General features: G+C 46.3%; 1 protein-coding gene across 3 annotated transcripts; it reads right to left on the minus strand.

Moving 5' to 3' along the window:
• Positions 1 to 4291: 4291 nt before the first annotated feature.
• OLFM1 (olfactomedin 1) lies at positions 4292 to 52639 on the minus strand. 3 transcript variants are annotated; one of them, XM_083596397.1, is made up of 6 exons: positions 52009 to 52639; positions 23333 to 23482; positions 16662 to 16817; positions 14033 to 14252; positions 7368 to 7474; positions 4292 to 5996 (listed from the first exon to the last, which is right to left on the minus strand). In XM_083596397.1, the coding sequence occupies exons 1-6, from the start codon at positions 52072 to 52074 to the stop codon at positions 5322 to 5324; spliced, it is 1374 nt and encodes a 457-aa protein (XP_083452523.1). In that variant the 5' UTR covers positions 52075 to 52639; the 3' UTR covers positions 4292 to 5321. The 3 variants fall into 3 exon arrangements, with proteins under 3 accessions (XP_083452523.1, XP_083452524.1, XP_083452525.1); XM_083596398.1 differs by lacking the exon at positions 52009 to 52639 and adding an exon at positions 31617 to 32379; XM_083596399.1 differs by lacking the exons at positions 4292 to 5996; positions 7368 to 7474; positions 14033 to 14252 and adding an exon at positions 14577 to 14945 and having other exon boundaries at positions 52009 to 52636.
• Positions 52640 to 71936: the final 19297 nt, after the last annotated feature.

Genomic DNA, 71936 nt, shown 5'->3' on the forward strand with positions numbered 1-71936 from the left:
GTCGTGTCTGACTCTTCGTGACCCCATGGACCAGGGCACGCCAGCAAAAGCACAATAAGGAGCCTTTCTATCACAGCTCAGTGATGTTTTGCAATCCTAAAAAGGTTTAGTCCTGCAGGAGACTTTCCCAGCTGTGCCTGAAACTTTCAGGCTTCAACCTGGGACCTTCTGCATGTAGAGCAGATTCCCTACCCACTAAGCTATGGCCTATCCTCTCAAAAAGAGGAAGTAAAATTCTAGTCCTCATGCCTTTTGATCTCTTAAAATGACGACACTTTTGAACTGTGGATAGACATCAGCTGCTTTCCTGATCCTAGTCAATAGGCCAAGAACGTGATGGTGCTTGTGGTTTAAACTGGGTTGAAGATTTTGTGCATAATGTTGGTTTGGTAGGCTATGGCACCATTAGGATACATGGTTTTATTTACACATCTATACAACCTGAGCATAAGCCGGAGGGGTTCACAGCATTAACTGTGCTGGTCCCGAGGGCTAACTGAGAGGCGAGGTCCAAGTCCAGTCCGAGGTTGATGGTGCAATGAAGGCAGTCCGTAGAAGTTGAAGCTGGGTGCAGGGCAGGGCGTTGGGTGAGGTCAGGAGCTCCGGCAGGGAAGCAGGTCAGGGTTCAGGCTGGAACTGGCTACCAAAAATGTTGCTCCTGCAACTTGGGACTGGGGCTGGCTGGCTTTTATCTGCCCCAAGGCATAGGGCGGCCCCAGTCCGCAGGAGACTCACCTCTCCTGGCCTGGAGGCAAGCACTCCTCCTGTGGGAACTTAGTTCCCTCCGCCTCTCTGCCCTGAGCCTCTGCAGCTCAGGAGAGGCTGGAGGGTTACCGGACCCAGAGGCAACCTCAGCTTCCTCTGATGGGCTGAGGGTGGAGCACCTGCAGGCAATGGGTCCTCCATCCCCTCAGGAGCCAGAGCAGACTCAGCTGGTGCCTTCACCTGAGGATCCAGCACAGGTGAGGCCCCTTCAGGCTCATGCCCCAGCCCTGGGTCAGTTGGTTCTGGAGGCGGGGAATCCTGTGCAGGCTGGGATTCCTCAGGTTCAGCCTCCAAATCCGATTTCCAGGCCATCACATTAACACTCTGAACAGATCTTGCTTCTTCATTAGTTGCAGCGCAGAGCAAGCAGGTCTCTGTGTCTCCAGCTTCCAGGCTGCTTCCAGCTCAACTCTCACACTCCACTCAGGCTCTTGATTTCTCCTAGGATAAGTGAGAAGGGGTGGAGGAAAGGCCCACCACCCCTTAACCTGGAGGGCCCCATCACTTAGTTGTGGATCTTGCGACCTGGGCCATTCTTTGGGGGTGCTGATAAGGATACTTAAGTGGCCAGCTAAGGTCCTACAAAGAAGCTTGTCTTACTATCTCAGCAATACAACCCTCTATTAAATTCTAATCCTCACTGGGTACAGGATCCCAAGAACTGGAAGGGACTCAGGGCATTTTCCAGACTGACCCCTGATACCCACAGCATCAATTATTGTCTAGTATATAATGCACCGAGAAAACAATACTTGGGACAAAGTTTAAGGAGAGATGAGAAGACGTCAGACTATGAATCTTTCATTTGGGTACACATGAGAAATATCCAACAGTGAAGACAGCACATTTTTCATCTTCAGCAACTGATGGGAGGACTCCTGAGGGGATGCTGCATCTTCCTAGGGAGTGTCTAGATCTTGTTTTATGCTTTTAGGTTTTGAGAGATTTTGTTCAGATTTGTATACATTCATTTTATTCCATTCCATTTTATTCCACTTCAATAATTGTTAAATGAGTATTTCCTTTTTAAAGGGGCATCTTGTGATTTGCCAGGGAAACTTAACATTGAGCTAGGGTGGTATACTGTTTAGAGTGGTGGACTAGCACCTAGGGGACCAGGGTTCAAATCCCCCCCTTGCCCTGCCTCTCAGCCTGAACTACCTCACAGGGTTGTTGTGGGGATTAAATGCGGAGGGAGAGAACCATGCACACCACTTTGAACTCCTTTGGGGGGGAAGGTGGGATATAAATGGAATAAATCAAACAAAATCCGTTCATGCTGCAGTTGACCTGGGTCTGAGTTGACTTCTCTTAATAGGTCAGGGCACCTGACTGTTAACCAGAAGGCTGGTTGTTCAAGCCCACCCAGGGATGGCTGTGGGCAGGATTCCTACATTGCAGAGGGTTGGACTAGATGACCCTCAGGGTCCCTCCCAACTCTATGATGACTAGATACAAATAAAATACAAATCTGAAAGGTGAGCCAGGTAGAAATTTCAGGATCCTGCTTGCAAATTGTGACTCTCCCAAACCTCACAAATTTATCTTGATCCTTGGTTGACATCAGGTGCATGGCACGACTGGAGAGCCTGGTGACAGGCAGTTACACAGTCTTGCCACAATCGTTGCTGATTGTCCAGTGCCATGCACTTAGTTTCATACAACTGACTGTGGTTTTTCAGGCCACCTAGAAAGAATGATTTGAAGTCAAGCAGCAGATGCCAGAGGGCTGAAATGTTTCCAAGTCAAGAGAACAGCTGGCAGGCTGAAAGGGAATTCTGTGTGTACTCTCATTATGATAATGCAGTAATGACTGCTGGTAATTAAAGATCTGTCAGCTCTCCCAGTGGAACAAACCTCTGCTTTTCTGAAAAGTAATATGCTGTGGATGCTCCCAGCAGCTACCAAATTCAGTTAACTTGTATACCAGAGGGGCCACAGGGATGGTATGCTTTGGTTGTTTGAAAAGCTCCCATTTGTTTGGGGGACAGCATTGAAGGTGAGGCACGAAGGCTCTGCAAAGCCTTCATCAGCTATCTCCTAGGCTGTGTGTGTTGGGACTTGTGGAAGTTAGTTGGTCATTCACCACACCCCAATCAGTGTGATGTTATCTGCAGAGTATGTGGAGCCCCAGCAGAGTCTTCAGAGATTTCCTGCTCCCAGCAGAAGATCCTCTTCCAGAGTCCCCAATTAAGAGGAAAACTCCTCTCCCACACAGTTCAAAGTAACCAAGTGTTTATTGTCTCCAGATGCAAGACAAAGCTAAACAGTGTTATCTACTATGTGCAGTCCTTATGGCCTTTGAAGTAAAGATACATATATACGGAGAGATCCACTAACACTATCGTCATGCTAGCTAACCATGAAAAATGCACAGTCTCTTCCCCTGACTCTCACAGATTCAGAGTGAGATCCTGCCAGCAAAACAGGGCAGGACATGAACATGCAACAGGACTAGACATAATGAAAGCAATGCCCTATAGACTATGATACCCGTCTCTACACATACGGCCTGGACCAATGGGAGGGTGAATGGCTCAGCAAGGCACGCAGTCGACCTCACTGGTGTTGTTATGGTAACCCAGTGCACCTGACACCCTTATCTCAAAACATCCAGATGTGGGGGATGTGCTCCCCAAGACATGAGCCCAAGCACTGTGTAATTTAACCCATGGTTCACATAACACCAACAGTGTGAATTGTTTGAAGCAAGCTAATAAGGTTTGTATAGCCTCCCCCCACCCTCACCCAGGCTTGTTGTGTTTCCTGCATGGCAGGGGGTTGAACTGGATGACCTCTGGGATTCCTTCAAATGGTTGTTGGCGCCTATCTGCCTTGAGAGACAATGGAGTGTGCCTTTGGGGGTGAAGTCAAACTGCTGGGTTAGCAGTGCAGTGTGTATGGAGGTCCTGGGGTGCCCAGACAAGCCGACACCCCTCTTGGCCTTGCTGATGTAGTCCAAAGGAAACTAAAGCAATGCATTTGGCACCAACTTGGCTGGAGGAGTTTCCCAAAGGAGACGTACAAGGCGCTACCCAACCGCCTTAGGGACCCACTCCAGATTTGTGTAGGTTTACTCCATAAGCCTTTTCTTTCCCCAAATATATCCCACAAGGCAATAAAGGTTTAGGAACAGAGTTTTCCTTCTCCAAGAAGGGCTACCTTCTCAGATTGACAAGCCCCAGCTGCAGAAACCACCTTCTTGACCATTGGCCCACTAGTGGTCTCGTCCGCTCAGTCTACCAGAGCCTGTCTTCATATGCAGGCAAAGTCCCTAACTCACTGAGGGTTTGAGACCCACCTTCAGCTGTTTTAGCCAGCCAGTCAAAGCCATTTCCTGGGATGTGGACGCTGTCACCCGCAAACAGCTTCCAGTAGACACAGGTAAGAGTGGGGAACAAAAGTGTATGAAGTACCCTAGAAGCAAGATGTGTCCCCCATCAGAGGTACTGCCCCTCTTCTAGCATACACCCCATGCAACCCTGACTCTGCAGTTCTATGGTGCTATGAATTTAAACACCACATCTTTAATCACTTTTTAAGATATGAAACCTTCATTTATTAATCCAAATGACATCATTGGCATTTACAACATTCATTGCATAAACTTGGACATACAAAGTTTTTGTTTTTTTACCACCTCTGGTTAATAACAGACATAACATTGTACAAGATATTGGCTGGATACATGTTCAAACAAATATTTGGGTACAACAACTTGTCCATAATACATACCTTTTTATATATTTTTTTCATTTTTTTTTTATTCGTGTATTTATATCTACTTAAAGAGACACAGATCCATTAGCTACTTTGGGTCCCAGGACAATGAATCTAAAGGTGACATAAAACACAGAGGGGGGAGATGTTCGTTCGTTGTTTGTTTGTTTTTTTTAAAAAGAAGAAGCAGAGAGTGAAATACTCGAGAGTAGGCGCCATGGGAGACAATATCTACCTGCAACATTCCTTCTAAAAGTAAAATCAAAAAATTAAAATTGAGAAGCCCATTGATGTGAGTCAACTTCAACACCTCATCATAGCTGACTGTAATGGAAGGAACTGTCCATGCAATGCACCAAAAAATAAGAGAGCAATTGAAGAATCAGGTGTCCCCCCCTTCCCCCCCACACCCCCATGATAAAGTTTTCCCCCCAACAGTCATCGCCTTTTACTTTGTACTTTATAACTACAACTTTGCTATCAGAACAGTAGGGAAAGAGAACAGACAGACCACCTGCCCTTGAAAAATAAGACACCCAAGAACAGAAAATTAATTTGTCAAGTGCAGTTCCAGCTGCAAATAAGTTGGTTTCATTCCCCCCCCTCCCAAAGGTCTATAACACGAGTTAGATGTTTGATTGAAAATTCGGAGAGGTATGAGCGCAGATCTCTTGCAGGTTTAAATACCGGAGACTCCCACATTGACATTTTGGCAGCTGTTTTCCATTTCTATATCTATTTTTTCTTTTAAAATATATTTCCATAGTATGTATCCCTTCCAGGTTTGTTTGTTTTTTGTTAAATGGTTCAGTTCCTTTCCCGACGAAAAAAGTGGACTACAATTCGTCTGATCGGACCACGTGGAAGAGGGTGACATTGTAAAGGATTTGATGACCGTTGTTCCACGCATAGAGAGCTCTGTCCTTGGGGTTGTAGTCCAACATGGAAATGTGGGAGTATTTGTTTAGGAAGGGGATATCGATGTATTCATAAGTGGAAGTGTTGGTCTGATAGGCGTAGGTCACTTTCGTACCCCCCGAGTAACCATTGGTGACGTATAATGTGCCACAAATGATGAACCCTTCTCCAGCGCTGCGTTTGGGGTAACTGGTGTTCCAAGTCTGGATGCTCTGCAAAGTGTTGGGGTCCAGCTTGCTGATGACAATGTTCCCCGCATTCTGGTTGGTGGCATAGACGGCCCACAGGCCATTCTCATCCACCATGAGGTCAATGTCCGAGTGGCCACCCCAGGCATAGTGGTAGACATTGTTATAGCCGGCATAGTCCAGGCTACGAGTCTTAAGGATGGTCTCCGTTTTCAAGTCAAATTTGATTATGATGTGGCTTTGGTATTTGTTGAAAAAGATGGAGCCGTTATAGACCACTTGTCCAGTCCCAGACCATGGGTGAGGGAGGCGGTGGGAGGTGAAGTTGTCTGTGTTAATGAAATCGGACATGGATTTGTACTCCCGGACAAAGCGATTGTTGTGATAGCTGTCCATATACCAGACCTACAGAAAATGCATACAGATGTCAGCATTAGGAAGAAGGAAAAAAGATGTTTGAGAAACATTCTGTATAGATACCAGGTTGTGCCCAAAGTTAGTCCTACTCAGAGTAGATCCATCACCCTCTTTACCCAGGCTTTTGACACTTGACGTGCATGTTTTTTAGGAACCACCTTATATACTATGTGTTTGTCAGTTGCTTTAAATGTTTTTTTATTGTGTTTTAATGCCTGGGACCTTAGGATGTAGGACAAACAACAGCAACAACAACAATTTAAAAAAATAGGTTGCAGCATTTTGGTCTAGAGAAACTGTAAGATGATAGACATTTATAAAATTATGCACAGCATGGAGAAAGTGGAGAGAGATTTCTCTCTCTCCCTCTCTCATAAGGCTAGAACTCATGGACATTCCAAGAAGATGAATATTGCAACATCCAAGACAGATAAAACGAAGGGCTTCTTCATGCAGAACATAGTTAAACTATGGAACTCACTTCCACAGGAGGAAGTAATGGCCACCAATCTAGATGGCTTTAAAAGAGGAGCCAAATTCATAGAGAAGGCTACTAATGACTGCCAGCTACGATGACTGTGCTTTGCCCCCACAGTCAGAAGCAGGAATGCTTCTGAATGCTAGTTGTTGGAAACTGCAGGAGAGGAGAGAGCTCTTGGGCTCAGGTCCTGTTTACTGGTTTCCCACAATGGACAATTGGTTGGCCACTGTGGGAACAGGATGCTGCACTGGATGGGCCTTTAGCTTCATCTAACAGACTCTTCTTATGTTGCTGGACTTGACCCACTTAGGTATACTAATTTAAATTGGTCTACTTTGAGTAGTTGTATGCAACACTCTGATTTGCTGCCTGTTGTAAATAGCACCAAGAATGAACTGAGAACTAATTCAACCTTGTGCTTCAATGCTAATCAACAGCTTGTGGGTTCAGTTGGGAAATTGGGGTCTCCACAATACCATTACAGATGGAATATATTTCTACGGAGACAGTTCACACATTTAACTGCATGTCCTGTAAAGCAATATAGTAATTAAATACCCTGCAATCGAGTGATGACTTTAAAAAGCCCCATTACATACTAAAGGGCACGAGACACTCTCTGCAGCATCCCATCTAAGGAGCATAGGAATATATGGGACAAGGCAGTTCCTTAGGGAACCTGGCCCCGAGCTGCGAAATAATGGACACATTTTGAGAAACAATGAAAAGGTGTGTGTGTGTGTGTGTGTTTCATGAAAGCATAATTCTGTGAATGGGAACTGCCACATATCCCTTGTCATTCTGTCCATGGTTTAGTATGGGATCAAAGGAAGAAGCTCAGGATCATGTTACAGGTGCAGTGAGGTTCATCATCTTACCTTGCTCTCACCCTCTGGAGCTAGTGGGTCTGTCATCCATGAGCCAAACCTGGATCCAGATGTCTTGACTGTGATTGGGTCACTTATTGCTGTCAGTTTCCCACAGGCTGCAGAAAGGTTGAACACAATGGGAGTGAGCAAACTATGTGATTTTTTAAATGGTGCCCTGTCTAAATCAGCCATTATCTTGGGAATTTTTTGGGGGGTGGTGGTGGAGGGATGGCTTTCCATTTCATAAGCCACCCAGTCAGGTCCTTGGCTGGAGGACTAACACTGAATGTGAACAGGAAAGCCCCTGTAAACATTAGCAGACCATGTGCAGAATTCTTATACAGGTATACACTTCACTGTGTCTTGAGTAGACCCTTTTCTAACCCTGGTGGTCATACTCTTAGTAACATTTGCTGGGAATTGCAGGAGGGGAAAGTTGTTATTGTGCTCAGTCTTGCTTGGGGCTTCCCATAATAACCATCTGTTGGCCACTGTGAGAATAGGAGATTGGACTAGATGGGCCCCCAGCAATGCTCTCCATGTGGAGGTCAACTGTGAGAGCAGAACCTCCATGCCCAAGGGGAGTCTAGCTCTGAATGCCAGTTGTTGGGAAATCACAAGTGGGGAGAGTGTTGCTGTTGTGCTCAGGTCCTGCTTATGGATTTCACATTGACACCTCTGCTTGGCCACTGTGAGAACAGGGTGCTGGGCTAGATGGCCCATTGGCCTCATCCAGCTGGGCTCTTCTTAGCTTCTTCTGTTCTATCCATCTGCAAGGAAATTCCCTCTTTTCAAAAATGGAGTTTACAAAGAAAGCGCTCCTCTTTCAAGAGGGAACACAGGGCAGTGTCTTTAACTGAGCCAAACCACACGTTCATCTAGATAAGCATTGTTAGCACTGACTGGCAGCAGCTGTCCAGGGTTTCAGGACTTTCCCAGTTGTTACCTGGAGGTGACCTTACCAAAGTGAGTGAAGGAGACACAGGATGTTAGGATTCCAGTGCACCTTGCACCCAGATAGGCATGTAGCCCCTTGTATTGCAGTGAGTTGGACTAGATGGCCCTTTGGGAACCTTCCAACTCAACCATCCTATGATTCAATCACCACCCAGGGTGTTTGTGATGCCACGGAACACTCATAAACTGCTCAGGTGAAAACAAAAACAAAAAGATTGGCTTTGTGAGATACAGCAGGGTTTCCCTTCTTGGATCATCTAATGATCATCCACACAGGTCAGATAGCCATCTGTTGGGGATTCTTTGGCTGTGACTCCTGCATTACAGGGGATTGGACTAGACCCCTGGGGTTCCAACACTCCAATTCTAGGATTCTTTCTGGGTAGCAAAATGTAACCTCGAGTCAGCTGTGAAAGTGCTAAACAATGGGCAGCAGTGGAGATCTGAACAGCACATTCCAAACAGCAGCTGACATCATCATCACGGTGCATTAGAGCGGTTACAGTGCCTATGACTCCCTCCTCCTTCTCTAATTAATGGTAATTAAATTGAGAATTGTCAGCCACATCCAGTGGCCTCCTTCTCTTAACAAACAGCAGCCTTATTAAGAAAACTGCCTCCTGGCACTCATAAGAAAGGAAATTGTTCTGAAAACAGCTGGGCTGCTAATGGTTCAAAGGAGCAAAGAAAGGAAATTGACCAGAATCAGGACTTTTGATGATGGAGCAGAGAAAACTCTTTCATGTTTTCAATCTTGCTTACAAAACCACTGATTTGTTGGATGACTGGTATTTGCCAGCTGCTATTGAGCCAAAAATTATAGTGCTTCTCAGTCATCTAAGCTGGCATTTTTGATCACTGGCATGCCACTGTATTAACTGAGAGTTCCTTGCTTGATGTTTTCAAAGCTGTTAGGACTGCCTATGCCATGCTCACATCAGCACTATGATGCTACTTTAAACAATTATGACTTCCTCCAAAGAATTCTGGGCACTATAGTTTGTTAAGGGTGTTGGGAGATGTCCAAAGACCCCTCTTCCTCTCTCATGGATTTAGATGGATCAATTCTCTGATAGACACTGATGGACTCAGTTTAAGCCAGTTCAGGAGACGGGCTTTTTTTTTTTTACATGTTTCACGTGCAAAAGGTCCCAGGATCAGTTCCAAGTATGTTCAAATAAGGCAGGCATGGCCAAACTTGGCCCTCCAGCTGTTTTGGGACTACAATTCCCATCATCCCTGACCACTGGTCTTGTTAGCTAGGGATGATGGGAGTTGTAGTCCCCAAACAGCTGGAGGGCCAAGTTTGGCCATGCCTGAAATAGGGCTTTCCTGCTGTCAGTTGCAGCGTCCATGGTCCTGACATGTGTTTTCCACATGTACTCCACCCTGCACCGTTGTCTCTGTCCAGGGTCCTGACCCTCTCCACCAAGAATCTGGTTCAAGACAGCCTTCCATGGGCCTTCCTTCCTACATTCTTGTCTGTGACCCTAGCTGTTACCGGGAACACAGAAATAAGACACAAACCCCTAGCCAGTTCCATAAATTTATGTGCACCTTGCACTCAAAACAGGGGGCACAAAATGTTCCAGGGGGGCACCTTGGAACATAATTAGGAATGGAACTGAAAATAAAACTGCTGAATTGAAGCATAATGCCGTTATACAGTTCTATGGTGTGGCCACATTTGGAGTACTGTGTTCAGTTTTTGTCCCCTCATCTCAGACAGGATGTTGGAAAAGGTTCAGAAAAGGACCACCAAAATGATCAAGAGGATAGAGTGACTCCCTTAGGAGGAAAGGCTGCAGCATTTTGGACTAAACTATAGTTTAGAGAAGAGGCAAGTAAGAAGTGACATGATAGGAGCTTCTAAAATGATGCATAGCGTGGAAAAAGTGGATAGAGACTCGGGGCAGATAAAAGGATGTGCTCCTTCATACAGCAAATAGTTAAGACTATTGAACTCACTCCTGCAGGAAGGAGTGATGGTCATTGATTTGAATGGCTTTGAAAGAGGACTGGGCAAATTCATGGAGCCATGACGGCTGTGCTCTGCCTCCACAGCTGGAGAGAGCAATGTTTCTAAAACCAGTTGGAAACCCCAGGAAGTTAGGGGGCTCTTTTGCTCAGGTCATGATTGAGTTTCCCATTGGAGCATTTGGTTGGCCACTGTGAGAATAGGATGTTGGACTAGTTGGGCCATTGGCCTGATCCAGCAGGCCTGTACCTTATGTTCTTATATAAACTTCATTTACTAGCATTCATACATATATGAACCAAGCATCCATTTACTGGCTTCACCAAATGATAATGTGCAATCATTTTCAGTGCGGAAAGAGGTGGCTGGGGAAACAACCACTCTCAAAAACTTTGCTCACAGTTCCTGTAACTGTTTTCTACCTCCACATTACCTGTATCTACACCTTCCCTTACTTGCCTCAATTGGTGCCATTTGCTAAGATCTAACATCTCAGTTTATTGGGGATCACATTCTGAGCAGGTTGAGGCTGTACTGCTACACTACCAGGTGTCATAAAGCCCATGTGGAATGAGAGCAATGCTTTGGCTCTCATTCTGAATGAATGTACAATTTTACACATTTTTCTGTCCCACACTGAAAATTTACCTGCCCCCCCAAAAAAGTGGGTTCAGAGAATGCATCTAATCCTTCAAAATGATCTCAGTCTGTCAAGGTACTCAGCACCCAGGTTTTGAAATTCTGATGAATGTGTGTGCGTGAAATAGAAGATAACAATTTGGCCCCAGTTACAGAGTTGGTGAATCAGAAAGTGGGCAGACTAGGGGTCTTCAGTGCAGTGATTTCAAATATGAGTCCTGTTGATTCCTGAGAACACACCTGTTCAGCCATTCCCCTGAACCGAACTTCTGATTTTATAGTTTTACCTCTTTTGATTTTTAAAAACTGTTTTGCTTCTCAATTGCTTGTTTTATTGTCTATTTTAATGAAGGATGTCTTAGTGCCCCAATGGAATTGTTATTGCCTATTTTAATTACAGATTGGTTTTAGAGTTGTAAACCGCTTAGGGGCCAATTTGGCATGTAAGCAGCATATAATCAATAAATAACACTGGACAATTATGGTGGCATCCAACTTAAGTTCTAGTCAGAAATGAGGTGTTGTAATTAATATACCTAAATTTGCCACATCCATCAGTTCAGTGGGGCTTCTCTAAGTAGGAGGATCATTAGCTACAACTGATTCATTTGGCCTGAGGATCACTTTGAGACAGGAGTAACGGGAAACAAGGAAAAGGCTCCACCTCATCCTTTCAAGGAGTCTCATCCAGTTTGCCACCTATTTTGTTGCAAACTGAAGGGCAGCAGAGCAGAAGTCACCCTCCAGGAAAACAGATAGGGCCTAAGGTCTACCTGTTGTGGACCCAGGAGTAAAAGCATCAGCAGCAGGATGTCGGGGTGGGGTGGGGTGACCAAGACTTCATAGTTCTGTGTTCGTAATAAGCATAAAGAGAGCCTGGGTGCTACATCAAGTCAAAGGGGGCCTCTAAAGTCTAGTGTCCTGTTCCCACAGCAGTCAACTGGATGCTACAATAGGAAGCCAATGAGCAGAACCTGACCGCAGAAGCAGCAACTCTCACTGCTTGTGATTCCCAGCATTTGCCTCCATGGCAGCCATTTGGTGAGTGGTAGCACTCCCCCGCCCCCCGAAAAATCACACTCAGAAAGGTTGGCGACCCCTGGTTCAGTTCAGTAGATGCTGACAAGTAGCAGCTCACCAGAATTTCAGATAGGAGGGCTTTCCAAGCTGTACCTGGAGATCTGTTGGGGATTAGACCTGGGGCCTTCTGAATGTCAAGCCTATCTCCTGGCACAGAGTTGTGGGCATCACTCCAATGCTTCCGAAATCTCCCTACTGTGTGAATGTGCTGACATGTGCAGTTAATGAACAATATCCTTGCTACCTGAATCATTTGTTTCCTTTCAAGGTTCTCCTTGGAACTTTGACCCAATGGTAGCCAATGAGCAATGCATTCCAGGAATATGTGATGTAGAACAAGGCAAGAGCATCTCTGTCTCCAAGTTCGCAGACCAGCTTATAGTCATCTAGGACATGTTGGGACTGGAACCATAATCATGCAGTAGCTGGGTCTTATTCCCCCCCTTCCTCCTCCATTTTTGCAAACTGGATAAAAAGGAGAGTATTCTCTGAGCATGTTCAGACTGCTTGCCAAAGAACATATTTTGGTGCTTGCAAGGATTTGTGTGTTCAGTGGGATTTTTCACTTCACCCTCTGTACGGCAAATGCACACACACACACCCTAAACACATATCGAAGTACTCCCTATCACTTCCAATGTGGCTCGCCATGGGGGTGTGCTGTCCAAGAATCACTTGACCCAAAGCCCCAAGGAGCAGCTGAAACATGCTGCCTGATACTTTGGAGTCTAACCAAACAACACCACCCAGTTTGGAAACCTGATTCCTGATCTGTGGAGATCCTATGAGACTCAAGGAAATGCACTCTGCACCACCTCATGAGCACCTTTGCCTACGCTTTCTCTCATTATTTCTTTTTTTCTCCCTCCCTCTCTTTTCCATGGTTAAAACTTTGGCACTGAAAACAGGTGCTGGGTTAGGAACACAAGCTCCACCTAGCTTAGTACTATCTGCTCTGACTGGCAACAGCTTCCCAGAGTTTTAGACCAGGGGGGCATTTCCAGCCCCACCTGGGACTGACCATGGAGATTTCTGCATGCAAAATACGTGCTCTGCCACTGTGTAATGGACCCTCCCCTAAATATTACATTTCTAGTCCTCATTGTTCAGAATTAAGGGGCCAAATGGACACTGGCTCTCCAGGCTTTCAGAAAAGGGTATTTCCCCAGCTCCAGCTACACATGTCAGAGACTGAACCTGGGACCTCCTGGGAGGATAAACAGCAGGTGCTTTGCCACTGAGCTATGGTCCTCCCGCTAAGAATAAAGTAAGGTTCTAGTCCTCATTGTTCTCAATAAAGGGCTGCCTTAAATAGGAACATTGGAAGCTGCTTTATACCATTGGTGTATCTTGCCCAGTATAATCATATAATTAGAGAATTGTAAAGTTGGAAGGGACCCCAAATGTGATCTAGCCCAACTCCCTGGAATGAAGGCATCAAGGCTAAAGAATCCCTGACAGATGCCCATCCAAACTCTGCTTAGTAAAGGTAAAGGGACCCCTGACCATTAGGTCCAGTCGTGGCCGACTCTGGGGTTGCGGTGCTCATCTTGCTTTATTGGCCAAGGGAGCTGGCGTAAAACCTCCAATAAAGGAGAGTCCACCATCTGTCAAGGTCATGGAATCATAACATAGTAGAGTTGGAAGGGACCCCAAGTGTCATCTTGTCCCAACCCCCCCCCCCTCGCAGTGCAGGAATCACAGCTAGTGTTTCTGACATTGACTGGCAGCAGCTCTCCAGCAAGTCTTTCCCCAGCCCTAACACGAGATGCAGGGGATCGAACTGGGCAGTCTTTGGCACATAAGGCAGATGCTCTACCCACTGCGCTACCACCCCCTTCCCCTCAAGGAAGGGTTATGTCATCTTGACATAAAGCTCGGATCTGTACACATAGCTCCTAAACCTCTTGAGTCTTGGTGACTGGTTGACATTAAACGGGTTAGAGGCATGTGCCCCCTGCCCTCTCCTCCACCAGGGCAGGTCCTCCTCCTCCTGCTCGCTTGGGTCGTGCAGGCCTACCTAATTTTTGCATGCAAGCCCGGAGTCTCTCCTCAAGATTTGACACTCTGTTCTGAAGCTCTTCGTAGTCATAGGCGCCAATCTCCTCCTGGAGCTCGTTAAGAACTGACGTCAGATTCTGGACCTCCTCTTTAAACTGCAAAACCAATTTGGCATCGGCCTTGTACTCCTCCAACACAGGGATCAGGGGCCTAAGCTCCTCCATTTTCGCTTTAATCGCCTGCAAGGTTAAAATAAGCTTGGTTTCAATGCTCTGGTCTGCAAAAGCCCTGCTCACCCCTCGCCTACCTCTAAGAGAGCTGCCTGCCTGGGATGTGCTTTCTCCAACACCCTCACAACAAAAGACCACCATTATTATTAGTATTATTAATGCTTGCTGAGTAGGGGTGGGGGTGGGTGTCCAAATGTGGAAAGGATATATAAATATAAATATATTATATAATATTAAACAGTCTGGAGCACACCATCTTATTTGGGAAAAAAGGCCTTTATTTAGAATTTTTTTTCTTTTTTTTTTTTAGAATGCAACATCTTAAGGTTACATGCTTCAGTCACATACACAAATTCTTTTTTTCCCTTTTCCATAAATTAATAATAATAATAATAATAATAATAATAATAAATAATTAATGCATCAACAAGGATTTTTGCAAAACTAGTCATGAAATGCATCTCTAACAGTTTACATGCAAAAGTTAGAACTCTCGGCTGTTTGTGACGCTGGAATAATGGTGCTAATTTGCCAAAAAACGGAAACAAAAATAATTAAGAATAATCAAATGAAGAGGAAATCAAAGGATGGCGGGAAAGGCTCTCTGCTTTCTGCTTTTTTTTTCATGGTTACATGGAGGGGGAATGAACGGCTTCTTCAGTCAGTGCGACATTGGGTGTTAAAATTTCTTTTAAGTTAGCCCTGAAAGCAAGAAAATGAGAGGCGGTTGAACAGCTAGCTTGCTAACCTCCTTAAACAGACAGCAGCTATTAACAGACTGTTTCTTTTCTTTTTAAAACATGAATTAATCAATTAAGACAAAATAAAATAATGGGTTCTGGTCTTCCTAACTGTGCTTGACTCTCAAGCAAGCCCGGTGGGTTTACTTGGAAGTCAATGCAGTTAGCGGGATTGCAATCTGGAAAAACAAGTGCCCACCCCCAGACCACCCGCAAGAAAAGAAAAAAACACTTTAATGACTTGGGCACAGTTACACCCTATGTTTAAAACACCGTGATACTATTTTAAACAGCTATGGATTTTCTAGAAACTGTAGTTTGTTCAGAGTGCCGAGACACCCCCCCCTTCTCCTCAAAGGGCTCCAATTCCCAGAGTTCCATTGAAAGAGGCATTGACTGTTAAACCACTCTGAGAGGAGACTAAGGGGGCCTTTTAACTACTCTCAGCATACCCTTAACAAACTAGAACTCCCAGAATTCTCTGCTTAAAGTGGCTTTTGTCATGCTTTCAATGTGTGGTGTGAATGGGATCCTTCTCTCATCCACACAGTGACTTTGTCAATGGTAGGGTTGCAAAGGGGAAAGGACCCTGAGGTTTAAGAGGTCCGTCTCAAAAACAAAACAAAAACCCCCTTCTAAATTCAGTTGTGGATAGAATGGGTTAAGGGGTGATAACTCCTGCAGGGTCAATAGCCAGCCTGAGCGGCTGGGCAATTTCCTTCCTCCTCTAAATGAATACATCGGTGTATGTGAGTGTGTGTGTGAACCTTCCAATGATTTCACATCATGACTTTTATGTAAACTGCACCATAAGTGCACAGTCCTGCATCCTTTCTATGAGGAAAGATCATAACTCAGTGATAGAGCATCTGCGATGCAGTCCTAAAATGGTTTGGCTCTAGGCACCTCCAGGTAAAAGGAGATTAGGATTCTGGTCCTAATGGTTCTGGAAGAGGGGCTGAATTAAATAGGAACATAGGAAGTTGCTTTATACTGAGGCAGGCCATTGGTCTGTCTAGCTCAGTATTGTCCACACTGACTTAGCAGTGGCTCTCCAGGGTCTTAGACAGGGGACTTTCTAAGCCATAATAGGAGATACTGCTAGGGAGCTGTCTGCATGCTCTGCCACTGAGCTACAGCCCTTCACACACAAACAAAGGTTCTAGCGCTCACAATTTTGAAGAGAGAGCTGAATAATAGGAATACAGGAAGCTGTGGGATACTGAGTCAGACCACTGGTCTCTCTTGCTCAGTATTGCCAACACTGATGGGCAGCAGCTCTCCAGGGTTTCAGGCAGGGAATCTCTTCCCAACCCTATCCAGAGATGTCAGGGATTGAACCCGAACCTTCTGCATGCAAAGCGTATGCTCTATCAGTGAGCTAGTGCCTTTCTTTTGACAAGGTTCTAGCCCTCATGGCTGTGAATAAATGGTTGAGTCGATCGGAACATAGGAAACTGCCCTTTTCTGCCATTGGTACATCTAGCTTAGCATTACCTACACTGACTGGCAGAGGCTCTTCAGCGGTTCAGGCAGGGGAACTTCCCAGCTTTAGCTGGGGATTGAGCCTTGGACCTTCTACATGCAAACCAAACCCTCTACCTGCTGAGCTAAGACCACCCTCCCCCCCGCCCCAAAGGCAGCTCAGTCTCATCCCCTGGGCAAGAAGCAAGCTCACCTTGAACTGTCTGGCCAGGTGCTGCTTGTGACTCTCTTCCACTTGCTTGAACTTCGACTCCAGGCCTCTCATCTGGTTCTCCATCTTCTCAACGTACTGTAGATCCCGCTGGGTCCGCCTGTCCAACACTTCTATTGACTGGGACATGTTTTGTACCTGAGCAGAAAGGTGGGTTGGAGGGAGGCAGGTCAGGGACACACAGAAGATAAACAGAAGCAGTTAACTTGAGAAGCAGCCAGTTTCCCACCCCCGCCCCACAAGCACAGCTTCAACAGACAGGTGAATGGAGGAAAAATAGTGAATATGTTTCTACTTATGCTTGGTACTCTAATGGACAAATCCATGCTGATCAGTGGCTATCAGCTGGAAGCCATGTTCCCTCTGAATCACAGGCTTTTAAGAGAATTGGACAGATTAAATTCATGGAGGTCAAGGGTTTCAATAGCCATAATGGCCATGTTCTGCTTCCATGGTTGGAGGCAGCAATGCTTCTGAACACCAGTTGCTGGAAACTACAGGAATGGAGAAGACGCTTGTGTTCAAGTTCTGCTGGGGGGCGGGGCTTCCTCTAGTGGCATCTGGTTGGATAACAGGATACTGGACTTGGTGGGCCATTGGCCTGATCCAACAGGACATCTTTTCATAGATGCCCATTGTGATAGAAGAACCTCCATGCCCACGGAGTGTTAGCTCTGCATACCAGAGAATGGGGAACATCTGACGAGTGTTCGTGTTGTTGGTGCCTACGGTGAGAATTGGCTGTTGAACTGGATGGACTGGACGGACTCCTGGTCTGAACTTATGGTGCTGTTTCATTTTATTATCCATGAAATTGGTGAGGATGCAGGCACTACCCACAGAGCTATTGCCCTTCCCCTAAAAATTAAGGAATATTCTGGTCCTCATAGTTCTGAATAAAAGGTTGAATTAAACAGAAAACTGTGTTAGTAGGTAGAGCCAGGCCACTGATCCAAGTACTTCAGTGCTGACAACACTGACTGGAAGGATTTCAGACAGGGGTCTCTCTCTCAGCCCTACCTGGAGATGCCATTGGGCCTTGAACCTGGGACCTTCTGCATGCAAAGCAGTTGCTCTACCATTGAGCTACCAACCTTCCCCTAAAAATAAAGCAAGATTCTAGTCCTCATGGTTCTGAATAAGCATGTAGGTGCTATGGCCCATCCCCAACGTTCTTATAATCAGTTAAACTCATCATCTTTGGTGCAAATGAGGACAATCATGGAGCCTCTTTTTTCATTCTTCTGTTCACTCACCTGTCTTCTGAAGCAGAGGAGGCGATTCATTACCGCCTGGGTGTGTTTGACTAAGAAGGATGTCTTCACTGTAAGGTGAATGATCACCTCTTCATTTACACCCGACAGTCATCGATTGCTGGATACAGATAAAGCGGGAACCCCAGCGATAGAGACAGTTGCTAGGCACCATGAACTCACCTTGATATATTACAGCATCAATCACAAGAAGAGACTCAGGAAGAGGTGGGTGCCATGTAAAAAGCCATCTAATGAATGAGACCAAGGCTGGCTATGCACCATTCATTTAAAGAACCCCACCATTAAAAACAAAAACAAATAAACATGGGAACTGTGGTTTCTGAAGGGTGCTTGAAACTGGCAGCTGTGGTGGGTAAACTATAGTTCCCAAAACTAATTCCCTCTCTCTCTCTCTCTCTCTCTCTCTCTGTGTGTGTGTGTGTGTGTGTGTGTACATGCTTCTGCATGCTTTAAATGTATGGCATGTATGCAGCCTGATTTTATACACTTAGGCTGTGTACATAACACACAGTACATAACATTTCCCAGCTTTCCCTCATCCTGTATTTGTGTAGCTTCTATTTCCTGCTTAAACACAGAACCTGACATTTTTTCCATTGAAATTCCTTTTGTTAGCTTTGGTCTGGCTTGTCAATAGCTTTCTTAAATTGTGGTGCCCAGAACTGGACAGAGTATTCCAGGTGTGGTCTGACCAAGGCAGAATAGAGAGGTACTATTATTTCCCTTGGTCAGGACACTAGACTTCTTTTGATGCAGCCTGGAATAGCATTTATTTTTTTTGCTGCCGCATCACACTGTTGACTCATGTGAAGCTTGTTATCTACTAATACCCCTAGTTCCTTTTCACATGCACTACTGGCAAGCCAGGCACCCCCATCTTATATTTGTGCAGCTGGTTCTTCCTGCCTTAGCATAGAACCTGACATTTGTCCCTATCGAATGTTACTTTGTAAGATTTGACCCAGTTCTCCAATGTTAAAGCCATCTTGAATCCTAATTCTGACTTCTGCAGCATTGAGTACCCCTCTCAGTTTGGTGATATCTGCAAATTGGATGAGCATTCCCTCAATTTAAGTTGTTTACAAAGACACTGAGCAACAATGAGCCCAGGAATACTTTTAATGTTCTTTTAATCCAGTTCTGTATGCAGCCTTCATGCTTTGCAAACAGCAGAGGGTTACACCCCTTCATAGAAATGTCAACTTTCTATTAAAAATGTTGTGAAAAGCCACTCTAGAAGATTCTCTCTCTATGTTTGAACCAAGTGTGTGTGTGTGTGTGTGTGTGTGTGTGTGTTTAACCACCTTCATTTCCATGTGTTACAGATCTGCCTTGCTATAACAATCCACTAATAGTATGTTATACTTTCAACCTCTCCAAACATAATTAGATTTCCCTTTTCCTCTTTTTTGCAGTTCTCTCTGTGTGGGAGGCTGATGAACAAGTGTCTCTATTCTGTTCTTTAAAAGCAAAAATGGTGATGTGGAAATAGCATAAGGAAATCAACACAAGAACGTCAAAAGAGCCTGCTGGATCAGGCCAAAGTAGGCTCGTTTGGTCTAGCATCCTGTTCCCAGAGGGGTCAACCAGATGCCACAATGAGAAGCCCTCAAGCAGGGCCTGAGTGCAGTAGTATCCTCCAGTTCTTAAGCCCCAGTATCTGGTATTCAGAGGTAGACTGTTCCTGGGCATGGAGGTTCTGCTATCATAATAGGCCTCCATAGGAAGAGCCCTACTAGGTCAGGCCAATGACCTATCTAGTCCATCATCCTGTGCTCACAGTGGCCAACCAGATTCCCACTGCTGCCTCTGACCATGGAGGCAGAGCATAGCACTTTGTGTCTAGTAGCCATCGATAGACTTCTCCTTCTCCATGCATTTGTCTAATCCTCTTTTAAAGTCATCTAGGTTGGTGGCCATCACTGCCTCCTGCGGCAATGAGTTCCATAGTTTAACTCTGCAGTGCATGAAGAAGGACTTCATTTTATCTGTCCTGAATCTTTCAACATCCAGCTTCCTTGGATGTCCACAAGTTCTATTGTCATGAGAAAGGGAGGATCCATTTTCTGTGCATGGGATCCATCACTTCTTGCAAATGGGACGGGGAGAAGGCACCATATTATCCTTCAAAATGCCTTCAGCTATGGGATCACCTCTGTCACACGCCAGTCTCCTGGGAGGATAATTTCCCCTCTGGAAGTATAGTACAAGCCCCCACTCTAAGGCTAGTCCATCTTTGATCATTCATAGTTAAGCTTGCTTTCCCTTCCCAGGGGTCAAGCTATGCTAGCACTGCTGCTTAAAACGTCTCCATGAAGTATGGTGTGACTTTTCGTCAGTGGCGTAGCGTGGGGGGTGCAGGGGGGGCCGGCCGCACCGGGCGCAACATCTGGGGCTTAGGGTTAGGGGGCACAAATCCACGGGTTAGGGGGTGCAAATTACTTGCCTTGCCCCGGGTGCTGACAACCCACGCTACGCCACTGCTTTTCGTAATACAAAAGTTACAAGAGTCCACCTTTCTTCACAGAGGATTTGGCTTGCTGGGTGGCTACGAACTCTAACCATTCAATGGAACCTCCATGCTCAGGAGAACTATACCTCTGAATATCATTCGGAGGCCATTGTCAGTGGAAGGACATAACCTCCCAGAAGTAAATGGCTGTCCACAGTCAGAAATGGAGTGTTCATTTAAATCAATGGTTCCCAAAGTAGGCAGTACACTCACTGTGGGGAGATGGGATTACCTGGGATGCACTAAGAGGCAAGCGGTTGGCAGGGAAGTGCTGGAGGGGTAAATGACTACCAGACTTTAAAAACCTGATATCAACAGATCAAGTTCACCAATTTTGTTGAATTAATTAAACTAAATACTTTTAATCGGATTTTGAATAGGTGTGCAATTCATGGAGTCTGCTTTGAATTTTATTGTTACTATCTTCCTTAGTGGTTCATGCAGATTGCTATTCTGAATTTTTCTTTTTTGTAGGGTATGGTAGGGGGCACAGGGGATGAGTTTATGGAAGAAAGGAGTCGGCGGCTAGAATTTTTTTTGGAACCAGCAGCTCAAGTGGACTTCAGCTTGAACCTATGCAAGGATTCAGAAGTATAGATCCAGAAATTCTGGACCAGCTAAGATTTACTTCCAGAGTTGGAGGTAAAATAGATAGATATATAGATATGGAAATATTAATCAAATCCTGGCAGATAGTCTTCCAAATGCCAGGGATAATGGTATCACCCACAAGAATCCAATTAATTTAAAGGGAGGGGGGGGGGCAGAAAAGATGTCATTTCATAAGAATTTATGCATGATCAGTGGAAACCATTAAGCAAAGAATCCCTAGATCCCAAGATTATATCCCTTAATAAGATTCTTCTGATCTCTCTGCCCTGCAGGCTATTAAAATCAGATCACGTGAGTGTTGGTGTAAAATATACATCGCTACATATCACAACTCCTTTTCTTTTTGGCTAGCATTTGATGTGGGCCATGCTGTCATCTTACTCGAGCTTTTCAGGAGGAGAGAGGCAACAGCATGGTGCTCCATTTTAATTTTGCTTCCTTCCTATGGTTTTTTTAAAATATATATATATCGGGGGGGGGGGGGAATTGGGCCGACTGGCTCTTTGAAAACGTTGTTCTATGAATGGAGAGTAATGCAAACCATGCCAATTGGCGATGTGATGATGATAGTAATACTCACCCACTCCTGTTGCTGATTTATTTGGGACAACACCCAAGGCTTTGATCTTTTCACGGTTTTAATTAACAAGAATGCATCAGAGTGCCTCAAGCTTTCAAAAATATTTTTTTCCTGCGGCTTTCAGCACCGTAACATCCAAGCATAGCGAATTAATGAAAGCAAATTAATTGATCCCTTCCACAGCCAGAACAAAATTTGCTCTTCCCGGTAAGTTTCTCCTGCAAGTTTTTAAATGTCAGATATTCTCCCTAGGTAGATGCTCCTGGGTGCTCAGGTATTTAAAATGTGAGAACCCCATGACATGCAATTGCTATATTTGAAATTTGGCAGGGTTTGGCAGCAGACATGCATTGGTATTTAGAGTTTGACCGTGGAAGGGTTATATCTCATAAAAGGTACCTGCAGAAGGAAGAAGGCCAAATCCTCTATAAAGATATCACAGTTCAGAACTGGAGAAGGGTGTGTGTGTGTGTGTGTGTGTGTGATTTTATGCATTTTTTTTTGCTCAAAATTTCCTAATTACCCAGGTTTTCACCCATACAACTGGACTTGGTATTATGTGTCCGAGTTCTCAAACCAACATAATTCTACTGATTGAAAGCAAGAATTTCAAAATTGTGAACTGTGAACCTTATGCAGAGACTAAACATTTTAGCCATTTTACCAACTGCCTTTTTCTCAATCAGGTGGTTCAAATGAAATAAAATTGCAAATAACTGACATTTTATACACTGAAGGGAGAGTTGTTGGGTGACATTCAGGATGGCTCAGCTGGAACTCATCACCAGTTTTTCTGTTTCCTAATATAATAATAATAGACTTTTTTTTTAAAGGAACAAGTTCCCAACTTTCAGCCCCACCAATTAATCAACTAAAATTGAGTTGATTAACCTACCACTGAAGTTCATTAAATATTGCATTTCTGGAGTGAAGTAACGACGGGAGACACAACCTTTTAAAAATGTATGCAGGTCCCGCTATCGGAACACTAATTATCTGCAATTCAGTTACCTGAACATAAAGAATTACCCTGAAACCATGCTCCAGGCACAGCTGATTCACATATCTGAGCAGCTGGAGTTTGCCCACTCCCTTACTTGTGTTTGCGCTGCTGGTCAACAGCAGTCAATTCCAGGCAGAAACTATGGAGAATGGCAGGGACAGATCCTGGATGAGAAATGTTCCCACTGGAAATAAGGGAAATAATCAGCTCAAGATGTGAATGCTTGCCTAGCGAACAGGATGCATTGTGTTTGGAAAGGGGGACCTGCATGTAAAAGCAAGATTAATCTACTACTGAAGTTCATTAAAGATTATAGCAGTAGGTTGGTGGAAGGTAGAGGGACATAACCCCCTGTTGTGGTTGTTTCTGTTTTTTTAAAAAAGCAAGTTCCACCAATTAATCAACTTAAAACTTTAGATGATTAACCTATCACCAAAATTCATTAGTGGTTGTAGTTGTGGGGCAAGGCAAGCATAGGGAAACACACACATTCAAGCTGAAGTTACAAATATTCACTCCTCCCCCCTCCCCAAAAAACAAGAGAGCAATTGGGCAATCTTTATCTCAAATCCATACTTGGTTATGCAGTAGTTAAGCTCAGTTCCATTTGCATTCCAGAGTAGCCACTAGGCCCTCCCACCCTCTGGTCTTCCTGGGACACCTGGTTACCTTTTCTAATAGCTGCCGCAGTTGCTTCGTCCTGGCGTCGCGCGAGCACATTGTCTGTTGGGGGGCCACCACTGTGCATATACACCGCCCTTCGCTGTCCTGAGCAGAACTGTAGACCTGCCAACTTTCTTCTGGGTTGGTAGGCAACACCTGGTTTGGCATAGGGGAAGGAAGCATAAGAGAACACAGAATAAGAACCTGAGAGGTGGGTCAGACCAAAAGGGGCCCATCTAGGCCAGTGTCCTGTTCTTACAGGGGCCAAATACCCCACAGAATCTAGGAACTGCCTCTGGATTTGGAGGGTCCATAGGGTCCATAGGAACACAAGAAGAGCCTGCTGGATCAGGCCAATGGGCCATCTAGCCTAGCATTCTGTTCCCACAGCAGCCCACCAGATGCTTGTGGGGAACTGGCAATGCGGGTAGATGCATGAGGGATAGCACTCCCCCCATCCTCCCCACGTACCGGAGAGACAGACAATAGGGAGCTAGATAGAAAGTAGAAAGGGGAGGACTGACAAGATAAGGAAACGGATCAAAGATTGAAAAAGGAGGGAGAAGAAGGAGGAAGAAGAGAAACAAGTTCTTATGGAAGGAACAGGGCCTTTTCAGTGGTGGTTCCCTGACTCTGAATTTCTCCCTGACCCTGGATTTCTGAAGCCATCTCTGAAAGGTCTTGTTTCCCTGTTGCCACCCTGTTGTTCCATAAGGAGCACTTGCCGTACAGAAGAATGCATGTCACCATTATTACCAGCTTCTACTGTGGAGATTAAAACAACAACACCACATTTTTTCAGCCAGGTGGGGTAGGGTTCGTCCTTTTTTTATTTGATTACAGGATGGACAGCTTTAGTCCATCATGTTCTTTTTATACTTTTGGTGTTATTTTGAATTTTGTATTCTGTTTATTTCATGTTGTGAGTGACAATTAATGCAAAGGATGATAATTATATAGAGAAAGAATAAAATTCAAAGTATTACACATCCAGATGCTACAGGTAAAAATGTTTAGCAACTACAGTGTTCAGAGTACAGATATCATCTCAGTAATCTATTCAACAATCCTGTAAGGCGGGTCCAGGGGTGTAGCACAGGGATGCCAGAGGGGCCATTGCCCCGGACGCAGATTTTTGAGGTGGCGCAAAGCAGCCCCCCCCCATGCAGGCAGCCCCCACACGGCCCGGTCTGGTGCTCCTCTCCTGATGTTGGTGGAACCAATGCTCGTGGAGCAGAGCACTGGGACAGGCCATGCTGGGGGTCCCAGCATGGGGGCACCTGCTCCTCGCCAGCCAAATGCCACCTCATCTGGCCAGGCTCCCCTCTGTGTGGGTGGGCACACTGTGCTCCTGCTTGGCTCCAGGGCGGGGCAGGGTCACTCTGATGGGGTTGGCTGCGGTGCCAAGGCTGGTTCCTTCCACCCTCTTTGCCCTGCCTGCCCCAGGCACTGCTTGCTCATGCAACACCACTGGGTAGGCTGGAATTCTTTCTTGTCCCTGTCTTGCAGCTGATAGTGGGATGTGTGGCTTTGGGTGTGTGAGTGTCTCTCATTTAAGACCACCTACGTGAACTCAACATCGGCTCCCTCGGCCAGTAAAGCGAGATGAGCGCTGCAACCCCAGAGTTGTTCGCGACTGGACTTACCTGTCAGGGGTCCTTTACCTTTACCTTTAAGTGAACTCATGGGAGAAGTAATGTTTAGAGCCTCACAATGCTTCAAGCTGGAGAGAGGGGGCTTCTGAGGTCCCTCCTTGCCCAACACAGACCCATCAATCTCCACATCTAACATTGCCAAGAATTTAAGAACATAAGAGGAGCTCTGCTGGATCAGACCAAAGGGGGGGCCACGTAGTCTAGCATTGTGTTCTCATAGTGCACAACGAGACAGTGGCATAGCATGGGGGAGACTAGGGGGGCCATGGCCCTGAGCATACAACCAGGCACCCGTACAGCTTCTGTTAGGATTCCTGTCCCATCCTGCTAAGGTGACAGAGCAACCCATCAGGGGCTGCCACCGCCGCCCATGCAGGTTCTGGCAGGCCTTATCCCTGGCTCTCTGGGCTTCCGTGCCTGCCAGCCTGCCTGCCTGGAAGGGGTCTCTGAGCCCTAGAGCCCAGCCTGGCCTCACCACCCTGACCCCAGCAGAGGCCAGAAACCACAGAGGCACTTGCTGTTCGCTCAGCAGACTGCGCTCCCCAGACAGCAGCGGGAGCAGCCCAGGCCCACAGTGAGCGGGCACAGATGGAGGGAGGTGGGAAGGGAAGATCCCAGTGCAGACTGGCCTGGCGCTCCTCTCTGAGGGCATTAGGGGGAATTTGTCCACCAAGAGCTGCATTGGCCAGCCAGGCTCCCCCTTGCGTGGGTGGGCAGGCCCCGCTTGGCTCTCGTGGCAATCTATGCTATGCTGCTGCAACCAGATGCCTCTCCCGGGAAGCCTGAAATAAGTATTTGGGTGCAAGAGCCCTGTGGTTCCCAGCAACTGGTATTCATGGACACACTGCCTCTGACAGTGGAGGTAGAAGAGCTCTGTAGCTGGTTCACGCCATCTAGTCCACCTAGTCCAGCCTCCTGTTCTCACAGAGGCCACCCAGATGCCCATTATGGGAACCCCAAAAGAAGGACCCGGGCACAAGAGCCCTCTCCCTTCCCGCAGTTTCCAGCAACAGAAGTCCAGAAGCATTTACTGCTTCCAGCTGTAGAGGCAGGGCATAGCCATCATTAAAAAATCTGCCTTTTTACTGTGATGTTTTGATCTGAAGGTTGTGTGAGGACGATTCCTCTTGAATAGAGAGTAAACTGCAAAGTCCCAAGAACCAAAAAGGTGGCCCCCTCCAGCACACACTGGAACTCCTTGATGCTTGGACCCACCATGAAATCTATCTATCATCTACCTCTGACTGTGAAAGCAGTAGCCACTGATAGCCCTCTCCTCCATGAAGTTGTATCCTGCATTAGTCATACTTGGGGCAGGCCTATTAAAATCAACACTCATGACTAACATTGGCCAATTGATATCAGTGGGTCTACTCTGAGTGAAACCTGCAGGACAACCCCCCCCCCCCCAAAGTGTCCCTATTTTCTAGGGACAGTCTTGGATTTACAGAAGCCATCCTGGTTTTTTATTTAATCCCAGAATGTCCTTCTTTTCCTTAGGACATTCCTATTTTCATCGGAGAAATGTTGGAAGGTATGGAGTTTTGTGACCCCCAAGCCAAGGAGACAAGTAACTATACAACCTTTAGAAGATACCTGAAGGCAACCCTGCATAGGGAAGTTTTTATGTTTAATGTATTACAGTGGTACCTTGGGTTACATACGCTTCAGGTTACATACGCTTCAGGTTACATACGCTTCAGGTTACAGACTCCACTAACCCAGAAATAGTACCTCAGGTTAAGAACTTTGCTTCAGGATGAGAACAGAAATCATGCATCAGCAGCGCGGTGGCAGCAGGAGGCCCCATTAGCTAAAGTGGTGCTTCAGGTTAAGAACAGTTTCAGGTTAAGAACGGATCTCCAGAATGAATTAAGTTCTTAACCCGAGGTACCACTGTATTATTATTATTATTATTATTATATGTTGGAAGCCACGCAGAGTGGCTGGGGCAACCCAGTCATATGTCCGGGGTACTACTACTACTACTACTACTACTACTAATGGAATAGGACACCCCTATTTCATCAGAGAAATGTAGGAGGGTATGAACCTGGTTGTTTAGAACCCAATGCTCAGATAAACTGGGCAACTTCCACCTTTCCATTTGCAACCATGCACATTACTGTTTACTGTGATTCTTTTAGAATGGACAGAGAAACATCTTGTCCAAATTTTCCAGGTACTTGGAGTTCCAGAGAACGGCTCTAGGGACTATTTTTGTAGCTCTGTAAATAATTAACCACTTTAAAAGCATCTTTATGGTCAGTCTGTTTCACCAAAGTCGGCGGGGTGGGGGGTGGGGAAGGAGAAGGAGGAGAAGGGGGAAAAATCCTACAAATGAAAATAGTTTCTTCCACATTTAATCTGTATGTTTCAGTCAAGGAGACAGAGGACTAAGACCCCGGATTCTGCATTCCCTTACCCGAAGAGCTGCTGCCAGCCAGAGTTGACTCCAGCTTGGTGCCTTCCAGAAGTTGTTGGACTACATTGAGGTTTTATACAACCAAGCAGTATATACATTTTATGAAATAAATAAACTAAAGTTCCCACCAGCCCCGACAGCCAGCCTGGTTGATGGTCAGGGATCACTGGATCTTATAATTGTGGAGTTGGAAGAGACCCCAAAGGCTCATCTAGTCCAACCCCCTGCAATGCAGGAATCATAGCAAAACCATCCCTGACCCAGCTTCTGGGACACTGGGATGTCTTCTGCTTTCACACACTGTCTCCCCTTCCCACATCAACACACCCCTTCCACCCCCACCACAACATTATCCTGCCTCAGTAACAACACACACACTGTTTTGGCACTGATTCCAAAGAGTCACATTTTCTCAAACTCCCCTTTGTCTTTCTCATCTTAATAGAGCCAGCATGGCATAGTGGTTAGAGGGTTGGACTAACATCTGGGAGACCAGGGTTCAAGCCCCCTGCTCAGTCAGGAAACTCTTACACCAGTCACTTACTCTCAGCCCAACTTACTTCACAGGGTTGTTGCGAGGATAAAATAGGCAGGAGAACTATACACCTTGAGCTGCTTGGAGGAAAGGTGGGATACATACCTTATTATTATTATTATTATTATTATTATTATAATAATAATAATAATAATAATAATGTACTTTTCAAATCCAGGGGCTCACATATGCAAGAGCTCTGGTCCTTTTGCAAATTACCCAAACCACACTTTGAAAAGATATCAGACCCTTCTCCAGCCACATCAGACTTCTGCTTTCTAAAATAATCTAAATTCAGGAAACTGGCTAACAAAACGACACCTTAAATCATAGCCATAATGAGCACAACCGAGCGATTTCTTCGTGGGGGTGGTGGTGGTGGGATTTCATCTGAAGAGTGTGGAGGGAACAGTCTAAAAAGAGTTTGGGTGGCATATTCTTCCCTCTCCTCTTCCTGACCCTGAATAGATCATTAATCTTCCCTGCTCAGCTGAGACATCCACTGTAAAAATGGCACATCAGCCTCAGCAACAGGGAATATTCCCAAAAGCATATTGGTTTCATAGAATCGTAGAACTGTAGAATTGGAAGGGTAATCCAGCCCAACCCTCTGCAATGCAGGAATCACAACTAAATAATGCCTGACAGGTGGCCATCCAACCTCTGCTTGAAAATCTCCAGTAAAGAAGTCCACCACCTTCCAAGGAAGTCTGTTCGACAGTCGAATGGACCTTACTATTGGAAAGTTCTTCCTAATGTCTAGTTGGAATCTCCCTTCTTCTCACTTGAATCCATTGATTTGGGTCCTGCCCTCTGGAGCAATAGAAAGCAAGCTTGCTCCATCGTTCATGTGACAAGCATTCAGATGTTTGAAACTGGCTATCATATCCCCTCTCCTTCTCCTCTTTTCCAGTCTAAACATCCCAAACTCCCTCAACCATTGTTCATAAGGCTTGGTTTCCAGACCTTTTATCAATTTGGCCGCCCTTTTCTGCACACGCTACAGCTTGCTTCTTTCAATTTCATTTGCTCTAATCCCTTAAAGAGCCTGTGTTTTAATAGCAAATACAGGACATGGTCTTGTTGGTTGTTGTTGTTTTTACTCCCTCCACACACACAAAGATTTACAGTTGCTTTATAAATCTTGCATTTCATCCCCTATACACACAGTAATTGACCTAGTCAGCAATCATTTCTGAGCAACACACACACAGACACACACCCCATATTGCAATGAACAGCGTGATTTGCAGCAGAAATCTGAGCATCTGTTTGCTCAGAAGGACGTCTCACTGTTTTCGATGGGGCTTAATCCAGAGTCAACTGCACCCTGCCATCTTAATTCCTGGACAAAAACTACCTCCCGTTTGGAAGATGAAAAAATAAAACGAATTGCTGCATAAATCAAGGCTGCTCCTTCCTATATCCTCCATGCCTCTTTTTTGGGTGTGTGGGGTGGGGTGGGGTGGGTGTGGGTGTGTGGGAAGGGAAGGGAATGGTGGTCATGGAGGAGGAGACAGGTGGGAACTGGTGGGCCCCATCACACTTCTCCACCTGTACACCGTTTTCTTGCACAACACCATAAGGTGGCTATAAAAAAACCACCACAATTTTGACATTGCACAGGGCAAGAAATTGATAAACAGGAAGGAGGAGAATGAACATGGTCAGCCACAGTTCACTGGGCTTACAATTAGGGAGACGGATTATGGGGGGGTTCATGCTCTCAGCCACAAAGTGCTCTCCCCCCCCACCAGCAAAGCACATCACAGACTCCAAACCCGCTGCATTAAGTCCACTTGTTAGACCAACACTAAGAGGATTCCCCTTAGAGTGGGTATTTCAATGCTCCCCACCAATCACAATCACCACTCAATCCATCTTTCCACACACCAATTTTATCTTTATATGGGACATATAAGCATGCACATGACTGGGACCCTGATGCAAGCTCTCTTTGTTTGAGGCTCGCTTGCTGTCCTGCTCCACAGTACATTTCCAAATCTCACCCCAGAACCTGCTCACACATGAAGGTGAACAAGCCATTTCTTGAAAGAAGTGTGAATGAAACTCTGCATGCAATAGGGTTGGGTCAGCATTGTACATGACTGAATACATGCCATGCATTTAAAGCATAGTCCTTCCTTGGATGATCCTGGGAACTGTAGTTTGTGAAGGGTGCTGAAAATGGTCACCCTGTGGGGGATAAAACTACAGTTCCTGTGATTCTGTTTTTTAAGGGGGGATTTCTGCATTGTTTGACGTGTGGAAGCATATTCAGGTGTTCCAAGACCTCACCTGATGTTTCAGTCCTAGGATGGTATGCAAACCATCCCTTCATTTAGAAAGTGCTGCACCAGGTCATATGTGTGGAAAAGATGCAAAAATTGGGTACCACATTCTCCTCCCTCTGACTCTGATGGATGGGATGGAGAGGAGAGGGCAGAGCCCCCCTCCCCCGCAAAACACTGCTTGCTTTTTCTTTTTTTCTTTTTTAAAGACGATCCTCAGCCACTTCCCAATCTTAAGACACCCAAGGACTGGATGAGGAGGAAAGAGAGCAGAAGTCTTTGAAAGCCAAAATGTCTAACTGCAGGCAGGACTGCTGGTGGTCAGGGCATTGCTAAGGACTCAAAGCAGTGAGGCCTGCAATGGCAAGCCTTTGTATAAAATTTGCACCTGATAATCTACAGAGGGGGGATTTAGGTGGTGGGAGGCGACTAAATGGTGTGTGTGAAACCATCCACCCTATAAGCAAAGTTAGTATTTTAAGACAACTTTGCTTATAGGGTGGATGATTTCTCTCTCTCTCTCTCTCACACACACACACACTATTTTAAGTTAGAAAGAGAGGAAGGGAGCGACACAAGATATATGCCCCTCTCCAAGCCACCTGCTAAAAAGACTCTGATGGATTGGATGCAATATGTCTGTCTGTCTGTGTGCCTGTCTCTGTGTATGTAACCTTCCCTATTGGGTAGATGCTTGCCAAGTTGACCACAGGTGGCAGAAGGTGATCTACACACTTCCAGCCAGCCAGCACCCACCCTGCCCTCCTAAAGGTGTGTCTCCTAGGAGGAGAGAGTTTGGAGGCTCCCAGTTCTGCAAGAACCCACCCATTTGGGGAAAGGCCATCATAGCTTAGTGACAGAGCTTGCTTAGCATGCAAAAGTTCCCATGTTTGACCCTGCAACGGCCTCTTCAGACAGGACTGGGAATGTCCCTGCCAGAAACCTGGGACAACCTCTTCTAGTTAGTTCAGGCAGGACTGGGCTAGAGGGACCAAGGGTCTGACTAGCTCTTAAGGTTAATCAGTGGAAGAACATCTACTTTGCATGCAGAAGGTCCCAGGTTCAATCCCCTGCTTGAAACCCTGGAAAGCGACTGCTGCCAGTCTGGGTGCTGCTGAGCTAGATGGCCCAAGGGTCTGATAAGGCAGCTTCCTACATTCACCAGGAGCAGCTATTTCTTAATGGGTAGAGCATTTGCTTTGCATGCAGAAGGTCCCAGATTCAATTGCAAAGGTCCTCTGCCTGAAACCCTGGAGAAAGCCACAGCTGCCCGTCAGTGTGGACACTACTGAGCCCGATGGACTAAGGGTCCATGTTCCTCTGCTGCTCCTTCCTCCCCGCCCTCTCCCAAGCCCATCCCCTGTCAAAGAAAGGGGCAACTCACCCCAGTGCTCCTGTCCAAGGTGCCCCCGGAGGCTGCAGTCAGCTTGGTGGTGTTGAGCCCTACCAGGGACGGCAAGGTCTGGGACATCCAGTTGGTAATCATGGCCATGGTGCTGAGGACCACGCCGATCTTCAGCAAAGGCACCGACATCGCGTCGTCGGGGGGCGCCTCCACCTCCTTCCTCCTCTTCTGACTCGCCCCTTCCTCGCCTCGACGGGCAGCCCGGCCGCCGCCGCCTTCATTCTGAGCCGGGCTCCATGCTTCGCGCCAGGCTGGGCTCCGCCGCCCACCAGCCACCCAAACCAGCCGGCCAACCCTGCCACATCCCGCTCGCCCTGGCGCCTGGCAACCTGGTCCCTACCCGGTGGCTACTACAACCACCTCTTAGCTCCCTCTAGGCTTCCTGGGCGCTCCTCACCCGCTCCTGGGCGTCGCACCAGGCTGATGGTTCAGTCAGGAAGCTCTGCAAAAAAGCAGGAGATTGAAGAGACGGAGACGCAAGGGGCGGAGGCTAGCGGTTCTGCTTCTGTTCGCCTTTGCAAACCTGGACGGCGCCCGCTCTGCAAAAGCATCCCCTGTTCCTGCGCCTCTTGCGCTGGCTCTGCCTGGGCGAGCGGGGCGGGGATGTAACGGGTGGCGGAGAGAGAGGGTAGGAGGAGCCGCCGTGCCCAGCAAGCGCAGGCTGGTGTTAAAGCATCCTTCTACTCTGCCGTCCTCCAGAGCCCACCTTCTTCTCCCTACCTCCCTCCTCTTCCCGCCCGGCCTTTTCTGACGCCCGCTGACGCCCCCTGGCGGCATCCAGCAGCAAAGAAAGGAGGGGACCGCAAAGGACCTCTCTTGGTAAGGCGCGGAGAAGAAATCCTGCCTAGGAACTGTCTCAGATCAAACGGGAAGGGAAAGGGGAGAAAGAAAAATCCAGCAGCGATCCAACTTCCTTGCATCAGGAGGCAGCAATGCTTCTGAATGCCAGTTGCTGGAAAGCACAGGAGTGCATTGTTGTTGCACACAGGTCCTGCTTGTGGGGTACCTGGTTGGCCACTGTAAGAACAGGATGCTGGACTGGATGGGCCATTGGCCTTTAATAGCAGGGCCTTTCTTATGGAAGTCTATTGTGATAGCAGAACTTCCATGCTCAGGGACACTCTACCTCTGAATACCACTTCCTAAGAGATGCAGGTGAGGGGAGTTGCTGTAGCACTTAGGTCATTCCCATAATGGGCATCTGGTTGGCCACTGGGAGAATAGGATGCTGGAGCAGATGGGCCACTGACCTTATCCAGCAGGGCCTTTCTTATGGAAGTCTCTTGGGTTAGCAGAACCTCCATGCCCAGGGACAGTCTACCCCTAAATACCAGATGATGGGGGGAAACAACTGCGGAGTTTCTGTTACACTAAGATCCTGCTTGTGGGCTCCTTTCCATTGGGGCATCTGGTTGGCCACTGTCTGGAAAGGATGCTGGGCTAGATGGACCCTTTTTGGCCTAATCCAGCTGCAGGGCTCTTCATATGTTCTGCTCCCAGCATTGGAGGCAGGATGCCTCTGAATACCAGTTGCTGGGAATCACAGGTGGGGAGAACTGCTGTTGTGCTCACGTTTGTCTTGTGGTGGGCATTCCATTGGGGCACCAGCTTTGCCACTATGGGAACAGCCTGGTGGATTAGATGGGCTTCTGTGCTGATCCTGCAGCCAGACATCCCCACTGCTGGAGACAGTATACCTTGGGGGGTCGTCTCTAGCTCAGTTGGTTAGAGCATGGTGCTGATAATACCAAGGTCACAGGTTTGATCCCTGTATGGGACAGTTGCTTATCCCTGCATTGCAGGGGGGTGGACTAGAGGATCCTCAGGGCCCCTTCCAACTCTGTGATTCTATGCTTCTACTTGCTGGGAACCACAGGTAGGGAGAATGTCTGTTGCACTCAGGGGGTGGCCTGATCCAGGTGCAGGATTCTTCTGATGTTCACGTCCCTCCCTGCAACTATCATTCCACCCTCAGCAACTTTAAAGTCTCCTGTTCCTTAAATTCAAAAATCCATAATTGGACCAAGAAATGAGCCCAACCAAAATGTCGCCAAAGATCATGCAAGCACCTTAATTTCTCCAAACAGCTATAAACATTTGATTCAGCCCAAGGGCCACTTCCCCTCATGACTGACCCTTCCTGCAAGTCATGGGTGGTGCCAGAGGAAAAAAGTGCCTTTGTACAGTTGGTGACACACCCCAGTCATGCAAAAGTGCACATAAGGGATGGGAGAGGATTCTGCCAAAGTCAGATTCCAAAACAGGCTGACATGATTCAATCTGGTCTAATCATGAGCTGTATTGGATCATGAGTTCTCTTCAGGATCTGCAGTCCTGCTGTTCTTTTTACATAGGAAGTTGCATTATACCGAGTCAGACACAAAGCTCTAGTATGTAGCTCAGTATTGTCAACACTGACTGGCAGTAACTCTTTCCTGGGTTTCAGTTGTGGAGAATTCCCGGCACTACCTGGAGATGTGACCAGAGGACTGAATCTGGGACTTTCTACATGCAAACCAAGCACTCTGCTATTGAACTGTACCCTGTCTCATAAAAAGAAAGTAAGATTCTAGTCCTCATAGTTCTGAGTAAAGAGCCGAATCAAATAGCACCATGGGAAGCTGCCTTCTGCTGGGTCAGACCAATGGTCCACTTGCTCAGTATTGTCAACACTGACTGGCAGCATTGTCTCTCCAGAGTCTCAGGCAGGGGTCTGTCTGGAGATGCTACTGGGGACTGAACCTGTGGCCTTCTGCATGCAAAGAAGATGCTTTGCCACTGAGTTATGTTCCTCAAACAAGGTGATCTAGGAGTTACAGGACCGGCTGGTATTTTCCTTACACACACACACACACACACACACACACACACACACTACAGCTACCTGGTGAGGCACCCACTGACTCTTTTGATGCATTCTTAGGTTGGAGTTGATGACCCTTTGGGTTCCTCCTAACTCTATGATTCTGTGAAATGAAGCTTCCCCATTGAATTAATCATTGAAGATCAGAAGCCCCAAATGTCACTTTAGAGTGTCCCTCAATGCCAATACCAAACTCTTTCTCTACTCCCCAGATACCTGAAGAAAAGGCTGCAATCCTACACCCGTTTCCCTATGTAAGTCTCCATGAACTCCGTAGGGGCTAATATTTGCTGAAGTACGTGCAATATTTTGCTGCGAAGGGAGAAAGCACGGAATAATAATTCATTTCCTTTCTTTCCAGGGGCCTGCTCAAGAAGACAAAACAAAAACAGTATCCTCCCCTCAAAACCCAGATGTTCAGAGTTTCTGTCCTCTTTGCAGACAAAGGACCGTAAAGGAGGGGTGACACACATCTGCCACCAGAGATGTTGAGGAATTGCTGGGCTCTGGTGCCACCTTCTAGAGTAGACTGGAATTGCAGTCTCCCCCCAAGGAGGTGCCGCAGTTAGAAGGGGTGAATTAAATAGGAACAAAGGAAGTTGCCTTATGCCAATTCAGAACTTTGGTCCACCTAGCTCAGGGTTGTCTACACTGACTGGGAGTGGCTGTCCAGGGTTTCAGGCAGGGAATCACTCCCAGCCCTACCTGGCAATGTCAGTGGGGATTGAACGTGGGACCTTCTGCATGCAAAAGGGGTTCTCTGCCACTTAGTTATGGTTCTCCCTCAAAACTAAGATCCCAGTCCTTATGATTCTAAATAAACAAGCTGTTCCTAGACTCTGGAATGCCCTCCCCGGAGAAGCCAGGCTGGCTCCCTTTATTGCTGGTTTTTTTGCCGGTAGGCAAAGACCTTCTTGTTCCAACAGGCTTTTGGGAACTGACTGCTTTTAATGAGGTGGATGGTGCTGTGCTGTTTTTATTGGGACGGTCTGTATTTTTAAAAATATATCATATCTCTGTATATGTCTCTCCATATTTCTTTAGCTATAGCTATCTCTCTTTTTCTGTGTATATAGCTATAGATTTAATTTCATTAATGTTTAATTGATTTTTAATGATTCCCCCCATGTTTTTAGCTGTTCTTATTTTAGCTGTAAGCCACCTTGAGTGCCTGTCTGGAGAAAAAGATGGAGTATAAATAAATATAGTTGTATAGGCAATATATATATATATATATGCGCTGCCTTGTTTTGAGTTGGCCCGTCGGTCCATCTCTTTCAGTACTGCCAACACTAACTGGCAGCATCTCTCCAGGGTTTCATACAGGGGACATTTCCAGCTCCACCTGGAGATGCCACTGGGGGATTGAACCCAGGACCGTTTGCATGCAAAGCAGATGCTCTACCATTGAGCTACAGTTCTTACCTGAAAAAAGGGCTATATTCATAATTCTGAATAAAGGAATGAAGAGTTATTTACAATATATAAAATATTTGTTTTAGCATTTTTGTTTTTAGCTTGTTAAGCTTTTATTGTATTGCTATGTCTTAGTTTTACTATTGTAAACTGTTTTGATATATATTATTTTTGTGATATAGTGGTGTATAAATATTTTATGATTAAATGTGTAAATAAATCATCATAGGCAATTGCCTTCTACTGCCCTGGATCCACATAGCTCAGGATTTCTTGCACTGCCTGACAGGGACTCTTCAGGTTTCAGGCAAGGAATCTCTCCCAGTCTTACCTGGAGAGGCAGTTGAGGATTGAACCTGGGGTGTTCTGCTCCACCACGGAGCTACAGCACCTCCCTTTTGGGTTCTTGATGCCCATTGATTTCCCTTTAATAAAGCCTTTGCATAAACATCATGGTTTATGCATTCTCTCTGGACAGGCTCCTATGTCAATTCTTTGTCAAAAAAGTGGTGCCCACACCTGGATGCAGAGCTCAAGGACTAATCTGACCAGCACCGAATATGAATGAAACTATGGCCTCTCTTGATCTGCACAAGACGCTTGTGTTAATAGAGCCTTAAGATTGCATTAGCTTTAGTAACTGCTGCATCACATGAATGGCTTATGCTCAACTTGTCTTTAGATGCTTACATTAATACTTCTGCAGAACCAAATCTTCCCCTTCTTGTATCTCTGTGTGTGATTCGCATGTGTACAGGGCTTTGATTTTGAGTTGATTTATTGCATATTGCAATACACGTAAAAAAAGGAAGTCTCAAAAGTTCTTTCCAATATATATATATATGATAAAACATAACAAAACACAATGCAATAAAAATTGTATCATGGACACACAAGCCTGAATTGAATAACTGTAACAATAATATACTATGATTGACAGACATGGCATTGTTGGTGGTGACACCACTGGGGTGCTAACCAGCTGGCTTTAACCCCTGTCAGGGCCTTTTCAGTGCAAATTCCTCATTTGTGGCATGGCTTCCCTGGTGAGGTGTGCCTGTCTCCAACATTACTGACTTTCAGGAGGAATTTTTAAATGTTTTTCTTTACCCAGGTATTTGATGGCTGAGAAAGACTTTTCTCTGCAGCCCTAAAACAATTGCCTGAGAGAATGAATTCTAGGATCATCTAGTCCAACCCTCTCCATTGCAGGAATCACAGCTAAAGCATCCCTGACAAAAGGCCATCCAATCTCTGGTTAACACCCCCCCCCAGTGAAGGAGAGTCCACCACCTCCCGAGGGAGTTCATTCCACTGTCAAATGGCTCTCACCCCCAGAAAGCTACAGTCGTACCTCGGGTTACAGACGCTTCAGGTTGCGTTTTTCAGGTTGCGGACCGCCAAAACCCAGAAGTACCGGAACGGGTTACTTCCGGGTTTTGGTGGTCGTGCATGCGCAGAAGTGCTAAATCGTGCTTTGTGCCTGTGCAGAAGCGCCGAATTGCAACCCATGCATGTGCAGACGCGCCACTGCGGGTTGTGGACGCTGCGGGTTGCAAACGTGCATCCCGCACGCATCACGTTCACAACCCAAGCGTCCACTGTATTCCTAAGTTTTAGTCAGAATCCCCTTTCCTCACATTTGAATCCATTGGTTTTGGGTCCTACCCTCAAGTACTGGTGAAAACAAGCTTGTTCCGTCTTCCATGGCATGGACCTCCATATATTTGAAGATTGCCCTCACGGCTCCTCTCAGTTTCCTGTTCTTCAGGCTAAATATACCCAGCTTCCTTAACCATTCCTTCTAAGGCTTGGTTTCTGGACCCTTCATCATCTTGGTCACCTTCCTCTGCACATGTTCCAACTTGTCAATATCCTTCTTAAACTAATGTGCCCAGAGATGGACACAGGACTCCAGGTGGGGCCTGACCAAGGCAGAATACAGCAGTCTTATTCTGCCCTTTGATTTGGAGACTTCTGTTGATGCAGCCTAGTATTGCATGAGTTCATGTGAATTGTCCCCCCCTTTCCTTCTTGTCAATAAATATTTCTGCTCCTCTGAAATTGCAATTGGTAACCCCAAAATGAAACTGGAGATTATTCCATGCAACTTTAGGCTCTGTTTCCAACCTGCCTCCCACCCAACCACCTGCCACTCCGAGGACTGGCAGAGGGACATCAAGACGTGTTTTTATGTTTTTGAAATCCTTAAAGCCCATCTAGTGATGCTCCTCTTCCCACTTGGCAGATGTCTCTGCTTTGCGCGGAGGATGTTTCCTTTCTCAGAGCAGCTGGTCCTTACATCAGCAATGGAACAAGCCACATATGGCAGAAGCATGTAGGCTGAGCAGTGAAGGCCCCAGAATAAAGCAGAGCTGACGGGGAAAGTCTTCATTTCATTTTGAGTACATGAAAAAATGACAATTAATTTTAAATGGGAACAGGTGGCTCTCTATCAAGATTTTAAAATTAAATTAGAAGGTGCCTACTTTGGTCTGGCTTTGCAAATATCGATGGGGCATGACCATCCTGCTTTCCCAAAGGTTCACACACAAAATCCATTCTTCCTATTCCCTTTCTTTTTGACAATACGTCCCCTCCTCTCCCCAGCAAACTCAGCAAAAGAAAGGAAAAAACTCTCTACAATAAGTTTTCAGTACCTCCCTTAACATAAGAACACAAGAAGAGTCTGCTGGATCAGCCCAGTGGCCCATCTAGTCCAGCATCCTGTTCTCACAGTGGCCAACCGGATGTCCCCAATTAGAAGCCCAAAAGCAGGACCTGAGCACAGCAGTACTCTCGCCTTCTGCAGTTTCTAGCCACTGGCATTCAGAAGCATTGCTGCCTCCAGCTGTGGAGGAAGAACATAATTGTCAGGCCTCTCCTCCGTGAATTTGTCTAAACCTCTTTTAAAGCCATCTAGCCCTCCCTAGTCCCTGTTCGCTTTGAGAACCATTGCTTCAGTTGATTGGAATAAGCCCTCCCTAGGCAATGCCTAAGCAGCTGAGGGTTTCGTGAGATCTTTAGCAACATTCCAGCTGATCAGGCTTTGTGCTGTTTAAGAGCAAAATGAGAAACTTGGATCAGTTGGAAAGTTGCTAAAGATGTGAATCGCAAGACAAATTGCAAAATAGTCATTCAGTTGGACTGGGGGGGGGGGAGAGTAAGCTTTAAGAATATAAGACGAGGCTGCTGGACTGGGCCCGTCTACTCCAGCATCTTGTTCTCACGGTGACTGAACAGTTGCCTGTGGGAAACCAGCTAACAGGATTTGAGCACAATAACAGAACTTCCCTCCTGTTATTTCCAGCAACTGGTATTCAGGCACATTGCTGCCTCCAGCTGTGGAGACAGAGCATAGCCACTGTGGCTAGTAGCTACTGGGAACTTCCTACTAAAACTCCATGAATTTGTCCAATTTTCTTTTAAAGCCATCCAAGTTGGTGGCCATCTCTGCCTTCTGCAGAAAAAGCAATTTCCATGCTTTAACAATGCACTGTGTGAAGCAGTCCTTTCTTTTATCTGCTCCCTTCCTTTCCTTTCTATTCTTTCTCTTGAAGTTTTGGTTATTGACTGACTCTTCCCCTAAAAGAACTTGGGGTTTCAGCACCCCAAGATCACTAGAGACTGAAGGGGCTTCCTGCGTCATCCTCTGGCATATGGGCCTTGGCACAGAGCGTCTTCATGCAAGCAAAGCTTGGACTGATCCATGAGAAGACACCAGCTCAGGAAGTCTGCCTCATAAATCAAATCTGATGGCATCTGACCAAATAACATTTGCTTAATTTGTACTGTTGGGTTTAAATTATTCAGGACCTGGACTCCATGTTTTAAGTAGGGTATTGACCACACTGGAGCATGTCCCGAGAGGAAGGGGACAAAGATATTGTGTGGCCTTGAAATCAGGGCCAGCGAGGAAAAGGTGGACGGGGTCAGCTTATACTTGTAGCCAGAAGAAGAGACAGGGAAGAGATGATTAGATAGCTTTATTTATTTATTTAAAGTTATATTTAATAAAAGGAGCCCAGGGTGGCAATCAGGAAGCGATAAGACAATAAAAGCATGCTAAAAAGAATTCCAGTACACATGAGACTGTGAAAGATCTCCACTTAAAAGGCTCTTCAAAAGGTCTTCAGTGGTTGCCGAAAAGACAGCAGAGATGGAGCATATCTAACACCCAAGGGCAGGGCGTTCCAAAGGCAGGCAGCACAACACTAAAGGCCTGATTCCTATATTGTGCATAAGGGACATCCTGGGGTGATGCAGTGGCAGAGCTTCATGCTCCAGCCCCAGGAGGTGGAGCGTGCCGCCTGTAGGGACGTGACGCGTGTCCCGGAGGTGTGGTGTGCTGCCCGTAGCGGCGTGGCGCCCAGCGCGGGTGGGGGTGCAGCCACAATGGCACCCTGCTGGGATTGCACTGCCAGGGGCGGTGCACTCCCCCCGCACGCCCCTTCCTCCACCAGTGGGGTGATGGCATCTACAGGAGGCCCTCACTTGCAGAGTGCAGTGCTCGATTGGTGTATCCAGGTCCTAAACTGAAGCAGTTCCTTTAACTTAGCTCAGTTGCTGTTTGGCAGCAAATTTCCATTTTTGCTAGCAGATTGTGTCCCAGATATCATGCCTGCCTGCCTCTCGCCCTGCTATGTTATAAATTATAATGATGGCCCAAATCTTGCCTTGCCTGTTAAGGCACCTCTGCCCTTGATTCCTCCCCACACCTGTGTGTTATCAGCATGATGAGAGGAGGATACCTGTGGAAACAGAGGAAGAATCAAATGGCAACCCTCCAGTCCATCACTTGAGGTAGCTGCCTCATCTCATGAGCCAATTCATGTCACATTTCACCAACTTCAGCTTTCACCAATAAAGAGAGAGAGAGAGAGGTCATTTTCAGCCTCAGGTTATATTTATTACTGGTCTTATCTGTCCTCATAATCAGGATTAGTGTCCTTGTGCAAAGTGATGCCAAACTAATTGCCATTGAACTGAATTGGACAGGTGAAGAGCGTAAGAGGCATTGACCAGTGGAGGGGTGTGTGTGTGTGTGTGTGTCTGTGTGGAGAGGGCCCAAGGTTAGCTTATGAACAAGAAGCCATCCATTTCATTTGCTTGGCTGTGGATTCACACTTTGGCACCATTTGGAGAGGATCCAGAATGTTGGGGTTCATAGTTCATGCTAAGTACAAACCCCATGTTTGATATACCAATTGCTCAGCTTGTAGAGCACTGCAAAACACGGGTTTTTTTGCTGCAAAATGCTGCAGGAAAAAATCCTTGGTGCCAGTTTGGAGAGGATCCCAAATTTGGGGGGCTTGTAGTTAATTTTCCTGATCCACACATGGCCTTCATCTGTTTTGCTCTTTTATGGCCAGGTGGCAAGGAATATCATGCGGCATGATTATTCCTCCCCCCCCCCCGATTTGAGCCACAGGCATTGCTGGAATTGATTGAGCAGCAAAGATATGGAGCTGGTTGGCCTGATCTGTGGCAGAGAGGCAAGATCTGAACTCAGTCCACCACAATCCAATTTGCAACTTGCCCATTTGAATTGCTGCCCCTGGGTTAAGGGCTCATCCACACTTCCACTTGTTCAGTCGCTTTTCTCTGGGAAAACCCACTGTTTATCACTGAATTAGAGCATACGCCTGTTGGGTTTTCCATGGATTGATGTTTGCTCTGGTTCAGTCGTAAACAGTGGATTTTCCTGGGGAAAGTAGTGGGGCAAACAGGAAAGACCACTCAGACATGTGGCTAGAAAGCACGGGACAAGCAAAAACCCCTCTCAACCCCATGCTTTCTAGGCATAGGACAAGCAGAGAGGTGGATGAGACCCAAGTCACTCTGGCTTCTTTTAGGGCCCCCTGTGCTCCACCAGGATCATGAAGGTATCAAAAGGTCCCTCTTCTAACATTGGTCAGGGAGCTTGGTCCCTTCAGATGCTTCTGGACTCTGTCATTGTGTCATATGACCAGGCATGGTGGGAGATGTGGGGAGGGCCAAAGAGTCCAGCCCTTTTTTCCACTGCTCAATCCTGCATGGATGAGACCCTCTTTCACAACACCAGGCACCTGGTTCCATGCTGCTTAACAAAGTGGGAGTGCTGTACACAATCCTGTGCATGCCAAGATGAGGCCGGAGATCTCAGTACCCAGTTGCTCTGGGTTCCAGGGGCATATATATATATATATATATATATATATATATATATATATATAGCCACTTTTGAAGGGAAGTGGATTTCTCCACAAGAGTAGACCTTCTTCAATATGAGCTTCCAGAGTTTTTAATCAATACAAATGAGTGAATTGTGTTTATTGCATTATCCCATAGCCCATAACAGAATAGAAGAAAACACCAAGACTTTCATAAAAGCGTGGAATCACAAATGAAATTATATCTATCTATCATCTATCTAACTATCTACTTACCTACACTCAAGATAAACAGAACTTTGCTTATAAAACACATACACTTCTTTCTAGTCCATTGCTGAATCCTGTATCCATTCTGTCCTTCCCTCTCTTGGACTGTTGGTGATGACGGGAGGAGGCTCTTTGGCTGGCTCTCTAGGTAGACACAACACCTGACCACGGGCTAATTTCAAGGTGCTGTTTTTGGTGCATAAAGCCCCATGGAGCTTGGGACTAGGATGCCAGAATGATTGTCTCACCCCTTACACACCCAGTCAATTACTGTGCTGTGTGGGAGAGGGCTTCCTGCAAATGCCATCTTATCAGAAGGTCTGTTCTGCACAGTGAAAGGAATCAGTTATTTGGCATTGCTGCAGCTTCCCTTTGGAACTCACTTCCCTTTGGTATTAGACAAGCACTGTTTCTGGCATCCACTGAATACCTTTCTCTTCCAACAAGCCTTTGAAATGGAGATCTTTCCCAGTCTGCATCTGCACTATAATTGTTTTAAAGATGTTTATTATGATTTTATTGCCTGTTCCTTGCCACTCCAGGCTCTTTCGAGCGGAAAGGCAGGGATATAAACAGAGTGGAAGGAAAGGAGGACCTTTTTTCTGCCTCCCCTCTTCCAGCTACTCCCTGAAGACTGGAGAAGAGACCCTCTTAAGAATTTTAAGGGGGTAGGCAGGGGAAGGACTAGACCATATGAAAAATGAACATAATATTCTAGCTGCAGTTCATTCATTTTCAGCTTTGTATTCTTGCTGTAAAGAAGTATGCCTAGACATTCCATTGTTGCGCCCATAACCTAGGTTTAAGGTACCATTTAGCTCCTAGCTTTCATATCTCAGTTTCTGACACTGGTAACACAGTCTGACTCCAAAACTAGAGGAGAGTGTGCACCCAAAATGCTTATGTTATTGTTATAAGTTTTGAGGGGGCAAGGATCCCTTAAACTCCTGGTGCCAGATCTTCCCCAATAATTCTTGGATTTAGTAAAAGTTAGAATTAATCAAGGTTTGATTAAACTGTACCAAACTTGGAAATCCCTAGACCCTGCTAGTGCTAACGACCCAGGCCAGCCTAGCAGGAGCTCGATGAGTAAGGATACCCTGCCCTGAGCTCTGGGTAATTAGCAAAAGACAATGCCAGAGATGGGTGGGGAAAGTTTCCTGGGTTACAGTGGGCGATGTGGTAAGCAATATAGGAAAAGAAGTGTTCCTTTTGCAAGCGGGGGGAGCCACAGAGAATGAAGTCAGGCAGTCTGTTTTATGCTGCAGAGAGGGTCAGACATGATGTTTGGGGTCTCTTGGAATCTGAGGCTACAGCAATGGGAGAAACAGGACCCTCTTGGGATGTAAATGACCTGCACTCTCTCCATCTAGGTGCAGGTTGTATGTATGTGTAAATAAACTACTTGCAACCAGCGCTGGATTTATGTATAAGCTAAACAGGCTGTAGCTTAGGGCCCTTCTCTCTTGGAGGTCCCCCAAAAATTTTAAGGAAATAAACCCTGGATGTACATTTCCAAAATATAAAACAAATAAAATAAAACCTACACACAGCAACAGTATCTTGTGTTGTGTAGGCTCCTATTTGTGGTGTGCAAATGGCTTTAGATACCTATTAAAAGCTAAAGGTAAAGGGACCCCTGACCGTTAAGTCCATTCGCAGACGACTCTGGGGTTGCAGCGCTCATCTTGCTATACTGGCCGAGGGAGCTGGCGTTTGTCCACAGACAGCTTCCGGGTCATGCGGCCAGCATGACTAAGCCACTTCTGGTGAACCAGAGCAGTGCACGGAAACGCCGTTTACCTTCCCGCCACAGCGGTACCTATTTATCTACTTGCACTTTGACGTGCTTTTGAACTGCTAGGTTGGCAGGAGAAGGGACCGAGCAACAGGAGCTCACCCCGTCACGGGGATTTCATAAATTATTAGTTTCATAAATTACCATATAGCATATATTCAAAACAAAACAGCGACAATTTGTTGTTAACAAAGGACAGCTGGACATATAAAGGGCCCCATTACCTTCAGTAGCTTAGGGCCTCATCAAAACTAAATCTGGCGCTGCTTGCAACCCCTGGAATGTTGCACTGCTCATGGAGAATGGGGTGGCATGTAACGTTATGTTGATTAAGGAAAAGTTCTTGCAAAAATGTACATGTTTGGGGGCATATTAGGAGAGAAGTGTGTGAAAACACAGCCAAATCTTTACAAGGGATATTTCTTTTTTGCATATTGATGCAGAAATGGCAGGGGTTGGGAATAAAGTTATGACGGGAGAAATGAGAAATGGAATGAAATAGTCTGATTCAGGGGAAGGGGTGGCAAAATAAAGCAAAGGCCCCCAAACACATCCTACCATAACTGATTACTATAAAGATTACTAAGATAATGAATGCAAAGTGATCTGCACACAGTTTGCTAAGTGCTACTCATTACCGACATGTTTAGTGCATCGTCTCAGTTTATAGGTTCCCACACCTCATAAGAGAACAGGTCGGAATAAAGCAATCAAAAGCAACGAAAAGACCCAGCTCAGTCATGGACTTGCTATGTATTGACAAATATAGAATGTAAAAAGCTGCCTTATACTGAGTCAGTTTGCTGGTTCATCCAGCTCAGTATTGTCTACACTGACTGGCAGTATCTGTCCAGGGCTTCAGGCAGGGGACATTCACAGCCCTACCTGGAGATGCCACTGGGGATTAAATCTAGGTCTTTCTGCATGCAAAGCAGGTGCTCTACCTTTGAGCTATGGTCCTTGACCACCAAACTAAAGAAGATTCTGTTCCACCTAGTTCTGATGAATTAAGTAAGAAGGAAGGAAGCTGCCTAATACCGAGTCAAACCCCAGGTCCATCTAGCTCAACTCTGCCTACAATGACTGGCAGCAGCTCTCCAGGGGTTCAGGCAAGGGACATTCCCAGCCTCACTTGGAGATGTCATAAGGGACTGAACCCAAGACCTTCTGCATGCAGAGCAGGTGCTCTATGAGAGAGCTGTGGCCCTTAGTTTGGAATGAATGGCTGAATTAAATAGGAACCTTGAAAACAGCCTTAGGCAGAGTCAGACCATTGTTTTTGTCTAGCTAAGTACTGTTGATAGGCTGTGGCTCTCCAGGGTTTTATTTCCATAGCCTTAGCTGCGTGTTATCAGGGACTGAACCTGGTTCCTTTCATCATTGTCGCTTTTTAAATAAGATTTTATTCAGGTTTTTTTTTGGATTACAAGAAGATAAAAGAAACAAATCTAAATAAAAACAAAAACAGAGGGGGGGGGGAGAGAAAAGGAAACTCAAAAAATAGGAAAATATAAAGGATTTCCAATTTTCCACCTGTCAGTTACATAAAGGAAATTATTCAAAATATTCACTCTAGAATGACACCCAACCAATCAACTTTCTGTTAGGCAATATTTTCCCAGTCTTCAGACCCAGACAGATTCCCTTTCAGACAAAACAGATTTTCTTTTTTATATAATAAAGTCCAAAAATATATTTATAATAATAATTATTAATAAATGCCAGCAATAGATTTTCTCTAATCAAATCAAATCCTTCCAGCCTTGTCCACACAAGAGTCCCTCCGCTATGATAATATATTAAATTAATTAAATTATATCCCATAGTTCTTTACTTATTATGTATTAATTAGATTGCACCCAAATCTGTATCTTCCATTCCCATTTCCTGTTGTATTTGCAGTGGTTTTACATCTTGATTTTAAAAATTATCCCTTCCATTTACGCTTCTTTCATTATTTTTTCCAAGAAAAGTGCCAGAGGTTTGATAGCTTTCCCTTCTGAATTCACTCCAAGTTGTACACAGAGTCCTTTCCCTCTCAACTCTATCTCTGCCAGCTCAGAATGTCTCTCCATCTCTCCATCCATGGCTCTATTCCACTCCTCCAACATCACAACTCCGCCATTTGGCTGTTCCGTTCCTCGAGACACCTGTGTGAAGGACTTTTCCATTTTACCATCTGTTGCCTCCAACTCTACCACCTCGCCCTCCTAATTTAGCAATCGTTCATACTGTTCTACAAAGTTTCTGAGTCCTCTTTAATTCCACTTCCCATTTCATCCTTCTCTGGTCTGCTTTCATTCACCATTTTATGAGACATCTGGCTGGCCATTGTGGGAACAGGAAGCTGGACTAGATGGGCCGTTGGCCTGATCAAGCAGCCAGGCTCTTCTTATGCTCTTATGAGCCGATCTTCCTACTCTACTCAGGCATGTGCTGTAGACTTTAGGGGGTGGAGGTGTCATCAGCCTCCTCAATATTCCTTAACAGGGGCCTCAGTCCCCCAAATACTGAGAGGGTGAAGAAGGCCGAATTGCCAAGCTGAGCACAGCATAGCATCAATGGAAGGCTGCAATGGCCTGCACAGTGTCAGGAGATACTGTGGGGAGATGCAAGGTCGCACCTGCTTGTGCAACATCTCCTGACACTAGTGGAAGGCTGAACTGGCCTGTGCAGTGTTGGGAGATACCGCACAGGCTTGTGTGACCTCGTGCTAGGCTGTGCCAGCCCCTGCAGCATCTTCTGACGCCATGGGGACCAGTGAGGCCTAGTGGAAGGCTGCACCAGCCTGCATGGTGTCTCCCTACACCACACAGGCTGGTCCAACTTTCTGCTAGGATGCGCTGGTCTGGCCTGCATAATGTTGGGAGACATGTATGATGTCACATGAGTGCAATGTGCATCAGCCCCCCCAAAAACTTTGGGTTAACCCGGCGCCTTTGCTACACTATTGCAATGTCTGTTCCATTGGCTCCGAAAGCAGAATGCATATTGTTGCATTTAGCCATGAACATTGTTTTTCTGAGCCATCATGAACAAACACAAACCTTTCCCCATGGACCAAAACATTATATCTCCTTAAAGGTCAATGATGCCTTTCTTGGGCTGGTTTTCAGCAGGGATGGGGAGACAGTGGCTTGGAGGAGAAAAAGAGAGGCCAGGAGAAGGAATTGGAAATGTAGATTTGGCACAGAAATATAAATGAGATCCTGCAGGCAATGGGGACTGGGTGGAGTCTGGAACAAAGCCATTAGTGAGGACTGTGTGTGTCAGGTGAGCAAGATTAATGGAAACCTGAAACCCCTGCAGAGTCCAGGAATTAGAAACTGGGCTAGGTAGGTGGTGAAAGAGCAAGAGCTTCAATTTGACTTCTTTGCAGAAATCAAACAGCATTGAGTTAGCAAAGCAAGGAGCAGGAACATAGGACCCTTGGTCCATCAAGTTCAGAACTGTCAACATTGACTGGCAGCATCTCAGCAGGGTTTCAGGCAGGGAAAATTCCTGGCCCTACCAGGAGATGCCAGGGGTTTAATCTGGAATCTTCTGCATGCAAAGCAGAGAGCTACTGCCCTCCCCAGGAACATAGGAAAGCTGTCTTATACTGAGTTAGATCATTGGTCCATCTAGCTCCGTGTGGGGTCCACACTGAGTGGCCACAGCTCTTCAGGTTTTCAAGTTGGAGCCTTTCCCCAGCACTGTCTAGAGATGCAATTGGGGCAATTGCCATCTGGGACTTTCTTCACACAAAGCAGTTTATCTACCTTTAAGCAGTGGCCCTTCACCTCTATAAGGCAAGATTCCAGTCCTCATTGTTCTGAACAAAGGGCGAGATTACAATAGAATTTAGAAAGCTGCCATATACAGCAATGGACCATCCATCCATCTATCTTCCTATACCCTTATATTCATCAGGATTTAACTGGGAGCCTGGAGATGCTTTAGCAGCATCCAGTCATATGTACGGTCAGAAATGTGTGTGAGAGAAGCATTTCCTCCAGAAGTGAGCTCCCAACACCGCCCTGCTGCTTCTAACTTGGAGCTGTGGAAATGGAAATATTTCCACAGCCCTCGCCTCAGGTCTGTTTGCATGCCCAACAACCAACTACAGCAGGCAGGCACTTTTGCTATTCTCCTGGAAGCCCACACAACCACGCCTTCCAATCTACTACACAATATTCACATAATAAATCTAGGCTAGGTTTGAGGTGCTGGTATTGGTGTATAAAGCCTTATGCAGATTTCCCAGAAGATCACATCATCCTTCATATATGCCCACTTGACTGCTGTGATGGGTAGAACTGTCACTGTGACAAGAGCCACATAATAACCATTGTGCATTTGTAAGGAATTGATATTTTAGTGTCGCAGCACCTACACTTTGGAACTCCCTGCCTATTTAAAATGGGCAGGCATCTTCACCTTCTCTTTTCGGCACCTGCTAAAAGCATGTATGTTCAGACAAACCTACTTGGATGTTTAGAAAGTTGCTCCGAGTTTTAATCTGATTTATCCCTAGTGTTATTTTAACTTTTCTGGAAGTCTTAAATTACTCTTAATTTTTCTTATTGATAATTTTATTCGCCAAATTTTTTTTGGGGGGGGGAGACTACGTTGAGGTTGTTGTTGTTTTTAAATTAAGCAGTGCATAAATTTCATGAAATAAAGAAATAAAAATCCCTTACATCTCCAACCAACCCCTGTGTTGTGCAGGAGAAGGCACCCTGCAGACAGTGTCCTATCAGGAGGTCTTCAGGGTGATGGAAGTGGGCCTGTGATGGGAATGGAGCAGTGCAAGCCAGGAGAATGAAACCCACACATTCAGAGATGTTCTTTCCAATGCCACCATTACCACACCAGCACCTTTCTGGCAAAGAGTGCACAGAGGACCAGGAGACACCCTCCTCCAAATCTCACCTCAGCCATAAATTCATTTCGGCCTATCTGCCACCCCCCACCCCCCGTTCAGCCTGCATTGTAGGGGATAAGTAACAACAATATTGAACTGCCTCTCAGAGTTGTTATGTAAGGATGACTGAATCCCTGTAACATGCTTTCAGTACCGTAAACTGTTGTGCAACTTGTGGTCATCATCAGTGATGCTCTGGTTTGGAAATAACAACAACATTAATATTAATCTCTGGATATGCATTTATCAAATCATAATTCAGTTAATGGGAAGCTGCTTTGTGCAGAGTCCAAACATTGGTCCATGTAGCTCAGTATTGTCTACACTGACTGGCAGCAGAAGCTCTCCAGGACTTCAGGCAACCCCACCTGGAGATGCCATTTGGGGTTGAATGTGGGACCTTCTGCATGCAAAGAAGATGCTCCGCCACTAAGCTATGGCCCTTCCCCTAAACAAAAAGTAACAACCTAGTCCTCATTGTTCTGAATAAATAGAAATGGGGGAATCTTCTGCATACAACACAGATGCTCTGCCACTGAGCTGTGTGGCCCTCTCCCCCCCCCCCAATAAATTAAGATTTATGGTTCTGAGTAAAAGGCTAATTTGAATAGGAACACAGAAGGCTGCCTTGTACTGAGTTAGACACTGACTGGCAGCTGCTCCTCAGGGTTTCAGGCAGAGAACATTCTCATCTCCACCTGGAGATGCCATTGGGAACTGAAGCTGGGACTTTCTGCATGCAAAGCAGGTGTTCTGCCACTTGAGCCATGGCCCTTCCCCAATTAAGCATGGTGTGTGTGTGTGTGTGTGTATAATAATTCATTTCTTATTATTGTCACCACCACCAGTTTCAGGACACAGGAAACAAGCCATGCCCTTTCTGCCACCCAGTTCACCCACCACCCTCCATCTCTGGAGTATATGCAATAAACCTGAGAGTGATGCTGAGTGAAGCCTGTCCCTGTCTCATTGGTCCTCCTCATCTACTTTCCTACCTGCCTCTCCCCTTACTATTCCTGTGTCCAGATGCAGAATGCAAGGACCTGTTCCCCTCCCTCTCTCCCTGACAAATGCCTCCATTGTCCTTGACCAAAAAGATGGGGAGGGGGGAATCAGTGTGGGGAGAACAGGTGCCTCCGATCATAAATGCAATTTGGAGGAGTATGGGCTGCACTGGAGGGGTTGGGGTGGTGGGTGGGAAAGGGGCACCAGCTACCAGTTTGAGACACCCCATGAAAGAAATGCCTCCCCTATTCATCTATGGGGGCAGGTGGGAGACAGAGAATTGTACCACTCAGCAGGGATACTTTAACACAATGTTGTCTCAGCACATTAACAGACCAGCTGCTCTTTGTCATTTTCAGGGCAAGTCTTTCCCGTTTCACCCTTGCCTTTGTCCAACCCTGGGACATGCGCAGTTTCCCTTAACAGGCATGATCACCCCCCCTCTCCACACACTCACACCGAAATTTTGGTTGCCAGGTGCAAGCCTTCTTCAGCCTCCCCCCAAAAGCCAGACATCCCCACTCCCAAACCCTCTCTCCCCATCCCTGATTTTTTTTTAAAAAACACATCCTTCTAACACCCTCCCAGTTAGCCACCAGTCCTCTGTATTATTAACAGACCTGTGTTGGAAGCAGTTTTAAAGATGTGTTCCCTTCAATACATTTCAGGTTCAAAGGAAACCAGGCAGGGAAAGAAGGGAAGGGATGTAAAAGGCAGGAAAATGGCAGGATTTCCCCCTCTGAACAGAGTAGAGAACAGGGATTCTTTAAGAGAGGGTCCTTTTCTTATTCCTATTTACTCCCTTCCTTTCTCTCTTTAGACACAGCTTGGATACAACATATCCAGAGGACTTCTCACCATGCCCTCTCCCCAACACGGGATGGAAAAACGGGCTGAAGAAAAGCAAATAACTCCCTATGAAAAAAGTCATCTTTTTTCTCCCTTGCAGACTCATTTACCTGGTTGGGGGAGGGGAAAGTGAAAGTGGGGGAGGGGCTCCCACACTCTTCCAGCAAGAAACATCCAATTTGAATACCACTCTCTGCAAATCCCAACACCCTCCACTTCCTATGATTTTTCTTGAAAGGGTAGGAAAAGACACAGGTTGTAGAATCTGAACTTGGAAGCATACATAGAAGCATTGCAGGGGGTTGGAGTAGAAAACCCCTCGGGTCCCTTCCAACTCTACAATTCTTGAAATCTATGAAATAATAGATATTTTGAGGTCTGCAGCCTCTTTTTCAGTTTCAAGTCTTGGTTGCCCATCTCCTCCTGGCTTATTCTCTTGCTAAGTAACTTGAGAAGCGTCTGCCAGGCCAGATTTCCTTTAGAGGCTTCCCCTAGAAGCAACGCCCCCATTTCCCCCCTCCCTCCCTTCCTCCCTAGCGTCCCACCTGCTCCGCACCACTCCCAAGCTTGTGGGTGGTGGGGGAAGCACCCAGCACCCGTCTTCAGGACATCGGATAGCTCCTGCCACCGCTGACCTCAGTCTCCTCTCCTTCCCACTCTTTCGCCCCAAACGAAAAGTGCGAAAGCACAACAGAAAAAGGGACTCTGCCCTTTGGGGCAGGACCTCAACTTTTAATTGAAGTTGCAGCTTGCGTGTGCGCGCGGGGGAGCATTCAGGCATCTGGTCTCCAAAGATGCAGCGGTTCTCCACAAATGAAATACATCAGCCTTAGACACCCCCACCCTCTCCAGACCAATTTTAGCCCCCCCCCGCCCCACAGAAGGAGGAGAAAATAATGACCTTTAATGGCATGCTGGTTTGGAAATGTGGGGTGAGGGGGAAACGGTGGAGAAGGGACAGCAGAAAAGCTTCTGTGCTTTGGTGTGTGTGTGTGTGTGTGTGTGTGTGTGTGTGTGTGTGTTTGTGTGTGTGTGGAGTGGTGTTGGTTGTGCATGGCATTAATGGGAGGGGGAAGGAAGGATGGGGTGACGTTAGGGTGAAAGGCACCTACTTGGGTGAGTTCTGTGCCCATCAGGAGGAGGAAGAGGAGGCTGAGGAGCTTGCTGGCAGGTCGCATGGCTCTTGCGGGGGGCTCCAGGCTCGGGCATAGACTGAGCCGCCTCGTCCTCGGGGCTTGTTGGGGTGGGGGTCTCTTCCTTCCTGCTGCCGCCGCCTCTTCAGCTCCCGGATTCCGTCGCAGCCCGTTGCAAAGGATGCTTCGCTGCCTCTCTTGAGGAGGTTCAGCACCACCCTGGGAAGGGACAGCGACCAGCTTCAGCGGCCCCGGGCATCTTCCTCTATTTCTGCAATGCGCCCCCCAGTTCCCCTCTATCTCTCGTCCTCTCAGAGCTCTTTCCTTGCCCGGTCTCTGGTTATATGATTCCCCCCCACTGGGTGTTTCAATGGCTCCCCTGATCGGAAAAGCATCGGAGAGGAAGGATTTCAAGCCAACCCCAAAGGATGGTGTGTCTTTCTCCTTTCTCTCTCCTGCCAAAAGTTTGCCTTGGAAAAAAAAGCGGGGGGGTTGAGGAGGAAGGAGGAAAGAAGGGGGGGCTAAAGTAAGGATTAAAAATAAGAAAAAGAGAGAAAGAGAGGAAGCTTTGCAAGGCACTGACTGGGAAGGGGGGGGGGCTGTCGGAGCAGGATGTGACATCAGCCAAGGCGGGGTGAATTTGACTAAACAGAGGGAAAGTGAGGCTGGATCGGGTGGGTGGATGCATTGGGAGGGAGGGGAAGGGGGCTGACCAGGGGTCCAGGGTGTTTGGAAAGACTTCCCCTCCCCCCAGATCGAGAACAGCTCTCTATGGTCAGACCTCCACTTCTGAAGATGCACCCCAGCTCCATATGGGAAAACGTAGCCCCTCCTCTAAACCTCCCGTTTCAACTACGCTTCATGCCCTCCCCACCCCAAAATTCCCACGGATGGGGGAGTTCAGGGGCAGATCCACGTGCTCAGTGAACCTTTACTGGAGATAAACTGGGAAATACTGGGTGCTCCCCCCCCAATAATGACAACTGCTTTGCTTTGAATATGCAAGGTGAAGGAGCTTTGTGGGTGGGTGGGGGGCAGCGACTGAGTGGACACGCCCTGGCAGTAATAGCCTTCCCAGGAGGAGCAGTCCCTCTGTGGAAGAGAGGTAGCTCAACGTACAGGACACCTGCTTTGCATGCAGAAGTTCCCAGGCTCAAACCCCAGTTGCATCTCTAGGCAGGGCTGGGAATGCCCCCTGCCTGAAACCCTGGAGCTCTGCTGCCAGCCAGTGTAGATAATTAATGCTGAGATATAAGGCAGATTTCTCCCTTCCTGTTTCATTCAGTTCTTTATTCAGAACCATGAGGACTAGAATCGTACTTTATATTTCTGGGACAATGCATAGCTTGGTGGAAGAGTACCTGCTTTGCTTGCAGAAGTTCCCAGGCTCAAGCCCAGTGGTGTCTCCACATAGGGCTGGGAAACCCTGGATAGCTGCTGCTGCTCCCAGTCAATGTCTTCACCACTGAGCTAGTTGGACCAGCATGACTCTGTATAAGGAAGTTTCAGAGGTGTACCTAGGGTCCCTTTTGCCTTTGGCAAGCTGTATCAGCACTCCTACAGGAAAAAAACCACACACTTTACTGCAATAGCCACATTAGAGATGACTACATTTTATGTGACTCAAGTTCTCGAAGCATCTGGAGTAACTGTGTTGCAAGGAGGAAGGGCGAAAAAACTCACACATCTTTGTGCCATGGTGCAAGATCTCACCATGACAGAGGTGTCACATTGCCACAATAATATACGTTATACACGCCATAGTCTCCAGTGGTCTACCTTCACATCACCTTGGCACTTCTCTTACGGCTCAGCTCCCAGCTCTTGTCTAAACTCACAACCTTACACAGATAACTGGAGATGGTTTTCTGTAGTGGTTTTTGCACCACCCTGTGCCTGTGCCCATGGTGGGGACCAGTTTCACCAACCCCTAGATATGCCTCTGAGCTGCATCCTATATCCCAAAGCCCTGACTCCCCATATGCTGGTGCTGCTGCCTCTTCCCACCCAGAAACTCACAGTGGTAGGATTTTCCAATGAGATCCTGACTCAGAGCCTCTTCCCCCTTTTGCTAGTTCCAACTGCAATATGGACATAATAATAATAATAGGATCATCGAATATTTAGAGTTGGAAGTGACCACAAGGGTCATTCTGTCCTGCAATGCAGGAATCACAGCCAAAGAATCCTGAACAGGTCACCATCTAATGATAGACTTTATCTGCAATGGCAGCAGCAGAGTGCTTTAAAAAACCCAAATATTTAGAAATTCAGAAGAAAATCATATGCTGTCTTATACTTCTTGTATAAAACCAGGACACAAATTATCAAGATGGTGACCACTGTGATTTGTTCAGTGTTTCCGGAAATCACAATTATGTGAGGCACAAACTACAGTACCCAGAATTCTTTGAGGGAAAGAATGTGCTTTAGAGGCATAATGTATAGGCAGCAATGCTCTAACAGCTTGCCAAGAATAATCTCTGGAAATCTAGAGTAGGTGTCTATAGAAGGGTGAGCAGCTGCACCACTGCTTCCTTTAGGCACTGGCTCCCAATTCGGCCAAGGAGGACATTTATCCCAAACCACAACACACCTTCCCCATGTCAGACTCATGGAATCATAGAATGGTCCAGCCCCCTGTAATGGAGGAAGAATCCCTATGAGATTCTAACCTCTCTTTAAAAACCTTCAATAAAGGAAATTCAAATGACAGGAGAGGAGAATCTGAATAATTTGGAAGAATTTTCTGGTGGCAAGGGTTGTTTGGCAGTGGAAAGGACTCCCTCAGAAGGTGGTGGACTCTCCTTCACTGGAGACTTTTTAGAAGAAGTTGGGTGGCCATGTGCCAGGGATTATTTAGCTGGGCTAGGTGACCTTTGGGTGCCTTTCCAGTTACACAATTCTATGATTCTTTGACATCCTCATCTTTGACTCTTCTAGAAGAGAAACAGTGTTGACCACGGATGCAAACATAGAATGGATACAAGTGATCTTTTCTTTTTTATGAATGACATTTATTTCCAACAAAACACGAGTTTATCCTTCCACAGTGGTTAATTGATGTCTGTTTTAAACTGTTTAATGCTTTTAGTGTATGTTTTTATGTTTTCATTGCTGTAAACCACTCTGATGTTTTTATTATGACACAGCAGTGTACATTTTTTTAAAAAAATAGATAAATAAATAACAACATCAAATAATTTAATATTCTATAGTGAGCGGTATTATTATAATAAATTTAAATAAATCAATAAATAATGGCAGTACTCTTAACGCGCTTCATAGAGCAATGGAGAAAGAGGAGGAGGATAGGAAAAAAATAATATTTAGCAAGCAGTCAGGCTCTGGGGATTGAGGGAAGAATCTCCTGGTGTGAGCAGCAGTTTAAAACACGCATAATTCTGGCACACACAGACACACTCATGAAACACAAATACACTTTTTTTCTTTTTTTAAAGGAAGAGCCATCTCTTAAATAGATGCTACCCATCGGCCAGATTAACATATGCGCTGGCATCAGATGTGGGTTTTACTGCTGGATGCCAATTTGCTCTAGAAGACTCCCTTTTGCTTTCTTTTCTCCCCACCCCTTTCAAAAAAGGATGTTGGTGCTGTTACCGTGGCAACTGCCTCATTGCATTAGCTTTATGCTCTGCCTGAGGGATGGGGAGCCCCCTCTTAAAGGGACACACACTGATTTTAATTGTCTGGAGAAGCTGGGCCCTGTTCCTCACCACTTGCATTTTCCAGGAAGAAGTTTGATAGCACACAGTGCTTGAAATAGGTGAGCTTTGCAGTAGGGTAAAAGGGCCAAATCTTGCGAGATACAGGGACCAGTTTACTCGCAATGTTGCCTTGCCCCACCTGCACTCACTCAACCACTGGCACAGAATAACCATTCCACATTTCCAAGAACTCTGTTGTTGTTTTTTTAAGTGTGGCAGCACCTGTGGACTTTGGAACTCTGTCTCTTGAAACCAGGCAGGTCCCTTCATTGTACTCTTTTCAGAGTCCACTACAAACATTTTCATTTAGGCAAGCCTACCCCATGTAGAAGGGACACGGGTGGCGCTGTGGTGTAAACCACTGAGCCTAGGGCTTGCTGATCGAAAGGTCGGCAGTTCGAATCCCCGCGACAGGGTGAGCTCCCGTTGCTTGGTCCCAGCTCCTGCCAACCTAGCAGTTCAAAAGCACGTCAAAGTGCAAGTAGATAAATAGGTACCGCTCTGGCGGGAAGGTAAACAGTGTTTCTGTGCGCTGCTCTGGATCATCAGAAGTGGCTTAGTCATGCTGGCCACATGACCCGGAAGCTGTGCGCCAGCTCCCTCGGCCTATAGAGCAAGATGAGCGCCACAACCCCAGAGTCGGTGATGACTGGACCTAATGGTCAGGGGTCCCTTTACCTTTACCTTACCCCATGTAGAAGGGATGCGGGTGGCGCTGTGGTGTAATCCACTGAGCCTAGGGCTTGCCGATTGGAAGGTTGGCGGTTCGAATCCCTGGGACAGGGTGAGCTCCCGTCGCTTGGTCCCTGCTCCTGCTAACCTAGCAGTTTGAAAGCATGTCAAAGTGCAAGTAGATAAATAGGTACTGCTCTGGTGGGAAGGTAAACGGCGTTTCCGTGCGCTGCTCTGGTTCGCCAGAAGCAGCTTAGTTATGCTGGCCACATGACCCGGAAGCTGTCTGCGGACAAACGCCGGCTCCCCTGGCCTATAGAGCGAGAAGAGCGCCACAACCCCAGAGTCGTCCGTGACTGGACCTAACAGACAGGGGTACCTTTACCTTTTTACCCCATGTAGAATGTTGATGTACATTTTAATCTGTTTTTAGTGTATTGCTGATTTTTAAAATATACTGATAACGTTATTGTTTTATTCTTTTCGTAAACCCCTTTGAGGTTGTGTCCCCCTCCAAAAAACACAATCAAACAGTGTATAAATTTTATGATAAAATAAAATAATTGATAGTTATAACTTCCTCAGTCCTTGGGCCTAGCAGCAAGACTGACTTTGCTAGATCACAGCAAAAATTGGGTACCATTTACTATTTCCAGGAACAACACCACAATAATAATAATAGGGGGAATTTCAAAGCTAGGCATGAAAGTGAATTTCCCATCCTGTTGTTTATTTTCCAACCTCTGGCTCTGAAAGGTAAGTGTCGACTTGGACACCTTCTCTACCAGCTAACGCTGCAATCAGTCTCTTCCTAGAGTCTCTTCCTAAAGGCAATTGATGGCTTATTGGGTAATGTATCTTGTTATGGGCAAATATTTTACATGAGTTACAAATGGCTTCATTCTCTTTGTAAACTGCTTTGTGGTTTGGGTGGGGTGGGGTTTGGCAATCAAGTGGTGTATAAATCTGTTGAAATAAGTAAGTAAGTAAATAAGTAAGTAAGTAAGTAAGTAAGTAAGTAAGTAAGTAAGTAAGTAAATCTAATTATCTATCTGTCTACAGGCTGGCCTGTGAAGGTCACACACCTGCCTGAGAAAGGATATTGTAGACACGGGTGGCACTGTGGTCTAAACCACAGAGCCCAGGGCTTACCAATCAAAAGGTTCAAATTCCCGTGATGGTGTGAGCTCCCATTTCTTGGTCCCTGCTCCTGCCAACCTAGCAGTTCGAAAGCACGTTAAAGTGCAAGTACCGGTAGATAAATAGGTACTGCTCCAGCGGGAAAGGAAATGGTGTTTCTGTGCACTGCTCTGGTTCACCAGAAGCGGGTTAGTCATGCTGGCCACATGACCTGGAAGCTGTCTGCAGAGAAATGCCGGCTCCCTTGGCCAGTAAAGCAAGATGAGCGCCGCAACCCCAGAGTCGTCCGCGACTGGACCTAATAGTCAGGGGTCCCTGTAGAGTTGGAAAAGGTTGAAAAAAAGGGCAACCCAAAAGATCAAAGAAGTGACAGCCCTATGACGAAAGGTTGCAGCATTTGGGATTTCTTAGTTTAGAGAAAAAGTGAGTAAGAGGTAACATGATGGAAGTTTATAAAATTATGCATGGCACAGAGAAAGTCAATACAGAAAAGTCCCCCCCCCCAACTTGGGGACATGCAATGAAGCTGGGTGTAGGAAGATTCAGGATGGATAAAAGAAAGTCCTTTGCACAGCATGTAGTTAAACTATGGAACTCACTCCCTCAGGGGGCAGTGAGGGCCACCAACTTGGAGGCTTTAAAAGAGAATTGGACAAATCCATGGAGGAAGAGGAGGGGGGGGAGGTTTTCTATGTCTACTAGCCACAATGGCTGTTTTCTGCCTCTACAATTAGATATCAGCTGGTGGAAACTGCAGGAGAGGAGAGTGTCCTTGTCCTCAGGTTCTGCCATTGGGCATCAGGCTGGCCACTGTGAGAAAAGGAGGCTAGGGAGGTTTGTTGTATTTAATCTGCACCTACAATTCCACTCCCACTATATGTTAACATGGCAGGATTTTTAATTTTCTTTTATGTAGCATCTGCTGCCTTGTAACAGAGAAATGTAATAAACAAGTCAATCCAAGCGCTGTTCAGTTTAGAAGAAGTGCTTCTATAATAACAACATGGAGGGGGCTGTAGCTCAGAGGTGGAGCATCCGCTTTGCATGCAGAATGCCGCAGGTCCAATCCCCAATGGCGTCTCAGACATGGCTGTGAAAAGACTCTCTGCCTGAAACCCCAGAGAACCTCTGCCAGTCAGTGTAGGCATCGCTGAACTAGATGGGCCCAATTCTCTCAGTCATTCTAAGGCAGCTTCTTATGTGCCTAGGTAATCCAGTCCATTTGTTTGGAACTATGAGGACTAGCATCTTGCTTTGTTTTAAGTTGGAGAGGCAGTCATGATTCTGAATAACGATGGAAACTGCAGGAAGAGAAGGTGCTGCTCTTGTGCTCAGGTCCTGTTTGTTGGCTTCCCATTAGGGCAGCTGGTGGTCCACTGTGAGAACAGGATTCTGGACTAGATGGGCTCCTTTTGGGATGACCCAGAAGGCACTTGCATTCATATGTTCTTAACCACTGCTGCTTGCTGTATCAATACAAAATGGTTCCTGTTTGCGTTAATTAAAATTTCCTTGGAGTGCATGAATTAGAACGGCACTGTTCATCCATCCATCAGACCCGCCCTCTCTCCCTCAGCCATTCTCAAGAAACCATCCATCAACAGTTGAGTTTGTTTTAATTCATGGTGACAATGACAGTCATTTTGCTACAAAGCCTGAGATGGCGCGCTTGGAGAGTGATTTGGCAGCCTCAGTCTGCCGCCCCTCCAGCAATCTGTTCCCCGAAGTCTAATTTTACTTCCGTTAGTGTAGGAAGAGAGACCGTCTGGAAATAAATACTTCCACTGGGCTTTTGTGCTACGCAGTGGATTGAAACAGAGCAGGTTGCAAGGGAGGAGGCAAATTCTGGTGGATGTGTGTTTCTGTTCAGCAATGCGCTGACAAGAGTTTTGTATGTTTTAGCCAATTTGTAATGCAAAAGCATAAGAAAAGCCCTCTTGGATCAGACCCATGGCTCATCTAGTCCAGCAACCTTTTCTCACAGTGGCCAAGCAGATGCCCCAATAGGAAGTCCATTTTTAATAATAATAATTATTATTTGGCCCGCCGGATCAGGCCAAATGCAGCCCATCTAGCCAACCATCCTGCTCTCACACTGGCCAACCAGATGCTCCAATGGAAAGTCTCCAAGCAGGACCTGAACCCATGAGCCCCCTCCTCTCCTACGATTTCAGCAACTGGTGTTCAGAAGCATTGCTGCCTCTAGACTGGGGAGGCAAAGCCAAGCCACCATTGCTTGTAGCCATCAAAAGCTTCATTTGTCCAATCCTCTTTTAAAGCTGTTCAAGCTGGTGAGCATTACTGCCACTTGTGGCAGTAAGTTCCATAGTTTATGAGATATTAACGTTAAGCAGGGATAAATATCCAAAATCAGTACTATCATCACCACCAGTGAGTTTATTGGGGCAGCAGGGGTAGAAAATGGGTTTGCAAGACATTGCACAATGAAACGTGTTGTATATAATGAGATGCAACAATGATTTGGATGTCCATCTAGTTTTTGACCTATTAGGTAAACTATGGAACTCATTGCCACAGGAAGCAGTGATGGCCACCAATCTAAGTGGCTTTGAAATAGTATTGGACAAATTCATGTAGGAGAGGGCTATCGATGGCTATTTGCCTCCACGGTTTGAGGCAGCAGTGCTTCTGAACACCAGTTGCTGGAAACTGCAAGGGAGGAGAGCTGTTGTGCTAAGGTCCAGAATAGGCACCTGGTTGGCAACTGGGGAAAGTATAAGCTGGACTGGGTGAGCCCCCTTTGTTCTGATCCAGCAGCAGGCTCTTCTCATGTTCTTGTGCATGTTTTAACCAAATCAAGTAACACCTGGAAATAATTGACCAGCTTCATGCTAAAAAAAAGTTATCGGAAGTGTTGCAGAGTTTTTGCAGAATACAAAATCTTCATTTGCTTAGGCTCTCAACTTCCTTATACTGAGGTACAATGGTTGAGAATCAGATGACTTTATTTATTATAACTGAGCAGTTAAAACAACAACACACACGCACACTACTTTCTGTGTGTGCATGTGTGTGCATCAAAACAAAATATCCCAACTGAAGTTTTAAAGGGAGTTGAGACACTTCTTTGGGGTTTGCGCTCATGAAGATAGCCAGATGGAGTTGTTACGCATGAGAATCTCATCTCTTCCAGGGCAAGGCTCAGCATGCAGTCCTGCTCAGGGTGGTGGACATAATCAGGAGAAAGTGTTTTGCTGAAGAATATTGGCAAGAAAGAGCACCTCTAACCTCCCACACTCAGATAGAAGGTTTATGAAGGTCAGGTTTAATTGTAGTTGGGGGTGGGGGAGGTAATTCCTTTATTTATTTTATTTCATAGAATCATAGAATTTTATAGTTGGGAGGTACCCACAGAGTCATCTAGTCCAACCCCATACAATGCAGGTATTTGGTAATCTACACTTTCATAAAGTTACAGCAAGGCAACATACGCCAGGTAAAATATCAACGAGGGGAATAAAAACATCAATTAAAAAGCCATCAGTTGATAACGGTTGGTTTTAAAAAATGACAGTCTGAATACCATATATTTTATTAAAATATTTATATCCCACCTATTACGAAAAGGTGTGCCTCATTGGAAGTTTTTGAGCAGATGGTCACCTGTCAAGGATGCTTTAGTTGAATAGAGGTTGGGTGGCTGTCTATCAGGGATTATTTAAATGTTAATCCTGCACTGCAGGGGTTGGACTAGACAACCTTAGGGTTCTCTTTCAGTTCTATGAACAAGGGCCTCTGCCAGAGCAACTGTTCTTAAACAAACTTGCCCACTTGTTCTCCCCCTATAATGCCTCTCTGTTTTTGCATTGAAAAGCTAACATTGATCTAAGTCCAATAGCCTGTAATTATCTCACACATAGCATTATATTTTTAGATTTGATGCAGTCCTGGCTGAGCCAAAAACTGCTCATAGTTTTTCATGAATGTTTCTTGGCAGAATGGTTGAAAAAAAATTAAAATTAAAACCTCATGTGTGTTTGATTTTTCAGGATGCCTTCCAACCTTCCAACAATTTTTGGTCATTCATGTTATAAGAAGCTGTCTTAGGCCCATCTTGCTCATTATTCAGACACTTAGAGAAGATTAAGCAGGGATGGGAAAGGTCCAGGAAAGGGCAACCAAACTGAAAAAAAATGGTGGTGGAGCAACTCCCCTAGGAAGAAATGCTGCAGAAGAAAGAAAACCATTCTTCACAGTTAGACTATAGAACTCACTGCCACAGGAGGCAGTGATGACCACCAACTTGGATGCCTTTAAAAGAGGATTGGACAAATACATTGAGGACAGGGTTGTCAATGGCTACTAGCCACAATGGCTATACAGTGGTACCTCGGGTTAAGTAGTTAATTCGTTCCGGAGGTCCGTTCTTAACCTGAAACTGTTCTTAACCTGAAGCACCACTTTAGCTAATGGGGCCTCCCACTGCCGCTGCTGCACAATTTCTGTTCTCATCCTGAAGCAAAGTTCTTAACCCGAGGTACTACTTCCGGGTTAGCGGAGTCTGTAACCTGAAGCGTCTGTAACTTGAAGCATATGCAACTCGAGGTACCACTGTATCTGGCCTCCATCATCAAAACCAGTTATGCATCTGACTGCCAGTTGCTAGAAACTGCCGGAGGGGAGAGGACTTTTGGGTTCAGGTCCTGCTTGTGGGTTTCTCATCAGGGCATCTGGTTGGCCACTGTGAGAACAGGATGCTGGACTAGATGGGACTCCCTTTAGCCTGATGCAGCAGCCTCTTCTTAAGTTCTTATGTTCATTGACCAGCAGCAGCTCTCCAGAGATGAGTTTTTCCCAAGATTTACCTGGGGATTGGGTCTGGGGCCTTCTGTAGGCAAAGCAGATGCTCTCCCACTGAGCCTTATGAGGAATGGTTGAAGGAGTTGGGAATGTTTAGCCTGGAAAAGAGGAGACTGAGAGGAGACAGGATAGCCATATTTGAATATATAAAGGGCTGTCACATGGTTTTGGAGGCTGGATGGTCATCTTTCAAGGATGCTTTAGTTGAGTGTTGTGCATTGCAGGGGGTTGGGCTAGATGACCCTTTGGGTCCCTTTAAGATTCTATAAATGAGCAATTTCCTGCTTTTGATCACATCTCAATACAACACGTACCCATACAGCTGTCTCTTTAGCCCAGACTGCTGTGTGTGTGTGTGTGCGCGTACGCGCGCGCAAAGATCCCTCGCTTTCAAAACATGATTGATATTTTAAATACAGACGGTGAGCAAGACTTATCGCTGTCTCTGCAAAAAATCCAACTCTGAAAAGCGAGGGAAAATCTTAAATTAAATTTGGCTTTAGGATGCCATTACTTTCCCAGCATTAAAGTGCTTGGGGGATTATGGAGATAAAAGAACACAATCCAATCTAGACAGGCTGTGAGGAGATAGTAGACAGTCTGCAATCCGGCTCTTGCCTTTAATAAGCCTCATCCTGGAGGGAGGCAAGGAACAGAGAATAATTATTTAATTCCATTTGTGAGGCAGAGCAGACAACCTCCCAGGGTTTAAAAGAAAATATGTCTGGGGATCTGGTCCCTGTCAAGGCCAGCCTACCAGTAAATCAAGCAGAATATCTTCCCCACAGCCACACAGACCAATATCAAGAACAGCAAGAGCAATCTACTTTTTTCTAGTAAGGTCTAAAAGAATCTCTCTCTGTCTCTGTTTCTGTCTGTCTGTCTGTCTCTCTCTCTCTCTCTCTCTGTGTGTGTATATGTATGTATGTATATGTATGTGTGTACACACACACACACACACGTACATGGATAAATAGCCTACCTCACAGGGTTGTTGTGAGGAGGAATGGGATATGAAGAACTATGCATGGCACCTTGAGTTCTTTGGATAGACAAAGCACAGAAAGTTCTCTTACTGCGTTTAATCTGGTTGTCTGCAAAGGGTTCAGCTGGTAGAGCATGAGGATAATGTGTTCAAGCCCTATGCTGGGCAAAAGATTCCTGCATTGCAGGGAATTAGGCTAGATGACCCTTGTGGTCTCTTCCAACTCTACAATTCTATGATTTTAGGATTGAGATCATCTGCCTGTAGCTTGAAACAGCAATAAACTACTGGAATATGAGTAAATAACATCACAGGCTACCAGTCCTCCCCACTCCCCTCTCTCTCTGTGTTAGTGTTACAGGAGCCACACAATATGCATTTTGCATTTGTAAAAATAGATATTTTTGGTGTAGTAACACCTATGCATTTTGTAACTCCCTGCCTATTGATATCAGATGAGCACCTCCACTGTACTCTTCTCATCTGAAAACAGTTGTGTTTAGGCAAGCCTGCCCATATATCTAGAATGCCAATGTGTTTTTTACTTTATTGCTGCTTTTAATTCTTTTTTTAAAAAAAGCTTCAGTTGTTTTTACGATTAATTCTATTGTTTCGTTCTTTTCGGAAATCCTTTTCTTTTCACAGCCAAGCAGCATCTGAAAGGCTAAGACCTCCCTTCTTTGCAATGTGTGTTCCTGAACCCCTAACCCCTGGTCCAACAGGCCTTTGGAAACAAAGGGCTCGTCCAACACTTCCACAAGTTCCATTGCTTTCCCTAGGAAAACCTCTTCTTTACCACTGACTCAGAACAAGTGCCAGTTGGGTTTTCTGAGGATTGACATTCATTCTGATTCAGTGGGTTTTTCCCAGGGAAAGTAGCAAACAGAAAATTTCTTGGACCCATGCCTAGGAAGCACAGGGAAGCAAAAGTGTGGAATTGCCCTAAGGTTCCAGGCGATGCTGATCCACTGCACTGCTTTCAGGGCAAACTGGATTTCATTTGCTTGTTCTGATGTATCTTTAAAATGCATCTGATGTAACTCTTTAGAAAGAACTGGTTTGCTTTTATTGGCTGCGATTCCCAGCATTGCAAGGGAGTGGGGACTGGATGACCCTTGGGGTCCCTTCCAACTCTACAGTTTTTGGGGCTCTATTACTTTGTATTTCATAACGACAGTTTTAAAATACTAGAAGCCACCCTGAATTCCAGCTTGGGAGAAAGGCTGGATGCAAAGACATGAAGCAATAAATGAATGGCAGAGAAGCTTTTTGAGGGAAGAAAGCAAACCCCCTTGTGACCTGGGAGATGCAGTTCATAGGCTGGAAGCAGAAACATCAGGACGGGAGCAAGAGACATAGTGAGAGACTGCAGGATGGTGCAAAGGGTTCCCAGGGGCTTGCAAACTCCTCATCCACTAATTTGCTTCTTCTGCAAGGTTGAACACAAGCTGGCCTTGAACATGAGTTGCTACTTCAAAAAACAAAAGCAGGGCTGGAGGGTGGGGTGAGGTGAGGTTGGAGAGAATTGTGTCATATAGCAGCAAAGTACCTCCAGCCCTCCTGTGTTTATACAGGGTCTAGAGCTCTAGCCACCCACACACGACAACAGCTCTGTAAGTTTTCCAAGGTTAGAATGCTAGCCAAGTGATAAAACACTTTTCACCATCCTTGCACACTCTGGATATTGTTGTACTACAGCTCCCATTAGCCCTACTGTCATACAGCCATGCTGGCTGGGGCTGATAGGAATTGTAGTCAGGGGCGCAGCAAGGGGGGGACAGTAGGTGTGGTCCACCCCAGGTGTCCCCACTGAGGGGGGTGACAAAATGGGGGACGGCACTCACAGCGGGGCCTGCAGCGCGCCTGAGCCATGTGTCTCCAGTGCCTGCAGGCTCCATGCTGTCCACCTGCTGCCTCCCCCACAGCTGTAGGGCAGCTGAGGCCCCACGGCATGCCCCATTCCTATGGGCGCTGTTCATCCCATGCCATCCCTACGGGCGCCATGCTCCCCATCCCATGCAATTCCTATGGGCACTGCCTGTCCTGTCCCTCCCTATGGGCACTGTTCTCATCCCGTGCCGTCCCTGTGGGTGCCACGCTCTCCACCCCGCCCCACCCCTATGGGCTGTTCACCCCACCCCTGGGCACGCTGCCCCAGGTGCCTGAGAGGCTTCCTCCACCACTGGTTGTAGTTTGGAGCATCCATCAGGGAGGGCCCCAGGCTGGCATGTGTGTGTTAAGGGGGGTGTAAGTTGAGTGGTTAAAGTGCACATAATTCTTAGGTAGTTTCCCAGTCTAATCTCCAACAGGGCTTCGGAAATGTGCATATATAAGCTGAACTTTGTACACTCTCCAGCCATGAGAACCAGTGTACTGTAGTGGTTAGAGTGTCGGACTAAGGCCTGGGAGACCAGGGTTCAAATCCCCACTTGACCATGAAGCTCCCTGGTTGACCCTGGGCCAGCCATTGCGTGGCGAGTTCCCGCCCCCCCACCAAGGGTAAATAAAGACACCAGACACCAGAATTTAAGGTTAAATGGGTGAATTAGGCCACAACTTTATTGAATTCGGGAATGAGAGGCATTGGCTTAGGCATTGGTCCTATCGACTATCCGGCTCCAGCCCATTTGCTGGAGACACGGGAAGGGTTAACACCATAGAGGGGGAGTCTCCTGCTGAGGCACGTCAACTAGGAGCTCCCCCCGGGTCACCACTCGGGGGCGTGCCTTAGGCCCACACTTCCATAGGCTTCGGACAGGGCCACGCCCGCCGGAGTCCTTTATCAGACCACCCTTCATTCTCTGGGGGGAGTTATAGCGTTCCTCCCCCCCATCCTCTAAACCCCTTCTTACCAATGCCTAACCGCCACACGAGCAATCGCTCGCCGCCAATACTCTCATGCCTGAAACCAATCCCTTATCTCCCTTGCTATGTCAGTCAGCTAAATATCATTTCCCGCATCCGACAGATGCACGCCATCAAACCGGTAGAGGGCCTCACAGTTGAAACGTATGCCCGGGTGGTCAATGACCCTACCACCCAGGGCTGCCACTCTACGCACCACCGCCCGATCCAAGGCTTTCCTAGCCCTATTCATAGCTATCGGGCACCTGCAATCTCTCCAAACCCGCCTTTCCATCAACGAGGCCCAAATAATGGTGATGTTTGGGTAAGAGGCCTTAAGCTCCTCAAAGTCACTAAAGATGTGCCACTGCAAGTCAACTGCCTTTCTGTAAGCTAGATCATTTTCTCCCAATTGTATCAGTAAAGCATCTGGGGGGCCCTCCACTGCCGCTCTGGCCTTAATTGCGGGCAACATCTCAGCCCAGCGCATTCCCCTTCGAGAGATCCAGGATATATTGACGCCAGGCGGTAAGTCAAGGCGTGGCCCGAGACCAGAGTTGATGGCGCGGACCCTGACCCAGTGCACAATGCTGTGCCCGATTATCCAAATGCGTGCCCTCATAGCTCCTGCAAGAAATTGAAGAACAGGCCAAGGTCAGGTAACCCCAGGAAAGCAGCCATAGGTTCTTTCTAACATAGCGCTTGTAAGCATCTGATTTCCAATGGCCCAGGTCCTTAATCCTCTCGGCAGTGAGGCCCAGGTGCATTGCTGTGGTGGCCGCTCCTATCCTAAAGGAGTGCGCCGCAAACTCCGCGGGGAGTAAGCCGCATGCTGCCACTGTTAAGCGCATGACACGAGTGAACTGGTGCCGTGTCAGGGGTAAGCCATCTGCATGGATCAATAGTGGCCCCCGCTCACGTGGGGTGGGCGTGAAGCCCGCAACCCCACCTCCTGGGCAGGCCAGAAGTGGCTTTGCCATTTGGTCTAACTTAACTCACAGGGTTGATGTTGCAGGGATTGAATGAAGAGGAGAAGAAGCATGTATATCACTATAAGATCCCCGGAGAAAAAGACGGGATATAAATAAAACAGATGCAATACAAATGCAAATATGCATATTCTCCAGTAATCCCTGGGGAATGTGTGTATCTTAAATCAATTTTGCACATTCTCTGGCCATTATGAATAACCCCCAATGAGCCCATTTTCACCAGAGATTCCCCAGGGCATCTACAGCCATGTCTGTCCATTGTTCACCATCCCTACTTTTTTGGGGGGTGGGGGGGACATGGACAACTTCATGGCTCTCTGCTTTGGGCTGCTGGATTGTGATGGCGGAGCAACAGACGGGGAGATTTAACAATCATGTACAGAGGGGCTTTCTTGATATTTCCCCACCATGATTCAATCTGAAAGCATCCCTGTCTCCCATTCTCCCATCCTCCCCCAACAGCTTCTCACACCTGAGATGCCTGGCATGCTTTCTTTTTAATTAAAAAAGCTGGAGGCAAATATAACATTCCCCTCCCCTCCCCACTGCTGCCCCCTACTCCAGTAAATCACCCCTGTAGATCCCTTTCCCTTTGTCATTTTAATTAAAGCCAGGCCCATGCTGGAACTTTGATATTCCTATTTAGTAGCATTAAATCAACTTCCAAGGGCTGGGGAGCAGGTCTCCCATTTTTAGGCGAGTGAAGAATGAGGGCAGTGGGGAATAAATACTTGAGGGGGTGAAACTGGCGGAGAAACAAAGGCTGGCAGTGTTGCCGGTATGGAGAGGGGAGCTCAATTCATTCTTTGTGCCCCCTGCCATCTTTGCCTGCTTGATGTATGGATCAGGCAGACATTTTCTCTCTCCACCTCAGCGCTCTGAGCTGATTGGCTAACCCTCTTACTTGGGGGGGGGGAAAGGGGGGCGCACACGATTTCTGCTTGTGCGAGAGAAAAGATGCTCTTAGTGGGATTGTCTGCTTGGATAGCCAGAGACTCTATCTCTATCTGGAAGACCGTCACTTAACATTTGCACATGGCTAATGATAGTAGCCATGGGCGCGGGTGGTGCTGTAGGTTAAACCACAGAGCCTAGGACTTGCCGATCAGAAGGTCGGCGGTTCGAATCCCCGCGATGGGGTGAGCTCCCGTTGTTCGGTCCCTGCTCCTGCCAACCTAGCAGTTTGAAAGCACGTCAAAGTGCAAGTAGATGAACAGGTACCACTCCGGTGGGAAGGTAAATGGCGTTTCCATTTGCTGCTCTGGTTTGCCAGAAGCGGCTTAGTCATGCTGGCCACATGGCCTGGAAGCTGTACGCCGGCTCCCTCGGCCAATAAAGCGAGATGAGCACCGCAACCCCAGAGTCGGCCACGACTGGACCTAATGCTCAGGGGTCCCTTTACCTTTAATGATAGTAGAGCTGGCTTTTGCTAGAGTTGTGGGGGTCACTTGATTCAATGGGCCTTGTGACATAGGTTTTCAATGGAAGAGATGGCACCCAAGTGGCTGGAGAGACGAGAACCTAAGAAGAGCCTTGCTAGATCAGGCTAATGGCCCATCTAATCCAGAATCCCATTTTCACAGTGGCCACTCAGATGCCACAAAGGGAAACTTACTGCCATTAGGTGAGGGGTGAGAGAGGGGGAGATGTAACTCTGAAGGATCCCCCCCATAAGACCTTGCTGAGCTCCAGTCAGCAGAAGCAGCAGCTGTCTCCCACCCTCCCCCAGCGGCCAGGCCTTATGAGGAGCGGTTGAAGGAGCTAGGTATGTTTAGCTTGGAAAAGAGGGAACAGAGAGAAGATATGATAGCCATCTTTAAATATCTTAAGGGTTGTCACTTGGAAGATGGAGCAGGCTTGCTTCCTTCTGTTCTGGAGGGCAGGACTTGAACCAATGGCTTCAAGTTACAAGAAAGGAGATTCCGACTAAACATCAGGAAGAACTTTCTGACAGTAAGAACTGTTTGACCATGGAATGGACTCCCTTGAGCAGCTGTGTATACCCACCTCCTTCTTAACAGTCACCCAGCTTTGTGGGGACAAGGAGAATGTTGCAGGAAACGACCTGTGCTGTGTGTTTCTTGCTTTCCTTCCCCACAATAACAAATTATTTCTGCTTCTGATCTAAATATTGTTTTGCCCTCTCCATCCCCACCCCATGCACACTAATTTTGGGAAAGACAGGCTAGGGTTGTCATGTGGAGTGCATCGGGGCAGGACAGATATCTGTTGGGGATCTTATGTATTTGGATTTCTTGCATCAAGCAGGGGATGGGCTAGATGGCATTGCAAGTGCTCAGTGACTCAAGGATTCCATGGAAACATGCAATTGTGTATACAAGCAAAGAAACCTACAGTGTGAACTCCAGCCCAGTACATTTCACAGCCCATTAGGGAGTCCTAATTAAGGATACAAGGTTCATGGTTTGCAAAGAAAAAAGGACACGCTCTGACTGGCAGCTGCTCACATCAGCAGATTTCCATGTCCTGCTGATTAAGAAAGAGGGAAAAAAGAGTGTTGCTTGCTGCCCTAGAGGGATTTCAAAAAGCAGAATTGAGAGAGAGTGAAATAACAAATTATTTTGGGAATTCAAATTTTCCCAGCAATGCACCAACAAAGAACCCCAGATATACATGTATCAGAGACATTTCTTTGCAAACTAGTTTCCATCCGAGGATAGAAAAAACCTTGAAAAGGACAGTTGATATTTGCCTCTGAATCACAACAAATTGCTTACTGTGCAGGGTAATCCTCAAGCGCATCAGAATTGCAGTTTTCCAGAGTTTTGCTTTTGGGCAAGCTTCTCTTCTGAATAGTTGCAAGATCTTTATGCAGAATGAGCTGAACCTACAGGCTGAATAACCCGGAGCAGAAGAAGGAAGATAAAAAACATAAGAAGGACCCGCTGGATCAGGCCAATGGCCCATCCAGTCCAGCATCCTGTCCTCACAGTGGCTGAACAGTTCCCTGTGGGAAACCAGCAAGCAGGATGGAAGCACAAGAGCAGCACTCTCTCCTCCTGTGGTTTCCAGCAACTAGTATTCAGAAGCCTCCGACTAGTATTATTTCTGCCTCCAACTGTGGAAGCAGAGCATAGTCATTGTGGCTAGTAGCCATCTGTAACCCTCTCTTCAATGGATTTGTCTCATCCTCTTTTAAAGCCATCCACGTTGGTGGCCATCACTGCCTCCTGGGGGAGCAAGATGCGTAGTTTAACTTTGTGGTGCATGAATAAGTCCTTCATTTTATCTGCCCTGAAACTTCCAACATTCAGCTTCTTTGGATGTCCACAAGTTCTAGTTTTGAAAGAGGGGGGAAAAAAACTTTTCTTTATCCACTTTCTCCATGTCACAAATAATTTTATAAACTTCCATTGTGTCACTTCTTTACTTCTTTACTTTTCTCTAAACCAAAATGTCCCAAAATGCTGGAACCTTTCTTCACAGAGGAGGTATTTTGTAGCCTTGATCATTTAGGTTGCCCTTTTCTGAATCTTCCCCAACTCTACAATATCATTTTTGAAGTAAAGCAACCAGAACTATTCACTGTATACCAAATGCAGTCACGTTTTTTCCATAAGTTATGTAGAGTCACAGAATCGTGGAGTTGGAAGGAACTCGGAGCGTCATCCGTGCTGAAATACGACCAAGGAAATGGGGGCATTTGGCAGGCCCCCAGCTGGCTCCAGCAAACCGGCCAGTGTGCCGGGCAATCTCCAGTCCTTGGTGCAGCATCTGCGACCTAAGCTTCAGAAGCTGGGGCACGCTACTCAGCAGAGTAAAAGCTACACAACAGAAGTGGCAGGAGATGTGTGAGCATATTTACAAGCAGTTTATTCAGCATACAACAGGACAAAAGGAAAACATGTCTGCTCCCCTTCGTGTCCAAAGCAAGAACAACATAAGCAAAAGCTATACACAAATGGAAGTTCCCAGCAAACAGTGCTGGAGTGTTAACAGACATGTGACACACAACAATTCCACACGTCTGTTCTTAAGGTGGAACGGAATATCCCAACAATCGGTTCAACCTCACCTAAGTATCCCTGACAGATGGCCATCCAGATTCTGCTTAAAAACCTCCAATGAAGAGTCCACCACCTTCCAGTGGAGTCTCCACATGTGCAGAATAGAGTAGTACAGTACCTTCTTTTAATTGGGACACTAGACTTCAATAGATACAGTCTAGAATAGCACTGATACCTTTCCTGGTATCAATGTCAAGCTGATATCTGGGTCTCCTCCTCCATCCCGCTTCTGAAGATGGAGACAACATTTTCCTGCCTCCAGTCTGCAGGGACCACACCTGTTCTCCAAGAATTCTCAAAGATTATAGACCGAGGCTCTAAAATGCAAACTCCTTGGTTGCAGCTCATCAGTCCCAGGACATATTATATGTCATATTATTATACTGTGTATATGTTAATGCAGGAACAGATCTACTATGACACTAATGAAGCTTAAGCTTCAGGGACCTTAATCCCGGAGGGGCCCCAAAAGTGACTTTAGTTCAGATTTCTTTTAAAAAAAATGGGTCCAGTAAACCCAATGCCAAATTGCATGACTCATATGGATTATTTTTTGTTGTTGATATATTTCAACAATCCCAAAGTTTGAGAGTTAGTGGCAGAGATGTTGTAAAGGTGGAATGTCACGGTAACTTGAAAAGTGTAAGGCACAGGAAAATTTATTCACACCAGTCACTGTGACATGTGAGATAATTCA

Source organism: Podarcis filfolensis (genome assembly GCF_964270895.1).
Source record: "Podarcis filfolensis genome assembly, chromosome: Z".
In the NCBI taxonomy this organism is placed as follows: Eukaryota; Metazoa; Chordata; class Lepidosauria; order Squamata; family Lacertidae; genus Podarcis; species Podarcis filfolensis.

Coding starts and splice junctions, on each gene's coding strand:
- OLFM1 (XM_083596398.1), bottom strand. CDS start 31,766: ATGTCGGTGCCTTTGCTGAAGATCGGCGTGGTCCTCAGCACCATGGCC. Junction 14,253..16,661: donor ACCTGGCCAGACAGTTCAAG/GTGAGCTTGCTT, acceptor TTAACCTTGCAG/GCGATTAAAGCGAAAATGGA. Junction 5,997..7,367: donor CTCCAGAGGGTGAGAGCAAG/GTAAGATGATGA, acceptor CATTTTCTGTAG/GTCTGGTATATGGACAGCTA.